Source organism: Leucoraja erinacea, chromosome 11 (assembly GCF_028641065.1).
Source record: "Leucoraja erinacea ecotype New England chromosome 11, Leri_hhj_1, whole genome shotgun sequence".
Taxonomy (NCBI): Eukaryota; Metazoa; Chordata; class Chondrichthyes; order Rajiformes; family Rajidae; genus Leucoraja; species Leucoraja erinaceus.
In genome coordinates, this window is record NC_073387.1 from 49,779,815 (window position 1) to 49,834,461 (window position 54,647).

At 42.6% G+C, this 54,647-nt stretch overlaps 1 protein-coding gene across 1 annotated transcript; it reads right to left on the minus strand.

Annotated features, from left to right (window-relative positions):
• Positions 1 to 444: 444 nt before the first annotated feature.
• Positions 445 to 53,487, minus strand: sec24a (SEC24 homolog A, COPII coat complex component). Its single transcript, XM_055643231.1, has 23 exons — positions 53,385 to 53,487; positions 41,847 to 42,443; positions 28,718 to 28,888; positions 28,400 to 28,477; positions 27,944 to 28,089; positions 25,860 to 26,041; positions 25,657 to 25,759; positions 24,561 to 24,687; positions 21,848 to 21,957; positions 20,558 to 20,670; positions 18,861 to 18,979; positions 17,493 to 17,548; positions 15,646 to 15,852; positions 15,150 to 15,273; positions 13,913 to 14,071; positions 13,245 to 13,418; positions 10,975 to 11,085; positions 9,900 to 10,084; positions 9,010 to 9,147; positions 8,812 to 8,916; positions 4,671 to 4,763; positions 4,310 to 4,413; positions 445 to 2,260 (listed from the first exon to the last, which is right to left on the minus strand). Exons 1-23 carry the CDS (start codon positions 53,464 to 53,466, stop codon positions 2,146 to 2,148), a joined length of 3,399 nt encoding a protein of 1,132 aa, XP_055499206.1. The 5' UTR covers positions 53,467 to 53,487; the 3' UTR covers positions 445 to 2,145.
• Between the last annotated feature and the right edge of the window lie 1,160 nt (positions 53,488 to 54,647).

Here is a 54,647-nt window from a genome sequence, read left to right on the forward strand (position 1 = left end):
ACTGTGACATTTCAATTTTTCTCACGAATTAAAAAACAACGGCAAGTACATGAAATAAGAGTTTTACCATTTTAGTTCAAATCTTAAGCTGTGGAAATCCAACTGCCCTAATTGTAGAGGAAGGAACAACAGATGCAGGTTTAAACCAAAGACAGACACAAAATGTTGGAGTAACTCTGCAAGACAGGCAGCATCTCTGGAGAGAAGGAATGGGTGATGTTTCAGGTCGGGAATGTCTCCCTCTCCTGACTCTCAGTCAGAAGAGGGGCCTAGACCCGAAACGTCACCCCTTCTTTCTCTCCAGAGAGAACATGTTTTGTTGCCGTCAATCGTCAGGGTTAAATTGGTGAAACATCTTATCCCGGGAAAGAAACTGCTCGCAATATATGGTAGATCTACACCATACATATAACTGTTCATAAAGACAAAAGATCCCTGGCAGCATTTTACTCCAATCCGATTGAAATGTTTATTTGGAGAACAGCTGGTCAGAAAACGTAGTCATGTCTGAATGCATTTACAATCTTGAGCCATTTCAATATGAGGAACTTGTACTCTGAACACTCTCTTATTCTTTGTCACCTGGTATAAATCCTGAAATTCGTAAGTGTTTTTTACAAATTCTTCAGTCTTCAGCATATTTAGCAGTGCATCGAATGTTTCCGATGATCATCCGCTACAAACTCTCCCCATTTACCTCCCACGCCAAAATATCCCTCAAAAATCCATTACAACTGACCCTTTTGTTCAATAATTTGAAGAGTAAATGCACAGCTGTGTGAAAGGTTACATTCTCCTCTGCACTCCAAATCTCACCCCCTCCTTCCCAAGAAACATCTAAATTGCTGAACACACCAACAGTCAAGTTCTCAGTATTAGACACTTTAGAGAATTAGGATTTAATTTGTTACAATTTTATACACTACTTTACAAAATGCAATTTACTATTTACAGATTACATTTCATAGTGTATGGACTTTCAAATTGATATTTGTGGTCCCAGATACTGTCACAGGAGGTTTTTGCAGCATTAATTTTTGTTCACTAATTTAAACAACTCTGTAATAAAAATCCTGTCTGCAAAATACACACGTTCCAATGATTTCAAAAGTGTTTGTTCTATTCAAGTAGAAATATCAGACATGGCAGGTAAGATTACAATCTCTGCCCTTTAGCATTAGAATCATTCAAACTTATGTATCAAGACAAATTTAAAAAGGTGATGCACATGATACTCCAAGCACAAAGATGTGATAATATTAGCAATACAGCAACATCAATATAAATCACACTTTACCATATGCTGGTGAATTACATAAATAAGTCACTTTTGCATAAATCTGTATTTTCCTAGTAAAAAAGCAGGAGAAACTAGAAAAATATACCAAATTTAGGATAATGTTACACTGAATGTAATCATATCTAGTGGTTTCAAGACCAGATATAATGAGACAGGAGAAGCAAATGTTATAGTTAAGCCCAGTCTAAAAACTGCTTTATCAGCATATATGATTACAAACAATGACTTTAAGTCTGCCTGATCTCTCACGTGCCAAGTTGACAAGAGTACATGTACAATTAAGTGATAAAATTCCATTGTTACACTTTTGAATTCTTTACAAGCATCTCCTGTAATATTGTGCCTCTTCTTTGGGGGAGGGGGGGGGGGGGGAGGGGAGAGGAGGAACAGACATTTGACCATTGCTTAAATTGAAATCAGAAATGTACATCATACTCTACATTGTGATGCTTTCCTCTAGTTTCCACAGCTTTTACAAAGAGAATATTTAAACCATGCTACTACATCTGTGTGGCATTAAAAAAAAAACAGCTCCACACTCCCAACAGTAGAAACCCAAATCATGAACAGAACCTAGGTTTTCACAACTGTATGCAGCTAGGTTTTACTAGGTAAATCTTCAAAATGCTATTAACAGAAAATGGCTTAGTTCTATTTATATTTTTGTGATCCAATCTATTAAATGGCTCCACACTGTGCAGAAAATGTAGACTGCCTCAATGAAAGCTAGAATGTGACTTACAAGGATACCAATAATTATTTTATTAAGCATATATAAATACTGGTACCCCTTGTACCAACAAGAGCCATCTCCACACAATTGAAGCATGCATTTCTTCTGTAGATCACTTATTCACTTGTTGCTGTACATGAAGCAGGAACTCATAATAAGACAATGCTGATTCTGTTCTATCTTCAACCATATTCTGTAGGAAGCTAGTCCTAATGGGAGCCTCATCCCTAGAACATGGAAAGAACAAAAAAAACCTCAGTTATGAAAGTAGCCACATTTATTCATGCAAAAAAAATTCAATCCGCGTCACTAATCTAACAAATGATTATTGTTTTGAAACTTCTGAAAAACGTTACAAGCATTTAATATCTGTACAAGAATAAGTTGTTTCTTGTCCTGTTCTTTTAACTTATCGGCTGTCCTGGCAGTATCAAGACAGATGTATTTATTGAATTTTGCATTCAACATTAAGAACTACCATTTTTAGATGATTAAACGTCTAAAACTGGAATTTAAACTCTAAACGCAGTACAGGTCGATTTTGCTTTGTTTGGTAGTTTTAGGAATTATAAAAACAACAGTCCTTAATACAAGTGAAGGGGAAGAACTGTTAAGTGATGCACACACTACGCAGCTTTAAAATATGCCCTTCAACATTTAAAGTGTTGACATGTTAATAAATAAATAATGCCCTTTCTCTTGTGAACTCTAAACTACTTACACCACAAATTCTACAAACGACGTAAAATAAATGATTCAGCAGAGCTAATGTTATTCTCAAGAGAAAAATACAAATGTAAAGAAAAATTAATTGCACCCATTTCCAAACAGTCAACATCTTTCCTCCATATCACCAACCAATTAGCCCTTCTCCCACTACCTCAAAATACTCCGCAGATCAGCGACTAGAAAATTCTTCTGCCAATTTCAAAACGCATACATTTATCAAATCTATCTTAGGCACACTGATGAATTTTAAAAACATTGGTAGTGGGTACATGGAACAAGTTGCCAGATGCAGGTACTGTAACAACATCGAAAATACATTTGGACAGGTACATGGATGGAAAGGTTTAGAGGGATTTGGACCAAATGTGGGGCTAGCGTAGATGGGGCATCTAGGTCAGTATGGATAAGTTGGGCTGAAGGGCCTTTTTCCGTGCTGTACGAGTACGACTATGACTACCACCCATTGGTTCATTTAACTTCAGGTCTTGAGGCATGAGTAATTCCTGCTGAGAGAGAATTTCCCACTGTTCCTGATGTAGGTTGATGACGTGCGACCTCTCACTATTACCTTCAACTCCAATGCCAGATAATGCTTTTAATGGAACAGCTGAGTGTTGCTCGTTAGGTAGCTACTTGTGTAGTTTTTAAATTAAAGATTTGGAAGCCATTAAAAGTAACGTAGCTGTATCAGAGAGCTATGTTTGAGGCTAGCTCTCAAAATCAAATGCTATGTTTTATCTACCTGAACAAAAACCAATGCAAAGATTTATAGAAAGATATCCAATGAGAGAGGTTGTACGATAAAAGATAAGACTGAAGAGTAAACAGGCTTTGGGCTACAGTAAGTCTTTAGATTGTGAAAAGAATCAGATTCACAGACTCTGTTTGTTTGGTGCCACACCCATGAAGACGTGTTTCATGCATAAGGGCTGAACAATTTCAGATGAATAGTTTGTACTGGAATCAACCAGTTGGTGGTTGTGGAGGGTGTGGGGTTAGTGAGGAGATGGACAGTTAACAACCAGGGGCAGTAGTTCTGTTTTCCCAGCACTCCCCTTTTTCAGATTTCCAACAGCTCCTCTTTCATTTCCTTTCTCTCTCTCAATCAATATCTCCAGATCCTTCCACACCATCGCCTAATCAACACTAATTTGCAATGCCTTCTGATTTCCACCCAAGATATTCCTTGTACATCAAATTCCACCCCCACTTCCCCAAAGTTGAAATACGTTTATTTTCGAAATTTTCAAAAATAAAGAGACGCTAAAAAATTCCATTACAAATTCAAGAGGGACTTTATTTGTAGTGCAAGATTGTGGTACACAACATTGCAAGTCGTTGAGCTGAAGAGAAGAAATGGTGGCTACATTAAAAAAAAAGTGATATTAATTGGATTAACTCTAGGACCTCAAGCAAAAGTTCTTAGTTACATAGCATATATCGCACAATAGGCTTTATGGCTCAACCAGTCCAAGACACGGTGAACACTACCTGCGGAGATGGTCTGTGTTGCAGTAGCAACACGTTTAGAAAATCGCATCACTTACTTAATCACTTGGAGTACAGGGTAAAAGGGCCTTTGATCCCGCAGCCAAGAAAGGAAGGCTCTAGTTCGTTCAGATTCAACGGTGTCCAGTTCGGGAAGCTGTGCCTGTTTAAACGCATAATGAACATTATTAATATGGAAAAAGACTTCCCTTTCAATAACACAATTCTTAAATAGCCCAAACCCAGTGGGAAAAGACCAAAAGTAGGTTTTGACATTCTTGCAGAAATTCAAATCAGGAATCTGTGTTGGCTATACACATAAACGGAAGATGCAGCTATCAAAATATAGATTTCCACCTCTGAAAATAGTTTCTGAAAATTGCAAAAGCACAAGAAAACAGATTTAAATACTTAACCTACCATGCTTTGCGGTATTGAAGCACAATTAGAAACACCCAGCACTTGGGTCACAAACTGCGAGCAACAATTTTTTCCAATCCAAAGAAAGAAAGCCTGAAAGATAGAAGAGAGTAATTCTTCAAATCATTTTTCCCTCTGCACATTAAAGACAATTAAATCTAACATTACTCAAGTTATCTGAAAAATGTTCCTTTGTGAATTAAGCTTAACAATTTTAAGTGTTTTTTTCTTACGAAACAGCACATCTGTGTATTCAAATTAAGCGGAAGCAAATCATGAACAAAAAACTACTTAGAAAATGTAACCATTCCCATCTCTGCCACAAAGCTAGGCAAATTGAATTACAACACTTTGGCCAAGGAAATAGCAAACAATATTGCAATACCCCTCAGAAAACAGTTTCAACGAAGCTAAATGAAAAATACTGCTTTGTGGAAGTGTATTCATCAATTTAATCAGCAATAAAAGGCTAGTTAAAATCACAACCTGAACTTTAATCAGCAGTTACAAAGGCGATAATCCAATAAACTAAAACTTACTAAGGAAACTAAGGAAAAATGTTCAAGAAATAAATTACATTTTATCTGACAGATTTTCTGCAGACTAAAGATAAACCCAGAGAAAGACTTTTAATTCAAAAACAACCTCATTTCAACATGAATTCGAACAGGTCAGTATGAAACGGGTGTCAGGGGTTATGGGAAGAAGGCAGGAGAATGGGAGTTGAGAGGGAAGGTTAGGTCTGCCATGATTGAATGGCGGAGTAGACTTGATGGGCCGAATGGCCTAATTCTGCTCCGATAATTTATGAACACAAATTTGGAGAAACCTGGGTTTGTACCTGTTCTCAATCTAACATTTTCATCGGCAATATTTTGAACTCTCTTCAAAATATAATATGCAAATGTGCTTTTTAATCTTTCAAAAACAAAGTTAACGAGTAAAGCCATTAACTATTTATAGGGCTGCACGGTGGTGGGGTCACAGAATAAGGGGTAGGCCATTTAGGACTGAGATGAGGAAAAACTTCTTCACCCAGAGTTGTGAATCTGTGGAATTCTCTGCCACAGAAGGCAGTGGAGGCCAATTCATTGGATGTTTTCAAGAGAGTTAGATTTAGCTCTTAGGGCTAAAGGAATCATGGGATATGGGGGAAAAGCAGGAACGGGGTACTGATTTTAGATGATCAGCCATGATCATATTGAATGGCGGTGCTGGCTCAAAGGGCCGAATGGCCTTCTCCTGTACCTATTTTTCCATGTTTCTATATAAAACACCTGATCAGATTAATGGCGCAAATAAGCAAACATAGCTTCAGAAGTTACCTCATAACATGGACGAGTAATTGGAGGTAGAAAAATTTGAGATGAGAAGAGCATAACCCACTGTGCTGGGGCCTTGGCTTTTGCACCATTTAAAACATAGCAATGCAAGGAAATGGGAGCAGGAGTGGGCTACCTGGCCCTTCAAACCTGCTGCACCAGTCAAGACCATGGCTGATCAGCCTCAGTGCATTACCCCACATCGTTTAGTTCCTTTAAAATCCAGACAATTACCATTTTTCGTTTTGAATGAGTGTGTCGATAATTTGCACAGCCCTCAGGCGTAGGGAAATTCACTGGATTCATAATTTGAAGCATGAGGACATTTCACCTGATCCCAATCGAACATGGCCCATCTCTTATTGTCAGACTCTACCTCTGGCATTAGACTACTCAGCCAGAGCAAACAACTTTCCCTGCAATTTTCTGCGTTAGCCCCAAAGAATATTGTATGTTTCAATGCAATCACCCTGTTCTAAACCCTTAGAGAAGAGTGGCAAAGTCTAGTCAGTGACACTTCAAAAGAACCAGCTACCCCAGAAACCAGTTTAGCCAATCTGTACAGCACTCCCTTTTGGCATCGGTATACTATTGTGCAAACTGCATGCAATATGGCAAGCTGCATATCCAAATATGAAAATGGCACCGTGAGAAGATACAGTAGGTTGTGTGGAGCGGGTTGGGAAGCTGCAAAGGCACATGGGCAGGCTAGACGAGAGGGGAAATATAAAGGCAGATGGTTTTCAGTGTGGCGATGCTTGGTAAGACGATTTTATATAAACAGCCAACATTTACTTAAGTGGCAAGAGAATGAATTGTGAGGTAAGCAGAAAGAAATTTTGATGACCGCGAAGAAAACAAAATGTATTAAAAAGCAGCAAAACAATCACAAGATCAAAGAGAATGCACTAAACGAGTTCGGTTTTGGGCACTGCACCTGTAAGAAAACAATGACTTAGGGGAAGATTGTGGGTGAAATGGGTGTGGAAATCCTTCACATATCAGGGTTTAAAAGAAACTCTGCTAATCAAAACGTCAAGACTTAAATCAACAGATTTTCAGGCAGGCAAGGGTGTAACAAAACTCAAACAAAGGTGTGCAAAGGCACTACATAAATGCACATTAGCAAGGGACTAAATGGCTTCGGAAATCCCTTGTTACTTACTAACAGGCGGTGTTACTCAGATCAGGAAAAACATCAGAAACAGACAGGAACATTAAAAGGAGATAAACCTAGAAAGCTATCAATATTTTCATTAAAATAAAAAAGTGCTCATCTTTCGTTAACACTTAGTTTGATTGCACAATAGAGAAAAGAAAATTACTCTCCAACTCTGGAAATTGTGCAGAAATGGTGGACTTATTACATAATTAAATTCACGCATTTCTAGCATTCTATCACATCTCCCAATCCCTAATTTAGAGTTATCACATTATAATCTGTTATCGGGCAATTGAATCATCCATCCTACCACAGCCAGGGAGCAGTGCTGAAGTGTTATCTACCTCTTTTGGTGACCTTTGGATTTTGCTGGCTTTAACTGGCACTAAACATTATTCCCTTATCATGTATCTACACACTGTAAATGGCTTGATTGTAATCATGGATTGCCTCTGCTGACTGGTTAGCACTCAACAAAAGCTTTTCACTGTACCACGGTACATGTGACAATAAACTAAACTGAACAAATATGTGAGACAATTATTCTGCCAGGTGCAGCTGCATCCAGGATTTTTTTATTTTTACTATTTGCAAGCAAGCGATTTGCTCTTTAATAAAGTCGTAATGAAAGTATATCTACAATAATGTAGAAACAAGGAACTTCTGAAGAAGAGCCCCGATCCGAAACGTCACCTATCCATGTTCTCCAGAGACGCTGTCTGACAGCTAAATTACTCTAGCACTGTTCCTTTTTAAAATATCAACAATAACATTTTCTACATTTAGCGCCCGAGTTCTCAACTGGAAAGCCACAAAGCATTTTTCTGACAAATGTAGTACAACAAAAATCTAAAAGTTAACCATAAGTAGAATTAAATTGGCCCACCACCGACCACATCATCCCAACTCCTCCCGTATGCTTTCCGCAGAGACCGCTCCCTCCGTAATTCCCTGGTCAATTTGTCCCTTCCCACCCAAACCACCCCCTCTCCTGGCACTTTCCCTTGCAACCACAGGAAATGATACACTTGTCGCTTTACCTCCCCCCTTGACTCCATTCAAGGACCCAAATGTCTTTCCAGGTGCGGCAGAGGTTCACCTGCACCTCCACCAACCTCAGCTATTGCATCCGCTGCTCTAGGTGTCAGCTGCTCAACATCGGTGAGACCAAGCATAGGCTTGCCGATCGCTTCGCCCAACACCACCGCTCGGTTCGCATTAACCTACCTAATCTCCCAGTGGCTCAGCACTTCAAATCCCCCTCCCATTCTGAATCCAACCTTTCTGTCCTCGGCCTCCTCCATGGCCAGAGTGAGGACCACTGTAAATTGGAGGAGCAGCACCTCATATTTCGCTTGGGCAGTTTACACCCCAGCGGTATGAGCAATGACTTTTCTAATTTCAGGTAGTCCCTGCTTTCTCCTCCCCTTCTCAGCTCTCCCACAGCCCACTGTCTCCGCCTTTTCCTTTCTTCTTCCCGCCCCCCCCCTCACATCAGTCTGAAGAAGGGACTCGGCCCGAAACGTTACCCATTTCCTTCGCTCCATAGATGCTGCCTCACCCGCTGAGGTTCTCGCAGCATTTTTGTCTACATTAAATTGTAAATGTATCCCGATCTAAAGTGAAAAACGTATATATATAACACCGAGGCACTTACACAGCCAGCATCCATTAAGAAGGCGCCATCCCTATTTAGCTTCTCTACCGATAGTTGAAGAATTGGTGGCTGAGGTATAGTTTTGTCATTAATGTTAATGGATCCCTGCAAAAGAAAAAAAAAATGCATTCAATAATGGCTTTTCAAGATACTTAATACGGTGCTTCAAAGGAATTAGTGCAAAAGGCACCAGCCTACCTCATCTGACAGATTATCAATCCTGTACAGACTTGGATGAATCATGAGGATGAGGTAAGACACAGGCTGGTATTTCACTTCACACATGGCAAACACACGGTCATCCAGCCTTGTGCTGGTTCCAGTTCTGAAAGCTTTCTGCAATAAAGACAGCAACGTTATTAACCACTGCAATCACAGGTCACCACTGTAAACACATGAGAAAGTACAAATTGATAAGCAGCGTGACAACACCCTCGAGTAAAATTAGTTTCAATGTCTTTGGAGTGTGGAAGAAATCAGAGCACCAGGAAAAAACCCACGTGGTCCCGGGGAGAACTCCGTACAGACAGCACCCAGAGTCAGGATCAAACCAGGGTCTCCGGTGCTGTAAGACAGCAACTCTATCCCCTGCACAACCATGCCGCCCCTAAATGCGTGTTATCAGATTTGATATCAAGCAAAACAAAGCTTTACACTGTAACTCTTTACAATAATAAACCTAAACCAAACCATAAATGTTTTAATAGCCGTTTGCTCATGTCCAAATTTAGAGACTTGTACCAAATCAGATAGTTGAAGAGAAGAGCAAGGAAGGAACTAAAGATGCTGACAAAATGATTTCTCAAACTCCCCAGTAGGGGGATAGGGTTTTAAACTCGACGCGGAGCATACCTCAACCCCCCCCCCCACCCCCAATTACGACATTCTTGAGGTTGGTGCCATTTGCAAATCTAGAACATTTTTTCATAACAAACTAAGCTAACAATACAGTATAAACAAAACAAACTCTTCACATATACGTCAGGTTTTGGATAAGATTTGCATCCAGCATAAAAATGTTGTTTTAAAAGGTTTTGATATCTTATGAAGGGAGAGATGAGTAATTGGAAGAAAAAGATATTCCGTACCTGTTTCAGTAGAGCTAGCACATAGAGAGGAAACAGTCGCAGTGACAAGGGGGCAATCACACCGGGCTGCTGTTGCTGCTGCTGGCTTAAAACTGCAGTGCGGAAAGTGGAGAGTGAATCTATCACAGCATTGACCAAAGCATCTCGGGCATCACTCAAACTCGATGAAATAGATCGGTCAACAGCTAGAGAAAGAGGCAGAATAGGATCATGTTCAAAACTGAAATCTTGTTTCACCCTGCAAAAATTACACACACACGTTCTAGTTTCTTTTGTAAATAAAATATTTGAGTGTTCAAAAATTAAATTGCACTTGCTGGGGTTTCCACAAAGAAGATGCCATTATTTATAACTAATTTCTCTTCACTTTAAAAGGTGGCTCCAAAAGGCATTTCTCAGTTACTGCTTTTCAGACTTTGGTTTGGCTGCATTGGAGTATTGTGTGCAGTTGTGGTTTCCCCATTACATGAAGCGTTGGAAAGGTGCACAAGAGGTTTCTTAGAATACAACCTGCATTAGGGGGTATTAGCTATCAGGAGAGGTTGGACAAACCTGGACTGTTTTCTCTGGAGCATCAGAGACCTGATTAGAAGCATATAAAATTATGAGGCATGAAAGGATGAGAGGATGGAAGTGAATAAATTCATTATAAAGTACCACTGAACCATTAAAATGTCAAAGACTGGAGGACATAACTTTAAGGTGATGTGGGGCAAAGTTGGAAGGAGATGTAAAGGGCAAGTTGCTTTTCCACACATTGGCGAGTGCCTGGAAGGTGCTGCCGGGGGGGGGGGGGGGAGCAAGGCAGCGATAGTTAATGTTGCGATGGAACCAATTTGCCAGCCTACATGTCAGAGAAATGCTCTGTAAGTATATGGCTACCACAATGTGAAACAAGGAGGAAAATTTAACAAACATCCGTGGACATGCATTTTGTTTTATTCTCATTGATATATTCAGAAAAAGATAAAGTTATCTGTTACAAACTGTCCAAATGGGAGATTCTACATTCACTCGCACAGTGAAAACAAAAAAGGGAAGCATTTCAAACAGAACTGAGAGTTTGCACACTTACCCATGCTGGCGAGCAGGCAGGTAACAGACTGAACATCAGCTCCTGCGTACACATCCGCTAGTGAACTCACAACTGGCAGACACATGGTATGAACCCGAATCCGACGCTCACCTGCAACGTGACAAGGCTCAGATTTATATTTTGATGCAATTTGAGTTGGTTACAACCTAGCAGCATGTTAAAGTAAATCAAGAACAAGATTGGAACAGTAATCTCTTCCCATCAAGCTGAGATACCCGTTATTCCTCGAATTCTGCTTCAGCAAGGAACCGTAGCGAGGTGTGTTGATAGATTCTTGGCTAATACAGATATCAGGGGTTATGGGGAGAAAGCAGGAGAGGGAAAGATAGATCAGCCTTGATTGAATGACGGAATAGACTTGAATGGCCAATTTTGCTCCTATAACCTAGGAAATAGGTGCGAGTCCAGGTGGGATACAGGGAAGGGAAGAGGTGGGGAGGTACTTAATGGGCTATACGGCCCAATTCTGCTCCTAAACTTAAGATCTTATAATGTTGTATGACACAAATGTAAGCAAAAGTAGCTACTCAAAACACAACAAAATCCTAGCCATGATATTTTCGGCAATGAGAAAGAGGGGGCGGGGGGGGGGAGAGAGAGAGAGAGGGGAGAGATATTTGGAAAAATGAAGCTCGAGGGGAGAATAGAAACGTAGAACGTTTTATTTGGTTAACGTTACAGGTGAATGACCCCTTGATCATGCTTAATTGCGTACAGTTTTGTTCTCCAAATCTGAGAAAATACATTCTTGCCATAGAGGGAGTACAGAGAAGGTTCACCAGACTGATTCCTGGGATGTCAGGACTTTCATATGAAGAAAGATTGGATAGACTCGGCTTGTACTCGCTAGAATTTAGAAGATTGAGGGGGGATCTTATAGAAACTTACAAAATTCTTAAGGGGTTGGACAGGCTAGATGCAGGAAGATTGTTCCCGATGTTGGGAAGTCCAGGACAAGGGGTCACAGTTTAAGGATAAAGGGGAAATCCTTTAGGACCGAGATGAGAAAAACATTTTTTACACAAAAAGTGGTGAATCTCTGGAACTCTCTGCCACAGAAGGTAGTTGAGCCAGTTCATTGGCTATATTTACAAGGGAGTTAGATGTGGCCCTTGTGGCTAAAGGGATCAGGGGGTATAGAGAGAAGGCAGGTACAGGATACTGAGTTGGATGATCAGCCATGATCATATTGAATGGCGGTGCAGGCTCGAAGGGCCGAATGGCCTACTCCTGCACCTATTTTCTATGTTTCTATGAAGGTAGACACAAAATGCTGGAGTAACTCAGTGGGTCAGGCAAAATCTCTTGAGAAAAAGAATAGGTGACATTTTGGGTCAGGCCCCCCTTCAGTCTGAAGAAGGGTTCCAGCCCGAAATATCGCCTATTCGTTTTCTCCAGAGATGCTGCCTAACCCACTAGTGTCTATCTTAAGTATAAAGCAGCAACTTCAGTTCCTTCCTATACATGTTGATCGTGCTGTCAGAGGGTGCCCAGTCTGCATTTTCTGGCACCTACAGCGTTTTATATTTTTTTGTGAAGAGGAGATTGTTCTACTTATGTGAGGGTATTCGCACAACAATACAAGACAATTATGAAAAAAGCCCCAACTGGTTTCTGGAGTAGAAACTCCATCGATCACCGGTTCATACTTCCATGTTATCTCACTTTCTCATCCACGCTCTGCACACTAGGGATTTTTTTTTTTAAATATAAAGAAGCCAATTAACCTATAAACCCGGAGTTCATTGGGGTGTGGAAGAAAACCACAGCACCCGTAGAAAATCCAGAAGGTCATAAGGAGAACGTGCACATTTCTCCACAGTTTGTTTCCACGGTGATTCTCAACTAGTGAACACAGCAATAAATCAAGTTAAGATTCCAACAAGTGTGGGATTCTCCACATTCCCACACGGGCGGCACAGTGGTGGAGGTAGATGTGCTGCCTTGCAGCGCCAGAGACCCAGGATCAAACCTCACTACAGGCACTCTCTGTATGGAGCTTGCATGTTCTCCCTGTGACCGTGTGGGCTTTCTCTGGGTGCTTGGGCTTCCTCCCACTTTTCAAAGACCTACAGGTTTGTAGGTTAAATAGCTTTTGCCTCTAACATATAGAATAATAAACTGGGATAACATAGAGCTGGTGTAAACAGGTGATCATTCATCAGCGTGGACTAGGTGGGCCGAAGGGCCGGTTTCCATGCCGTATCTCCAAGCTAAAATTTATAGCCAGTACTTTTGTTTGTCCACACCTTTACTTGAAGTATACAAAAGGGCAGCTTGAAATGAGACAAGCTGAACATCCACCAGATTCTCCTCTATTGACATCTGTACTGCAAACCCAGCATCAGGATTTATGTTGGGCAGGGATAGCAAGTCTGTAGAACGCACAAAGAAGTTTCCATGGAAAGTATGAATAGCAAGGCCTGAGGGGAACAAGAACAAAGGTTATTATTTCATTTTCAAAAAGACAACATTGCTGTACTTATTGTACTGTTATTAAAGTATTAAGCTCAAGAACCAGAGAACATAGGTTTATGGTGAGAGGTGAAAGATTTAATAGGAACATAAGGGGCAATTTATTCCACACAACGCATGGTGGGTGTATGGAATGAGCTGAAAGAGGTAGTTGTGCCAGGTACTATCACAACATTGAAAAGACATTTGGACAGGCACATGGATAGAATGGGATTAGAGGGATATAGGCCAAATGCAGGCAGGTGGGACTAGTGTAGATTGGGCAACTACGTCGGCATGGGCAAGTTGGGCCAAAGGGCCTATTTCTGTGCTGTATGACTCTCTGTATGACATTCCATACCAAAGAGTGTTCAAAAGTGGAAGAACTCCCAACTCTTTCAAAGTAACATTAAACCATCATCCTGCGATTTCCAGCATGTAAATGTGCTGATCAATGACTTGCCTTTTGTGCAGCGTATCCTCATGACTGCTTCAAAGCCGATCTTTCTAATCAAGTAGCGCTTTAAGTCCTTTTGAAATTTCTCCACCTGGACAAGATTGTGTTTGTGATGATAGGATGGGTAATAGTAAATGCAACCAGCCGAGAACTTTGAAATACAAGCTGAAAAATAGTAGCAAAAATTGTCAAATTTAGAAAGGACTATCAAAACAAGAGCACATAAATTACTTATTTTTCTTACAAGTAACTTGCACTTATGTGGTGTTTTAAACAGAGTAATATATTTTCTAATGCTTCATAGATCAGTCAGCAAATACCACATGACCAAACATATTGAGATGGACAGCATTGATATAGATTTAAAATGAATGTTTTAAGAGAAAACTACCCATTTTAAAAAGGAAATTCTGCAGCCTGGACGCAAGGCCTCTCAAGCCATAGCTGACTTTGCTAGGTGAAGTGATGATGCATGCACAAGAGGCTAAAGTCAAAGAATGGAAGCAGTTCTTGCAGGGTTGAAAGAATAGAAGGAAGAAAGGGATAAGCAGGTTTGAACACTAGGGAAGAAAATGTTAAAGCTGGCCAGTAAACATTGGTCGGATTGGGGAACAAGGAAGGAGAAAATGGAGTCAAGAATTTTGGAAGAAGGGTCTCTACCTAAAATGTCACCCATTCCTTCTATTCAGAGGTACTGCCTCTGTCCCACTGTCCCAGCATTTTGTGTCGATCAAGAATTTTGGATACCATCAAGATTGACGGTGGTATGAAATAAGTGGCCAGGAAACGCAGCAGAAATTACCAAAAACATTTGTTGATGGCTTTTATTAGCAATAAGCAAAATTAATGGTCGTCAGAAATGTTTTTTTGTTTTTTTTTAAAACACATTTTGAAATAGGCAATTTTTGAAATGAAGGGGAAATCAGAAGCTCAGTCAAGGATCAAAAAAGATTGCAGAGGATAGGAAGGTGTCCAGAGTCGAAACATGTTGATATAAACAGGAGACACAAGGAACTAGAGATGCTGGAATCTTGTGTAGAACATGAAATGTTGGAGTAATTCAACAGGTCGGGCAGCATCTTTGGAGAAAATGGATAGGTGACGTTTTGGGTCGAGACCGTCTTCCAACTCAATGTTTGTGTTAATATGTTAACATAACATGTTTATATAATACCGAAGAAATTAGCACAAGAACAGCAATTAGGGTCTAACTTTCTGTGATGTGAACACTAGACTTACTTACCCAGAGAGGCCAAGTCCGTATATTGGCCATTCAACATAAAGAGGTCTACTGCAATCTGTTGCCCTGAACAATCCAGGGCAAGTTTCTTGTAGAAATCAATCGCTGGAGAAAGGTGCTGGACATCCTTAGAGAATATTTAACAAAATACATTTTAGAAAGCATATTTTAAAGACATCTAGTTAAGAAATTTAGAATTCAACCTCAATTCAATAAAACACATCTGTATGTGTGCACTTGCACCATATTTACAAAAAAAAGACATGAAAATTCCAAAGCATTTGAACATGAGCCGTGAGAAAATTTAGGGAAGAGTTTATTCCTAGGCTTGAATAGAAATATACATGTTTTTCATTAAAAAAATATTCATACATCATTTTAGTTTAACAATAATCAACTAATAACAAAAGTAATTAATATTTAAAAAATATAACGTTAGTCTTTTGAGGGATAAACGCCACCATCTGATGAAATGATGGGAGGAAGAGTAGCAACCTACCTTTATGTTAGACCTTTGATTGGGGTCTTCCCTTGACTTTAGTGCCCCTACACCTAACGATGGTAACTGTGTTTGGAAGACTGAGGCCCGGCCGCCTGTTGGGGACATCAACTTGTACGCAGCCTGCAGCGCAGGACCCAGGGCACTTTGAGTCTCCAATGTATTGGTAAACATTTGTGGCAAGTTTCTTAACAAGTCTTGAATCAACTGGAATGACAGAAAAATGTAACAACCGATTTAGACGAGAGTTTGTTTATATGTTAAACAATTGAAGCAATCCTGGTAGTCTTCAATCTCTCTGATAATAAGCGTTCCATCATTGTTTACAATTGACAAATGATTACGCGAAAACTACTCATTCATTGCTCAGCATTTATCACCTACATCCTAGAAATGGATGAAAAAAATCCAGTTTAAGCGTATGAGAGGATTTCGGCAGCAGAGTTGCGCAGCGGTAAATCTGCTGCCCTGCAGCGTCAAGACACCCAGGTTTGAACCCGGCGACAGGTGTTGTCTGTATGGACTTTGTATGTTCTCCCTGTGACCGTGTGGGTTGTCTCCAGGTTTCCTCCCACACTCCAAAGACGTACGGGTTTGTAGGTTGATCGACCGTTAAAAATTGTGAATTGTCCCTAGTGTTTTAGTGCTAGTTTGCAGGGTGATCGCTGGTTGGTGCGGACTCGGTAAGCCGAAGGGCTTGTTTCCGTACTGTATCACTAAAGTCTAAAAGGCAAACAAAGCACACTGCGTTAAAAATTGAAATAGTGCTTAGATGTTGCTTAAATGTTGTTATCAAAGTGATATGTTCAATCCAAATTAATAAAAAATCCAATTTATCCAATGCAGTGTCCACACTTGCACTCCCCAAGGACATACTCTATTAATGGTTAGGTGCGGCAGTGTACTGGAGTTGAGCAATCACAGCTCCACGAGTTCACAGTACAGAGCATGGGAACATTTATATTGCTGGACCAGCAAGAACTACCTTTCAATGACTGAGTCATTTGCCACGATGCTTGAAAATTGGGATGATAAAAAACCCCTATGAACGACCGATCTTCCTGGAAGAGATGTTGGAAATCGGAAACAAATACAAATACATAAAATGCTGGGAAAAATTCAGCAAGTCAGGCAGCATCCCTGGAAACAGAAACACGAGTTGGCCAAGACCTGAATGTCAACTGGTTTCTCTTTCCACACTTGCTGCCGAATCTGCTGATAAACACCAGCATTTTCTGCTTTTATTTTTAGATTTCCAACATCAGCTTTTGGATTTTCATTTGCTACGAGATCATTTTAATTTTAATATTTTTCAGCAATATGTATGTTAACTCAAAGCCACAGAACTTAAATGGATAGTTTACTGCCTTAACCTTGTCCATCCTTCAAAAAAAAGCGTGGATTAGTTTCTACTAATCATTTTAAAGATACCACTGACAATGTAGTTCTCCAAATCTTTTCTGATCAGATTAAACAGCCATCTCTTATCCGTCCACTGCAACTGATCAGGATAAAGAAACCAAGAGCACCAAGGCATGTGGCAGGCACAGGCAGCCTCCAGAAATGCATGTGACACCTATTCAATCGATGCCAATTGTGGAGGATTTCATACAGCCAGGTGTAGTTAGTCCAATGTTGTATTCCATATTTAATAATCACCAACTTCTTCAAACAGTAGTTCCTCTTTTATTAATAGTACCTCGATTGGTCAATAGTTCCACTATATTGTGCAGAAACCGTGATTGACAATTTTGATATTATCTTAGCTTTCTTAATTTTTTTATAATTCCATTACATATTTCTATAATTGAATTTTATTCAATATGAATGCATTTCATAATATTTACCTCTTTACTTTCATTCAGATTCACCAACAAGTTGTCTGGTGTTGGTATAAAGACATCTGCAAAAGGCAAACAATATTTCTGATTATCAATAAAGAATCTTCAGCTTCAATCAAATGTTTTTCAATATGACATGTCTAAATATGCCTAGTTGATCTATCCCATTCATTAATATGGTTCATACTCAATGGAAGCTTCCATTAACTTGTTGACAAAGCTACCTGTATCATTACAAGAACACAAGATATGCTGCTCATAACCAAGACCAACTAAACATTGGGCATGACAGAAACATGGAAATGCTAGCATTTGCATTGGCATGAGTTTCAACAATCAGATGTGATGAGAGTCAGAAACAGCTGATCAGAACAAGCAACAAACCTCAGACATATGTGTTCTCAAACAGCCTTCAAACCATAAATGTAGGTCATTTTTCACAAACAAAATCTATTTTAGCATGGAGGCACAAGAAAATGCAGATGCTGCAATCCTGAACAATAAATGCTAGAGGAGCTCAGCAGATTAGACAGCACCTGGAGAGGCGATGTTTTGGATCAGAACCTTTTTCAGACATGGTAAATCAATTACGATTGAACTCATTATTCCATTCTGCACACATTGCTATAATTGGGTCTTCACTATGTGTAAGGTTGATAATGGGCTGCTAGAAGCTTGATCAAAGCTTTTGAGAAATGCAAGATGGAAATCCAGACATTTTGCTAATTCGAGGATTTAGGAGTAAAGCCAGCTGAGGATACAGCTGCGAGTCTTAAGGAATGGATAGAGTCTGAAAATTTGAGAATTGCATTGAATGGCTGAGGATTACAAGGATGAGGTTTGTTAGAATTTCTGCTTTTTAAAATTAGGCTACAAGATAATGGTGCATTGAAAATGGTTAACAAGGGGAAGCTTTTTGGTAGAAGGGAGATAGTAGATCGAGTTTGGAGACTGGAAGCCTGGCTACAAAAAGCATCGTCAGGGGGGGACTGGAGACGAGGGTGATTGAAGTCCATCCATTCAAGTTCAAACACTAGCAGAGCTGGAAACTGTCAAGTTCAGTCTGAGGCAATGACAAGAGGACAAAGAGTTTTTGACACAAGTAGAGAAGTTTCCAAACATGTGAAAGAAAATACCGATTCAACCAAGAACGGAAGTAATGCCCCTTGATTACAATCACATTTGAATGCATTTGTTCAAGATTTGAGTATCTTTGCAGTAGTAAAATTACCATTTGTATTTCCATGCAGTTACTGTGAATTAATCCAAATGATGTTTATTTCACATGCAAATACACATTATACAAAATATGTGACATTACACAAGAAGTTGTTACAGGCCATGCAGTAAAAAAGACAACTGTTCAAAATGTACCTTCTATATCAGAGACTACCATCATTTGAGGCTGTGAAAGGCCTTCTTGCAGATTGTAGAAATGAATGGTGCTATCAAATGTAATAAAACCTATCCTTGTACGAGAATCACCAGGTAACCTGAAATTTAAAAACAAAGCTATGTCACTCAGGATCTGAAACATTCGATTTCTCTTTCCACAGAGTGGCCTGTCAAGCTGAGGATTTCCAGCATTTTATTTATTTTTATATAAGAATCCTGAACAACCAGTCTGATATTTATTTTTATCAAAATATCCAAACTGCCAATTTATGCAATCTAGAATGTGCTTCAGTTCCAAAGATTAGAAATCACAAATGGAGACGAGTGCACCCATTATGAAACCTAAAATATTTGACAGTAATCTGACATCGAGCGATTGTAACCTGCAACATTTTCTCACAAGACAGCCACATCAAGTAACTGCACACAATAGGTAACAGTATAATATACTTTCTATGACTCCCAGCTATTATATATATTTTCTTGTTATAAACTCGAGCAGGGATTACTAGTAGACATGCAAAAGGGAATTTAATGAGCCCAATTCCATACAACCTGGCAGTCAAGGTCTAACCACCTCTCAAGGAATTGCATTACCTTCAAGGAAGAAGCCATGGGATGCAATGAGGGATTGAGCACTAATGTGAATGATTGAAAGTGGTAACTGAAGATATTATCACATCATCAATTTGCATCTAAGATTTGGAGTATTTGCCAGAAGACTGTATATAGTGACAATTCTGTAGCCAGTTAGAAGGGAGTCAACTGGGCAATTCATTTGCCATCTGGTTTGGTAGCCACATAGAAACATAGAAACATAGAAATTAGGTGCAGGAGTAGGCCATTCGGCCCTTCGAGCCTGCACCGCCATTTAATATGATCATGGCTGATCATCCAACTCAGTATCCCGTACCTGCCTTCTCTCCATACCCTCTGATCCCCTTGGCCACAAGGGCCACATCTAACTCCCTCTTAAATATAGCCAATGAACTGGCCTCAACTACCCTCTGTGGCAGAGAGTTCCAGAGATTCACCACTCTCTGTGTGAAAAAAGTTCTCCTCATCTCGGTTTTAAAGGATTTCCCCCTTATCCTTAAGCTGTGACCCCTTGTCCTGGACTTCCCCAACATCGGGAACAATCTTCCTGCATCTAGCCTGTCCAACATGCTTGCTGTACGTGACTGAGAATGATTTACCACACAATTTTGTATGTAACTTCTCTTCATTCAATTTTTCTGTAGTAACTTCCAAGCTTTAAATTTGAAATGCTAGTTTTATTTTCCCCTCCGTTCATTTAGGTTCCGTTTCTTGGCTTTGCTGTACTGTGGACTGCTTGCTACGGGTTATGCGTCCTCGCCACCTCCAATAGTATGACTTTAAACAATAAATGATACTTCTGCAAACATGGATCCATCTCTCTCTCTGATAAGTTGCTCTTATCACATCCTTTCAGATGTGCCAATAGCAACTTTTGCTTCCCACTCAAAGTTTTTAGTTTTTGTGCCATGAAGTAAACTGAATATCATTCCCAATCTTTTAGTTCATAACACATCGATATACAGTATGTATTGACACCATAAACATACAAATATCAATTATTCCAACAGCAAGGCAGTTTCTCCTATCAAATAACTTAATAAAAGCAGCAATGAGGGGGGGTAAGGTGATAATCTTACGTGTCCAAATTATCCAACAATAATTGGCAGACAGTATTTAAATATCCAGACTCTATCGCATTATGGGACACATCCAAGATGTAAAGGTATACTGCAGGTTGTGGTGGTCGCAGCTAAAATAAATAGAAATATTGATAGATTAGAAAATATTATGAAAAAATGAAACCGGTTCACAGACCTATAAATAAACCATGCCATTGGAAACAAAAATTACCAATAATTTGTTTTCCTTAAAGTCACTAGCGTAACAGATTGTATAAAGACAAACTCTCATTTAAAAAAAAAATAATGCCAGCATTTATTTCTCAAACGACATAACAAAATTAAATTCCCCATGTCCTGATCAAAACTCGACCCAATACTGGCTTGCATGCTTACAGCAGGTAATGTTGCTCAAGAGAGTAAACCAGAGTTAATGTCATGAAACCACCTCTGTTTCTGTCCTAACTATTGTGAACAGGTCTGTTAAAAATCTGTACTACGAGCTGGGGCAGGGAAGGGAAGGCATGGACAAAGTATTATTTATTGCTATTATAGCTATATTACAAATGCATGGAATTCAACACGGCTTCCTTATGAAATCATTAATCAGTTGCATTGCATCTAAATGCATTTGAAATTATTACAGGTGTGCACAATACTCTTCGCACAATCTGGACTGGTTAGCTGCACAAGGTGGGGGTAGAAAGGAGGAGGATGGGAATTTGAGCAGGCACATGGTCAGAAATTGAAAATCAGTTTGGGGATTGATGTGGAGAAGGCTCTAAATGAACCAAGGTGCCAAATACACGCTCAACATCAGTAGATGTTGGAACTGGGTCATGGAAAAAGAACAGGGAATGGAAGCATCTAAGGATTTTGGTAAGTGTTTTAACTAAATCTACTTGCTTCCCAGTGTGGGACCACAAAGACTTCTCAGAAACCTCTACGAGCACACTACTAGTATAGCATAACCCAAGTCTCCCTGTAATGTTCCAAAACGAGGGTTGTCCCGCTGTGCAAATAATGCTGGGGCTATGATGGTGAACCTCAACAGGAAGTGCTCATCCAATATTCCCAATTGGTACAATTTGATCCAGAAAGTTACAAATTCTGTTTATTCAAAAATAAGATTAATTTTCAGTCATATAATAGCAGCATTACAGAATAAAATTGTATAAACCATATGTTTCATCAGCAAAATGGGCTGGACTAACATCACTAGAAAAACTGTGAGGAGATGACAGTGATGCAATTTATTGCCCCGAATGAGTGTATTACTTGAAAAAAAATAAAAGCCACACTACTTACCATGTACTCTGAAGGAGCAATAAACTCTATGGTTGCACTTTGAACTTCAGGTCGTTTATGTGGCTCTCCATATGATCGCGTCACAGGGTTATACATGAATTCTTCAGGAACTAAGCATCAGGGGAATACATTTAAAAAATTATTTTACAGCAAGAAAGTACAAAATATCCTTCAAACTTACATTTTTGCAATTTGTGCCCAGCTATGGAAAGACATTACTGGTAACATTTTGGAAGATTTTCCCTTAGACTGGAGATCGTACATCATGTTCTTAGATCAAATTATTTGTAAATAAATAAACCTGCACCCTGCCCTAGCACAGCCTCAGAAGTCCATCGCCAATGTGCGGCAACCATTCATTTTCACTATAGCCTTTGTGCGCCCATCATTTTATTTCTGAATGAAATTGAAAAATCATACAAAAAGAATTTAATTTAGGACTTTAGGAAAAACTGTTCAGAGAAACCCCCAACTCCCAGCACATCCAGGCTCATCCCAAATTTGCATCTTTCTTCAATTGATGTCCCTAACTTCAAGTTTATTTACTCCACAAGTTCCAACTCCTCCCCCCTCATGTTTCCTCCACTGCTGATCATCCAACATCCCTTGCAGATTTGTTAATTAAGATTCTTATTCCATTTCAATAGTCAATAGTCAATTTAATTGTCATTTGGACCCCTTGAGGTCCAAACGAAATGCCGTTTCTGCAGCCATACATTACAAACAAATAGACCCCAGACACAACATAATTTACATTTTACATAAACATCCATCACATTGCTGTGATGGAAGGCCAAAAAAAACTTCTCTCCACTGCACTTTCCCCCCCCCCCCCCGATGTCAGAGTCAAAGTCAAAGCCCCCGGCTGGCGATGGCGATTGTCCCGCGGCCATTAAAGCCACGCCGGGTGATGCGAGGTCGCACACCGGGTCTTGGTGTTAGAGCCCCCGGCGTGCGCTCGCAGAGTCCCGCGGCCATTCCAAGCCGCGCGGGGCGGTGATGTTAGGCCCCGCTCCAGGAGCTCTTCGACCCCGCCACTCGGGCGGGAGAAGTCGCCGTTGCAGGGACCCAGAAAGGCGGTCTCCCTCCAGGGATCCGCGGGCTCCCGGTGCCGACGTTCGCAGACCCGCAGTAGCAGCCTCCTAATCTCCGGAGGTCGGGCCGCAGCAGCAGCAGCAGCAGCGCTCCTCCACCGCTCCGGTCTCGGCCAGCTCCACGACGGTGACGGTGAGTCGTCGGCACCAGAGTCCCCGGTCTTCTTCTGTTGGAGGCTGCACCTCCTTGCAGCCCCAACGACAACGGAGACCGACAAGAAAAGGTCAGGTCTCCCGTGCAGGGAGAGATTTAAAAAGTTGCCCCCTCCCTCCCACCCCACCCCCCCCCCCCCCACACACACACCCCCCAACATAAAATAACAAAAACTACATAGAAACATAGACAGAAAATAATAAAAACGCGGACGGGCTGCAGAGGCCGCTGCTGACCAGAGTCGCGCCGCCTACCGGTAAACCTCTTCAACCTCGGCACCCCTCTTCAAATTTGCTACCTAAAAAAAATTTCAACTGACCCTTTTATTTGAAAACTAGTACTCCTCACTTCCTTTCTAGATTCCCTGAACATAATATTGACTCCAAACTGTCCTGGAATTCCAATCATCAATCCTGGGACTCCGGGATTTTTTTTTTAACATATTGTCGTTTTAGCTTTTAAATGTCTCCATGTCCCTGCTCACTTCTATCTTCATTCATACTGCTGCATGATATCCTTTTCCAATTCTGGACTCTTGCACTTCCTCACTATTAATAATGCAGCTGTTAGCAGCTACGCCTTCAAAGTTAAAGGCCCCAGTTTCTGTATTTGCTCCATTTGTCTAAGACAATCCTTAAAACATAGCTATTATGTGGCAGGAGTTACATTTTGTTTGATAATATGAGACACACTCAAGGACATGCTAATACGTGACAACCGTAAAATGGAACAAAAGATTTCATAAGGAAGTCTTTCTCCACGGAGAAATTTGGCATTATTGTGGCCCCTAAACACAAAAATCCAAGTACGTAGCTTTTTTCATGCATGTGTACAAAGCTGCTTTCAAATATAGCAGATTTTCAGTATTTTAAAGTGCCTGCAAAAATTAAAAAGACACCCAACTGCTGAGATCAGGCTATTAATACTCCAGTCCTCCAACACAAAGCGGAGAGAGGGGGATGAAAGGACTGAGAATTTGTTAAACCAAGACTATATAAATTTATTGAAAATGTCTAAAAAATGCCAAGACCACCTGCGGGAGTGTCTACAATACAAGTACCTCAACCAGTGCCAAAACCAATTAATTTGCTGCGTTAGTTCTTCATTGCTGAACATAACTGTGCTCAGAGGAGCCCACTATTAATGTAATCCTTTCAGACAGCATTCTTGAAATACAAATTCCCTCATCTCTCCACAAATGTTATTTCCATTGTCCACACACCCTCCCTCTCTGCTCCACAATTGTTGACTGTATTTTAAGCAGACTCGGTGGTACAATGCTAAAATCCTTCTAACAATTTAGGCAAACCTCCCTTCAACTAGCCAGTTGTATCTGAAGACCATGTGACAGCTGTGTTGACGTATGTTCCTCTTCTCTATGCTATAAATCACCAATACATTTCAAACTTTTTTTTCAAAATTCCTTTAACATTATTTGAGATTTATGTAACTTTGCTGAGCCTACCATCATTAACTCGATAGCACAAGTTACATTTCCATCTTCTTTGGTCCAGAAAGTTAACAAAAGGATTTATGTAGGTTCGGCAAGAACGACATCTCACAATGGTGCTCGATGTAACCACGGGCAATTGCTGCAACAATAAAGCATAACAATAAGGAACGAAAGATGTGGGCATGGGAAAGATAAATTGTACAAATGAAATCATTTCCACCAAGGGAAAGATTGTCTGCTTGTGCATGAAGAAGTGCCCCAACTCACCCTGCACATCAAGAGGATTTGAGTATAGGAGCAGGGAGGTTCTACTGCAGTTGTATAGGGTCTTGGTGAGACCACACCTGGAGTATTGCGTGCAGTTTTGGTCTCCAAATCTGAGGAAGGACATTATTGCCATAGAGGGAGTGCAGAGAAGGTTCACCAGACTGATTCCTGGGATGTCAGGACTGTCTTGTGAAGAAAGACTGGATAGACTTGGTTTATACTCTCTAGAATTTAGGAGATTGAGAGGGGATCTTATGGAAACTTACAAAATTCTTAGGGGGTTGGACAGGCTAGATGCAGGAAGATTGTTCCCGATGTTGGGGAAGTCCAGGACAAGGGGTCACAGCTTAAGGATAAGGGGGAAATCCTTTAAAACCGAGACAAGGAGAACTTTTTTCACACAGAGAGTGGTGGATCTCTGGAACTCTCTGCCACAGAGGGTAGTTGAGGCCAGTTCATTGGCTATATTTAAGAGGGAGTTAGATGTGGCCCTTGTGGCCAAGGGGATCAGAGGGTATGGAGAGAAGGCAGGTACGGGATACTGAGTTGGATGATCAGCCATGATCATATTAAATGGCGGTGCAGGCTCGAAGGGCCGAATGGCCTACTCCTGCACCTAATTTCTATGTTTCTATGTTTCTATCACCCATCCTTTTTATCCAAAGATGCTGCCTGACCTGCTGAGTTAATCCAGCACCTTGCGTCTATCCACACTTATAAAAATTTAACATTAGACCCGACCAGCATAGTCAACCATCAAGCATGGGCAAGAAACCTGATTAATAATTATTATTTTTTAATCAATTTTCCAAAATAGACTATATCACTAGTTTATTCTTACCGATAGATCTCTGAATGGATGTAGCTGTAATCCTAGAGGAAGCTTCGCTTTGCTCAATAAAGACTGAGTTTGAGGGATGTTGGTCAATGTGCATCTGAACACTCTGAAATAGAGAGAAAATAAGTCAGTTGAGCAGAACTATTCTGTAGTGAAATTATCAATTACCTAAGAATTATACAATGTATTGAAAACTCCAAGCTTACTCTGGATTGCAGTTCAGTTTCTGTAGATCCCTGTGCAGGTTTGGTAGAGGGGCTTTCACTGGTGTTGTAGGCAGAATATTTCTTTCTTGCAGGAGATTCAGAGGACATACTCCTTCTGATTGGTGGTCCTGCTGCAGACTCAGCCCACCAATGCCAGCCATTATTTGATTAAAATTCGGACCCTTAAAGAAACAGGATTTGGCATGAGGAAAACATAGACCAGCAATGAACACAAACTCATTCATTATTTTGAAGCAGACTTCCCAGCCAACAATTCAAATAGTCAAAGGTCACTAAAATTGTTTTGGTCTATATTGTTTTGCATTACCCTAAATCTTGAAGTTTCTTTGTGATACATTCAAAAATGCATTTCATTCAACTGAGCAATCAAAACACTGAATAAATTCACCAATAACAAAAAATAATTCTCGAACCACAAAGAGATCAAGAACTTCAACTTAATGGAATCACTGAAGCCCGATGGTCTTAAAGAAAAAGTGATACTTAAGTTGCAAGAGCACAAATGAAAGTTGTGGTAAAAAGGGGCATGAAAACAGGATTATATATATTTCAATAAGCATTATCTGCAGATAACCTTCAATAATTCTGGGCTTGTTTTAAACAAAAATCAATTGTGGCAGCAAATGGAGATGGCTTCAATGGGAATAGATATAAACTTCCTTTTTATTAGATTTCTGTCATAATGTAAAGACAGATCAATACCGCTGACTGAGCATAGGCAAATACGAGACAAATCGTTTATCCGGATTTACTCCAAAATGTTGTGAAGAGAACAAAACTGGCAAAGATTCAACATTCACGACATCTGGTTGGAGGGTATCAAGCTCGAGTGGATGTAACAACTATACAGTTCTCCCACCAGTACAAATAAGGAGCTACTTATAAAATGTGAATGCAAGTAGATTTCAAAGAAACGACATAACACAAGTGTACTGCTTGCTCATAGCAGAAGAATGTAAATTTCCTAATAAGGATAATCTTCATCTTAATTTTGTTTCCTTTCATGAACATTTTTCTTCACATTGCACACCAAGTAAGACCATGAGCAAAACAAAGACAGTGCTGGAGAAACTCAGTGGGTCAGGCAACATCTCTGGCGAACATGGATAGGCGTTGCTTTGGGTAAGGACACTTTTCCAGATTGATTGTGGTGGGGGAAGGGGGTCTGAGGTGAATAAAGCTGGAAGAGGTGGGGGCTGGATAAAATCTGGCAAGTAATCGGCGGAGATAGATGAGGGTGCTTTTGACTGGCGGATGGTTGGACAAAGGCCAACAGTAAAAGCACAAATTGCGAGAAAAGGATAAGCGGCTGAATTGTGAATCGGAGTAAAGAATATAAGTGATGTTGGCGGAAGGGGATAGAGGCGGGAGGGAGAAACGGGTCGCCTTTCCATGTTCTCCATATATGCTGCCTGACCCACCAAGTTACTCCAGCACCATGTCTTTTTTGTAAATCAGTATCTGCAGTTCCTTGTTTATAAGATCATAAGCAAATTGCTCACAGATCTTTATTGTTACTCAAAAGGAGGGAATAAAGATTTTTCCAATAATCCTCCTTCCAGCTTTGTTCCACTTAGTTTAGTTTAGAGATGCAGCATGGAAACAGGCCCTTTGGCCCACCGGGTCCGCACCGATGAGCGATCCCCGTACACTAGCACTATCCTACAAACTAGGATAATTTACAATTTTTATCAAAGCCAATTGACCTATAAACCCGTACGGCTTGAGTGTGGGAGGAAACCGGAGCACCTGGAGAAAACCCACGCGGTCGCAGGAAGAACATACAAACTCCATACAGACAATACCCAAAGTCAGGATTGAACCAATCTGGCACGGTAAGGCAGCAACTCTACCGGTGCCTGCCACTTTAACTCGAGTTTCCACTAGGATCACATATTTCCAGCAGGAATTTGTGCCCCACCAACCCATGATCTCGCAACACCATTCAAGAGGAAGTACTAGTTTCTCCAAGTATGGGGATGCAAACATACCCAGATGTTCACTAACTCTCATTTCTCATTAGCTAAAAGGCAAAATGTAGTTGACTATCTGCACCTAAGTACCTGAGGATATTGTTGTGAACCTGCTGCATCTGGCACCTGACTGCCAGGAATTCCAGGGCCAGCTAAGTTTTGGTATCCTGGCGGCATGGAGGGATAAGGGTGGCCGAGTGTTCCTCTGGCCTGAAGACCTTGTTGAAGTGGCTGCACTGTAGGGAAACACAAACATCGTCAGGTAGTTAAATTGCACATAAAAATACAGCAGAGAACCGCACAGTTATACAGCATGTCAGTATATGACATGACATGTCACCACCCCGATAATAGATTAAAGTCCGCATACAATAGAGCACAGTTCAGAGAAAAATCGTTTCATATTTGCAGATTTGATCTTCCATTGATTAATTTAAGTGTAGAGACTTGTTTACTAATTACACAATTGACAAGTTTATTTGATAATCAGCTCCTGTTCTCTTTACAAAGCAACAGCACAAACATACTGCGATTAATTTCACTTACTAATTTTACCACCTCCTTCCAAAGAATCATAGTTGTCATGAGATTCTGATTGATCACCAGATGATCCAGAAACAAATCCTACAAGATACAGGATAATTGCATCAAAATTAAAAGCACACTTCATTACACTGCGATCGCTATTTAAAAAATATTTGTATCTTTTATTTTAGGCGGACCATTTCGATGCCGTTCGACTACTCTCTCGGAGGTCACGACCTGTTGGTCTGGCAAAACGGATAATCTAGAAAGGCTCTGGAACCAAGGGTGCCGGAAAATGGTGGGCGACAGTGAACCGGTACTGTTCCTTGGAAGCATTACCTTCAGAGTCCCTGGAAATGTTCTGCGTTGGTGGTGCATCATGATTAGTGTTCACCATAGGTTGAGACGGTCTGATCAAAGGAGGACCTCCACTTGGAGGGGGACCCAGGGGTGTCCTGACTTGTTGATACATCTGGTGTGGTGGTTGGCTGACCGGTGGATGAACTGATCCTGCAGACAATAAAATAACGTCAACTTTGGTCACACATACCAGCAATTATACTCCATTTAACAAAGCGAGTCATTCCATCAAATACTGTGGGCCTATATCAGAATCCTGAGGAAGACAGTGAAGAAACCTCAGTCCAAGCTTCCATACAATACATTATTATCTGTACATTTTCTCTATGGGTTAGCCTAAGCGGTAAGAAAAATGCCTCCAACTCATTACGAAGCAACCGTGACATCAAATTCAACAAAATGTGTCCTGTCTTGCCATGAGAAACCAAGGGGTTTAGTAAAATAAACCTGTAAAGCAGCTCAAAGGAATAAATTGTTCCTTTCAATTTCAAAACTTTTGAAATCGGGTGTGCCTGTCCACAAGACTTAGAAATGCACAGGGAAGTTGTAGCGGTTTCATCAAATCCGTATTAATCCACAAAGCTGTTGGAAGTGTTAATTTTCAAATCATTGTTAAAGCTAAATCAATTTTTCAAAATAATAAAATGTAGAACTTTTCCATGGCAAAATAAAGGTCAAAACACCAAACAGAGTTTTGGAGAATGAAAGATGATCTCATTGCAGCGTTTTGCTGCACCCAGTACATGATGACAAACTAAACTAATTTAATCTAATCTTGAAATGCACAAAATTGTTAAAAAGAACCAATGAGGTAGTTGCAGAGTTGACATTTCCCATGGCTGGAGTGACAAGAATCAATTGTTGTACAGGATAGAAATATTTCTTCACTTTTAAGATATTGGGCTTTGGCATTCTCTATCCAAAAGAATGCCTATTAAAGATTTGTATGCTAGGGGAATCAAATGGATTTTGAAGTTAATGTAGGAAAATTAAGCTTCACTTGATTCAAGTTGTGACAAGTGCCCTGGCAAATGATATAACATTGGTTTGTATATATAGTGCAGTGGGGATAGGGTGCTAGAGTAATGTGGCAGGAAATAGAGAAAATCAATGACATTTTAGAGAAATAAGTAACATTAACCAGTGACAGGAAGAAACAGGGCATACTTACAGAAAACTGCACCTGCAACAAGAATCAGTATTGAAAAGGCACTATCGAGGCTTTGTCCAACCATATACTACATTCACACCGATAAATTAAAGTCACAGTATAAACCAGCTGGCGTGATCAATAGAGGCAAAGACTGGAATTAAATATTCTACAGCAACTAACATTTCCTAGGGATAGCAAACAAAAAGGCTGCTGGGTTAGCCCCATTAATTAGATTAGTTAGAAAATGAGAAATTATTTTGGCTCAGAAGGTCATGTTATGGAATCAGTTTGTGTGGAGGCAATAAACAGCAAGATTAAGAGTTGGTAAGAGTAATTTGTTGGCCACTTAATAGTAGCTACAGTATAAACCATTGTGGCTCAGCATAAACCAAATAATAATGAAAGGCACCACAATAATCGCGAGCAACTTTAATCTGGGTAAAATCAAATTGGTAGAGGTACACGAGATGACGTATGCGTCATTTGGCAGTTTTCTTCTTTGGTCAGCAAACTGAGTACAGAGGTGAAAAATAAACAGCTGAAGAATCTCAGCAGATCAGACAGCATCTGTGGAGGAAAATGGACAGACCACATTTCGCAGTACCCTTCATCAGACGAAGGGGATTGTCAAGTCAAGTCAAGTGAGTTTATTGTCATGTGTCCCTGTATAGGACAATGACATTCTTGCTTTGCTTAAGCACACAGAAAATAGTAGGCATTTACTACAAAACAGATAAATGTGTCCATATACCATGATATAAATATATACACACATGAATAAATAAACTGATAAAGTGCAAATAGGAGAAAGTGGTTATTAATAATCAGAGTTTTAATAATCAGTAGCTATTCCTGAACCTGGTCGTCGTAGTCCTCAGGCTCCTGTACCTTCTATCTGAAGGTAGCAGGGAGATGAGTGTGTGGCCAGGATGGTGTGTGTTCATTGATGATACTGCCAGCCTTTGAGGCAGCGACTGCGATAAATCCCCTCGATGGAAGGAAGGTCATAGCCGATGATGGACTGGGCAGTTTACACTACTTTTTGTAGTCTTTTCCTCTCCAGGGCGCTCAAATTGCCGAACCAAGCCATGATGCAACCGGTCAGCATGCTCTCTACTGTGCACCTGTAGAAGTTAGAGAGAGTCTTCCTTGACAAACCGACTCTCCGTAATCTTCTCAGGAAGTAGAGGCGCTGATGAGCTTTTTTGATAATTGCGTTAGTGTTCTCGGACCAGGAAAGATCTTCAGAGATGTGCACGCCCAGGAATGTGAAGTTCTTGACCCTTTCAACCACCGACCTGTTGATATAAATGGGGCTGTGGGTCCCCCTCCTACTCCTTCCAAAGTCCACAATCAGTTCCTTGGTTTTGCTGGTGTTGAGGGCCAGGTTATTGCGCTGGCACCATATGGACAGTTGCTCGATCTCCCTTCTATATTCTGACTCATCCCCATCAGTGATACGCCCCACAATAGTGGTGTCGTCAGCGAACTTGATGATGGAGTTCGCACTGTGGTTGGCTACGCAGTCATGGGTATAGAGTGAGTACAGCAGGGGGCTGAGCACGCAGCCTTGAGGTACTCCCGTGCTAATTGTTATCGAGTCTGACACATTTCCACCAATACGAACAGACTGTGGTCTGTGGATGAGGAAGTCGAGGATCCAGTTGCAGAGGGATGCGCAGAGACCCAGTTCTGCGAGTTTGGTAACCAGTTTGGAGGAGATGATTGTGTTGAATGCCGAGCTGTAATCGATGAATAACAGCCTGACATGTGAGTTTTTGTTGTCCAAGTGGTCCAGTGCGGAGTGGAGGGCCAGCAAGTTCACATCCACCGTTTATCTGTTGTGGCGGTAAGCGAACTGCAGTGGGTCCAGGTTTTTGTCGAGGTAGTAGTTGATTTGCTCCATGATCAGCCTCTCAAAGCGCTTCATCACCACCGGCATTAGTGCCACTGGTTGATAGTCGTTGAGGCACGTCACCTTACTCTTCTTGGGCACCGGTATAATTGATGCCCTTTTAAAGCAGGTGGGGACCTCAGGCCTTAGAAGTGAGAGGTTGAAAATGTCCGTAAAATCTCCCGCCAGTTGGACGGCACAGGTTTTTAGAACACGACCGGGTATACCATCAGGACCAGGTGCTTTTCGGGGGTTCACCCCTCTGAAGGATTTCCTGACGTCGGCCTCTGTGACTGAGACTGAAATGCCATCACAGCGAATGGGGGATCGGGAAGGCACATCAGTATTCTCCCTATCAAAGCGTGCGTAAAACGCATTGAGCTCGTCAGGGAGTGATGTTTCACCGACATTCGAGCTGCCTCCTGGTTTCGCCTTGTAGGAGGTGATTGCATTCAGGCCCCGCCACAGCTGCCGAACATCTGTCTCATCCTCCAGTTTGGAGCAGAAGTCCCTTTTGGCCTTTTTGATGGCCTTACCAAGGTCGTATCTGGACTTCATGTAGGCCACTGTATCATCGGACATGAATGCCCTGTGTCTGGACTTTAGAAGAGTGCGGATCTCAAAGTTCATCCAAGGTTTCTGATTGGGAAACACTCGGAAGGTTTTTGTAGGGATGCAGTCCTCCACACATTTCTTTATGAAGTCTGTAACGACTGTGGCGTATTCGTTCAAGTCCGTTGCCGAGTCCTTGAACATTGCCCAGTCTACAGACTCCAAACAGTCCTGGAGTTGTTCTTCTGCCCCCCCCCCGACCAGCTGTGCTGTCCACACTTCTGGGGGTGTAGGACAGGAGTATGGTCAGACTTACCGAAGTGAGGGCGAGGGATAGAACGATAGGCATTCTTGACCGTGGTGTAGCAGTGGTCGAGGGTGTTAGGTCCTCTGGTGCAGCAGGAGACATGTTGGTGGAAGTTGGTGAGTGATTGATTGAACCCAAATGTCTGTCCTATTTCCCCACACAGATGCTGCCTGACCTGCTGTGTTCCTCTAGTAGTGATTTTTGCTCATTATAGTATCTGTAGTCTTGTTTCTCCATTGAGTGCAGAAGTCAGTACATCATGTTGAAACTACAAGTCATACTTGGGAGCAGTGTGCACAGTTTTAGTTGCCCAGTTTTATGAACAATGTTATTAGAAACAGCATGTTGGAAAAGGTGCAGAAATTTCAAGAGGCTGTTATTAGGATCTGCGGGGCTTTAATTACGAGGGGAGGTTTGGCCTTTTTCCCTGGAACAATGGAGATGAGGGGTGCAGATAAGGTGTATTGTTACAGTATTTTTCCCAGTATAGGGAAGTCAAAAGCAATGGGTCATAGGCACTTGGTGAGAGGGGAAATATTTATAAAGAGCCCAAAACCAACATTTTCCATACAGAATAGTGGGCATACAGAACAAGCTACCATAGGAAGTTATAGAGGCAGAATCAATTACAGACAAGATGCCTGAAAGGTTTGGTGTGATATAGGCCAAAAACGGGGAAAATGGGATTAGCTCAGACATTTTGATTGTCAAACCGGCTAAAATGGACAAGTAAAATTAATTAGAAAGGGCAGTAAGCAGATATCAAAGGAAAATGTTGTGATCCTCAATAAAGATGCATTCCATGGGGAATTAAAAGATTAAGAAATAGATGACTATAAGCAGAAAGTAAGCCAGAAATGGGAAAGCTTTAGAATTTTCACAAAAGCAATTAGTATTCAAAATGTCATAAAATAGATTAGCCAATTTGGGCCCCCTGGTGGTCATTCCATTGTTGATAGGGAGGAGAAAGAAAACAGGAAACTATGGGCCAGTTAGCCTAACATGAAAATGCTTTACCCGTTTAGGAAGTCATTCTGGGATATTCAGAATTTAATAAATACTAGACTAAGTTGGGTCCCAGCGTCACATGGGAGGGCTGGTCACCAACGCAATATTCCACCTCTCCACCAATTCCAATACTGTTCACCAGTGGGGGAGGGGGGGGGGCTGTCTGTTGCGCTAGTATGGGTGTTGCGGGTCGAAGGTACTGGTTTCCAGAGGGCTAGCATAGACATTGTGGGCCGCATGGATGCTTGGGCAGGCATCCAACTGTTGCAACGATTTTAAAAGCCAAGCCGAGGCAAACAATTGGGCTGCAGCCACCCGACAACCAAAATTAATTTTGTGAACACAAACTTGTCAAAAAAGGCAAGGCAAACAATTGGGCTGCAGACACCCGACAACCAAAATTCATTTTGTGAACACAAACTTGCTAAAAAAGGCAAGGCAAACAATTGGGCTGCAGATACCCGACAACCAAAATTCATTTTGTGAACACAAAATTTTAAAAAAGGGCTGCAGCCGCTTTACAGCCGCATCGAGGGGACTCACCTGGGTCCGGCAGAGGCTGAGTGAGGCACGACACTTCCTGGTTTTATAGTCCCTCCCACTGCCGCCAGCGGGGCAGCAGAGAGAAAGGGGAATTTAGTAAAAACATAATATCTCTCTCATTTTTCATCGACGGAAAAAATCCTCCGCACTCATACGGCGGAGGGGGGCTCTGAGCGAGGTTGGCAAAAATGACAGCCGTAGGTGGCGGTGTTCTCTCGGAAATCGCAGCACAGTTGGCCAAAAGCGGTCAAGATCAGAGATTTAGTAATATAGATACTATTGGACTCTGAATGGATTACTTTTGGAAAAGCAAGTTCCTCCTAAGGCACAGTGCAAAGGGAATATTTGATTGGCAGATGGTTGTACAAAATCCATAGACAAAAAAAAACAGAAAGAGTGAAACAAAAGGATCGAAGAGCTGCCAACCATCTGCCTCACCCCCACCCCTCCACTTGTGTTCACCCTTTACCTGCCACTTTCCCCTGCTCATCCTCTCTTCTAGCTTTCTTCCCCACTCTCCACAATCAGACTGATAGGTCCCGACCAGGAACGTCACCTATCCACATTCTCCACAGATGCTGCCTCACCTGCTGCGTTACTACAACACTGTGTCTTTTTTGTAAATCAGCATCTGCAGTACCTTATTTCTACATTAATCCCACAGCACTTTAATAAGCCATCCTTACCAGAAAAAAACCCCAACTAAAATGAAACAAACAAATCAAACTACATTTACCTCAAAACTCATTTTCAAATATATATTTGGATTGTATCCAGAGGGGGTGCTAACACACAGAATATTCCGCTTCATCACATGCTCTATAATCGTGCCTCTATATAGAAAGGGACATAACCAATTATAATTTGTCACAATTCTTCTCACTTTGGCATGCAATCCATTTCCTGAAGTCTCACTAATATTCATCTCTTTCCCCCTCAGCTATACTATTTGCATCTGGAATCTATATTATATTCATAATAATCATACTTTATTAGCCAACTTTGTTTTTACGAGGAATGTGTTTCGCCATAGTCATACCAATAAAAAGCAACAGAACACACAAATACATTAACATGAACATCCACCACAGTGACTCCACCACATTCCTCACAGTGATGGAAGACGAAAAAAAGTTCAATTTATTCCCTTCTGTGATCTCCCGTGGTTGGGGGCAGTGAGCCTTCCATTGACGGGACGATCTTGACTCCCATATCCGGCGAAGGGGCTCCTTGTCGTGGCGATCAAGCCCCTGCATCGGGGGTATGTCAGCTCCCCCTCGCCGGTCGATCTGACCCCGGGTCGAGGCTGGTCAAACCTTCTGCATCGTTGGATCTCCCGACTCGGCCTCTCGCGAGACTGCGAGCCCTTGATGTTAAAGTCCGCAGGCCGTGTTTGGAGCATCAATCCCAGGCAAGGGATCGGCTCAGATGGTGTCCACGCCACGCGGTGGATCTCAAAGTCAGTCCCGAGCAAGGCCTCCAGCTCCATGATGTTAGGCCGCAGAGCGACCGGAGATACGACCAGGAAACAATCGCATCTCCGGCAAGGTAAGAAATTGAAAAAAAGTTTCCCCCGACCCCTCCCCCACATAAAACAAACCAGAAAAACATGAACACAAACTTTTAAAACAAACTAAAAACAATTTTTAAAAAGGACGAAAGGACAGACAGTTGGCAAGGCTGCCATTGCGGCTCCACCCGGCACAGAAACCTCGGAACGCCACATTTACAAGATAAGTGGCCCACAATAGATAATCTGCAAGCTTTCTCACAGCAATCATTTTTCTTGAGCAAGAATTATTGCAACCACAACTCTCAGTGTCATAAAAATATATCATCAAGGCCACTTTATTGTGCAACTGTAAATAACTTTTTGTTTGACTTTATCACCAGGTTATTTATCTGCTATGTTTAATAATTACTCCCTTTACTCCCGAGCTCCCTTTATAAATCTCTTCCTTAAAAAAAGTGTAACAGGAAAACGTTAACCAAATCCCTTCTTGATAGATAACCCAGTGTTATCTGATGTTCACATTTTGCTATGTGTAATGACAGTAAACGTTAAAATATTGCGTTACTCTTCACTTAAAGGGCCTGACCAGGGGATTTTGTACATGCATCCGCAAGTCTTGACTATTGATAGAGATTAGAAAGGACTAATTGTAAATAAAGCTACTTAAATGATTAAAGCGTGCCAAAGGTTACGGGGAGAAGGAAGGAGAAGGGAGAAAAATTGATCAGCCATGATCGAATGGCGGAAAAGTCACAAACCTGTCTAAACCTGCTCCCATGTCTTACAAAGTTAAAACAAAAAGGACATCCTCATTTGGTTTAATATTTAATAAAGATAGCGGCGCTGGCTTAACAGCTGCGGCCCACCTGCAGTCCGTCTGTTTTTTTTCTTTCGTTTTGTTCCTTGTCATGTTTTAGTTAATTTTGTTTTATTAAGTTGTGTATGTGTGTGGGTGGGGTGGGAGAAACATGCTTTGGCCTCTTCCTTCGGGGGATGCGACTTTTTCTTCGGTCGTGTCCCCCGTCTCCGTCTGCGCCGAGGCCTAGCTGCGGGGCTGGCGGCAGCGGCAGCAGCGGCGGCAGACCTGGCTCAGCCCTGAGGCTGTGGCGGCGGCGGCAGCGGAGACCTGACCCGGCTGGAACTGTGGCGGCAGCAGCAGCAGCGGAGACCTGACCCGGCACCCAAGCTGTGGCGGCGGCAGCGGCAGCAGCAGCGGAGGCCTGACTCGGCCCTGGAGCTGTGGCGGCAGCAGCAGCAGCAGCAGCGGCGGAGACCTGACCCGGCACCCAAGCTGTGGCGGCGGCAGCGGAGGCCTGACTCGGCCCTGGAGCTGTGGCGGCGGCAGCGGCAGCAGCAGCGGAGACCTGGCTCAGCACCGAGGCTGTGGCGGCGGCGGCGGCAGCAGCAGCGGAGACCTGGCTCGGCCCTGGAGCTGTGGCGGCAGCAGCAGCGGAGACCTGGCCCGGCACCGGGGCTGTGGCTGTGGCGGCGGCAGCGGCAGCGGAGACCTGGCCCGGCACCGGGGCTGTGGCTGTGGCGGCGGCAGCGGAGAACTGGCTGGGCCCTGGAGCTGTGGCGGAGGCAGCGGCAGCGGAGACCTGACTCGGCCTCTGAGCTGTGGCGAGGCAGCGACCACCCGCGGAGTTCGAACTGTCGCCTCGGCGCAGAGGGAGAACAGAGAGGGAAGAGCCAGAGACTTTAAGATTTTGCCTTCCACCACAGTGAGGAGGTGTTTGGTGAACTCACTGTGGTGGATGTTAAATTTGTGTTGACTATGTGTTTTGTCATTTTTTTAAATTATATGTATGACTGCAGGGAAACAGAATTTCGTTCAGACCGAAAGGTCTGAATGACAATAAACGAATCTAATCTAATCTAATCTAATTCACTCCCTAAAATACCATGTGAACAGGTACAAAAAAATTCTAGACATTTTCACTTGAACACTGGCACAGCTGCCTGCTGGTAATCAGAACAAAGGTCAATAATCATCTCCAACATCAGCATGCTTTCATCCCTATTGGTCATAGGTCTCAGATGCTACAATTCACTTTCCACTAGTAAGTTCGTGAGCACTACCAGCACTTTGTAACAAAGTTACAAACCACAGTTTACGAAATAGCTACAAGTCAGCAGTTTATAGTTTCAATTTCTGACTCAAGTACCCAACAGATGGGGAAGTGATATTTTAAACATAAATGGCCCATCTAAGCCATTTCCACACTGCATCTCTAAAAACACTGCACAGATATGTTTTAAGGAATCTTTAAATGATCAAACCGGCGGGTTTTATAAAACAAGGGAAAACAAGAGGTCAAGGGAAAAGTCATTTACTGCTCGAACTGTGATGGGGGAGGTGTGGGAGTGCTGAAAGACCATGACTAAATCATGTATACAGTGCCCTCCATAACGTTTGGGACAAAGACCCATCATTTGCCTCTGTACTCCACAATTTGAGATTTGTAATGGAAAAAAAATCACATGTAGTTAAAGTGCACATTGTCAGATTTTAATAAAGGCCATTTTTATACATTTTGTTTCACCTTGTAGAAATTATAGCAGTTTTTACCCATTTCAGGGCACCATAATGTTTGGGACATTGCTTCACATGACATAGAAACATAGAAAATAGGTGCAGGAGTAGGCCATTCGACCCTTCGAGCCTGCACCACCATTCAATATGATCATGGCTGATCATCCAACTCAGTATCCTGTTCCTGCCTTCTCTCCATACCCCCTGATCCCTTTAGCCACAAGGGCCACATCTAACTCCCTCTTAAATATGACATTGCTCAGGTGTGTTTAATTGCCTCCTTAATGCAGGTATAAGAGAGCTCTCAGCACCTAGCCTTTCCTCCAGTCTTTCTGTCACCTTTGGAAACTTTTATTGCTGTTTATCAACATAAGGACCAAAGTTGTGCCAATGAAAGTCAAAGAAGCCATTATGAGACTGAGAAACACAAATAGAACTGTTAAAGGCGGGTTCTCACGGTGCGACCTGACTCAAGATGTCCCCAGAGTGAAGTGGTCGTGGTCCAGCACGAGTTCCGTACGATATAACGGGGGTAGATAAAGAGTTCCCACGGTACTCCGCAATTCTGTCATTTGTGCGAGTGACTTGTCCGTCTCCCGATCTTTCCCGTTAATCGTGAATGAACATCGTGGACTGTAGTGTAGTTAATCACGTGACACAAATTATGTTACTTTGTTGTCACACACTATATTGTTTTTTTTCACCCGAGCTCTTTAATGAGCTGAAGAATAATCTGTGTTTTTTTAGACAAATGTTGTTTGGTGTGATGCACCTTCTCTCAATATGTGCAAGAAGTCGTCTTTTTATTTTGTCAAATATGAATAAAGACTGTCTCACATTGACCGTGATGATTGTGTTATTTTATGATCTACTGAGAGGTGAAACTTTCAGTCTGAAGAAGGCTCTCGACCCGAAACGCCACCCGTTCCTTCTCTCCAGAGATGCTGCCTGTCTCGCTGAGTTGCTCCAAGCAACTGGTGTCTATCTTCAAAGGACTGACCACCGGGCTGGTTGTTGGGGCTGGCGTGTTGCGTTTCCCAGGCCAAACTTGGGACGGGACTGGAGTTGGGAGGGAAAGGTGGGGGAGTCGAGGGAGACAGATGGGGGTGTCTTCATTTAGTGGTGGTGGGTGTCTGTCACTGAAACTGGCAGGTGAGATTTCACATCCACCTTGTGTGTGCCCCTCTCTCTCCCTCCCTCCTCTCACATAGGCATGAATGGATGAACTCTGCGGGCCAGGCAGCATCTACGGAGGGAAATGGACAGGCGACCCATTCCTCAGGCTGCCTTATGTCTCACCCCCCCCCCAACTCCCACCCACACACACAAATGCTGGAGAAACTCAGCGGGTATGAAACGTTGTCTATTTCCTTCGTTCCATAGATGCTGCTGGACCCACTGAGTTTCTCCAGCATTCGCATTACGGATATCGCACGGGCCATTGCATTCAAACAATGTTGCAAACAAGGCACTCTTGGAGAAATTCAAAAATGTTTGAATTTTCTCCCAACCTCAAAAAGTATCACGACTACTTGACGTTAGCGTCACGGAGGTCCTCGGGGGTCCACGAATGCCGTACTGTTATCGCACGGGGTTCCCACGATGTAAAACTCTTGGTAGGTCTTGCATCAGGTCGCGCCGTGAGAAAGCGGTTTTAGAGAGCCAAACCTTAGGCTTACTAAGATCAACTGTTTGGAACATCATTAAGACGAAAGAGAGCACTGGTGAGCTTACTAATCGCAAAGGAAGCCAAGGAAGACCTCCACAGCTGATGGCAGAAGAATTCTCTCCATAATAAAGAAAAATCCCCAAACACCTGTCCGACAGATCAGAAACACCCTTCTGGTGTGGATTTGTCAATGACCACTGTCCACAGAAGACTTCATGAACAGAAATACCAAGGCTACACTACAAGATACAAACCACTGGTTAGCCGCAAAAATAGAATGGCCCGACTACAGTTTCAAAAAGAGCAGCCACAGTTCTGGAAAAAGGTCTTGTGGACAGATGAGACGAAGATTACCTTATATCAGGGTGATGGCAAGAGCAAAGTATGGATGAGAAAAGGAACTGCCCAAGATCCAAAGCATACTACCTCATCTGTGAAACACGGGTGGGGGTGTTATGGCCTGGGCATGTATGGCTGCTGCAACTGCTGATGGTAGTAGCATAATGAATTCTGTATAGACACATAATGTGTATAAACACATTCTATCTGCTCTTTCAAACAAATGCCTCAAAACTCATTGGCCGGCAGTTCATTCTACAGCAAGACAATGATCCTAAACATACAGCTAAAGCAACAGAGGAGTTTTTCAAAGCTAAAAAATTGTCAATTCTTGAGTGGCCAATCACCCGATCTGAACCCAATAGAGCATGCCTTTTATATGCTGAAGGAGGCTAGCCCCCAAAACAAGCATAAACTAAAGATGGATGCAATACAGGCCTGGCAGAGCATCACCAAAGACAGCCAGCAACGGGTGATGTCCATGAATCGCAGTTTTCAAGCAGTCATTGCATGCAAAGGATATGCAACAAAATACTAAACATGACTACTTTCATTTACATGACATTGCTGTGTCCCAAACATTATGGTGCCCTGAAATGGGGGAACTATGTAGAAACACTGCTGTAATTTCTACATGTTGAAACCAAAATGTATAAAAACTGCCTTCATTAAAATCTGACAATGTGCACTTTAACCTCATGTGATTTGTTCTATTGCAAATCCCAAATTGTGGAGTACAGAGGCAAATAAATAAATGACAGGTCTTTGTCTCGAACATTATGGAGGGCACTGTAGATCATTTGTTAAATCTATTTACATTCTCCAACATTCTTCAGCTATTTGCATTCTCCAAAAGCTTTGCCATCAAATTATTATATGAAAATCCTCTAAGCAGCATGATTAACAACATCTATTCAGTAAATACACTGCATTATTGTTATTACATGACTGATCCCCCTCAAATCGTTCCTCAACACCTTGGAGAGATTCCATTCATCTATCAAACATTTGCACTTGGACAAACATAACTCGGTCACAACACAAACAGGTCGCCCGGCCCCTCAAACCTGTCCCACCAGTTAATTTGTTCATGGTTAATCTAACCCAAGCTTCAAATCGTTCCTTCAGGCATTATGTTGCATTTTTATTCCAAAGCAAAATTACATAGTCATGTAAGGGGTGCAGACATCTCCAGTACCAAAAGTAGCATCAACCCTAAAGGTAGGAACAAAATGCCGGAGTAACTCAGCAGGTCAGGTAGCATCGGTGGAGAAAAGGAATGGGTGATGCTTTGGGTTGAAATCCTTCTGCTGACTGACTCTTTAATGACCAGTTTTCCAGGCCCCTAGTTCCCCCATCTTTATTAGGACTCTCAGTCTGAAGAAATGTTTCAACCAGAAATGTAACCTATTCCTTTTTTCCCCCCACTGATGCTGCCCGACCCCACTGAGTTACTGCAGCATTTTGTGTCTATCTGCAGTAAACCAGCATCTGCAGTTCCTCCCCACATCAACCCTAAAGGAACTGACAGTCTATGCATCTCCTTAGTAGTAGCCATCTTATCAATAGTTGGCAATGGAAAACGATGCAATCTTACCTTGGTTTGCATAATTCTGCGTAGTGGTAGGTCTTCCAGCCATATTGCCATATTGATTGCCCATTGCTGGCTTTGGACAACTCATTCCATAGGTGGTGGAGATGGGCATTGAAGGCCCATGCCCCTGGCCAATTCCTTCAGTCGGGACCACGTGATTTATCTGCATTCCTGCCGGGGGCTGTCGGACAGGATGGGATTGTTGCGGGTGACCAAACTGCCAGTTGGACTGTGGAAGGATTGGGGCTCTTGCAGGAACTTTCTCCGAAGGTGGAGGCGCAAAGGAACCTTGAGATGGCAGTGGCATTCTTGAGTAAGATCCCGAATGTGCAGCCAAAGGAGCACTCTGTACTCCAGAAGAGTTCACCTTCTGTAACAAGTTAGCATTTACTGGAGGCCTGTTGACAGTCTGTCCAACACTCTGAAAATTCCCAATAGGTTGAAAACTTTGTGGGTACTCATAGCTATATTGTTCAATAGGGACCTGTGGAAAGTTCTTTGCTGGCAATTGATGCACATGTGGTGCTGGTGGAACCACATTATACCCTTGTTCAGTTGGAACAGAAGAATTTTGGTTCATCAATCGATTTGGACCAGGACCTGGGGATAAGATAACATACACATGTTAGAACACTAACCCAACATTTAATATATATATATATATACACACATATACATACACATTTAAATATGTAAGCAGGCAATGGCAATTTCCTCAGCACTCTTATTTGGCTCAGTGAAGTGCTAAGGATCTTAAAGAATAAAAAAGTGGCAAAGATGATATTTCAGGTAGATATTAAAGTCCATTAGCAATTTTGCAGAATATTAAGCACTATTGTCAAAACTGAAGCTTTGAGTTAAATTCACAAAAATGTTAAACACCATAAATAATTCAAAAGAACATGCCCTCAACTTCATCTCATAAAACTCAAAGTGCACATTTCTATTTGGAACAAGCACCAAAAATAAAGCTACAGATACTCCAGAAAAAGTTTATTCTCTCAACCCGACACACAGAGAGAGTACCTCTTATAACCACATTTTGGTGGTTAGTTTAAGTTAATGAAAAAAATTGACCTTCATCTTCATCCTTTCTGGTAGAAGCGAGACTATACTACATTACATTGAAGCCAGGATGGCAATGAATGCAATTTGTGAAAGATTTGAATGTACTTAAATGATACACCACAAATAGCATACACATCTTTGTATACAGTACTCATCAGGTCAGGCAACATCTCTGGAGAACATGGATTAGGTGCGTTTCGGGTCAGGACCCTTCTTCAGAATGAAGGGTCTCAACCCAAAACATCACCTATCCGTGTTTTCCAAAGGTGCTGCCTAAACTGCTGAGCAACTCCAGGACTAGATGTCTGTTTTAGTAAACACGCAAATGTAGTTCCTTGTTTTGCCCTCTATTTAAAATGACAACCATTGATTAGTAAAAAACCACAATTAATATTCTAGTTTGAAACAAACCAAAAACCAAGTAGTGTGGTGTAAGAAAATGAGATGCCAGAGATAAGAAATGAAAGAAGTTACAGATGTTGACAGCCTCTGTAGTCTTTTATTCAAAACCACTCGGCTTCTAGTAGTTTTTGAATCAGTACATTGAACATTTTACATATTGCAACACTAGGCACAAAACAAGCAATTCCTATGTATACAAAGCGATTAAACATGCATTGTATATCAAAGTTCTTGCATTGGAGGTTTTAACAATCCAGAGATATTTATGGAACATCAAAACAAAATAACAGCATATTCTCAGCAGGACATGCACCATTTAAAATGTATATGCTACATGAGGGGTAATCAAATCAACCCATCCTGTTACACAAATCTACTCAATGATCTTCATAGTAAATGGTATATCTCAAATCAACATAAGCTTAAGCAATGCCATTTAAACTGCAGTCAGCGATATATTTTACCAATCTTCTCTCTGCATTAAAGTGAAATGGTCCCTTTGATAAATTACAATCACATGAACACCAGTTAATTTCTTGCCTTCTACCAATTGACATTTCTAAATATATACAATCTCAGGGAGCAAGAAAACTCTATAGTTAAGCACTTGTCTCATCTGATGCATGTAGAGTTACACTTCTGCGACAGTCAATATCAGAGTGAGGTTACCACTTTGATCAACATTTCCTTCGCAACAACTGAATTGCCACACTCTCAATCAAAACTTGGATCTTCATCTGTGGCATCAGTTGAGCCTGAGGCAATGCAGAAATTAAAAATTATAATCTCTTTTTGCACCCAAACAAACATGTGTATGATATAATGAAGTGACAAATTAAAACATAATCAAAGTATCATATAAATAGGAAGAGGTTGCTACCAAAACAAGGCCATCAATAGCTTTCCGAGTAGTATTATACTAAAGTTTCAATGTTTACTTGTATAAAACTTTAGGAATATAGATACATTTGATGTCCATGAACCTAACTATGTACACCACCATTCCTGGCTTGTCTGCAATATTATCAAGAAAAACCTGTCAAGAAAAAATGTTAGAAACATATTTTTTAAAAATAGGTGCAGGAGTAGGCGATTTGGCCCTTCAAGCCTGCACCACCATTCAATACGATCATGACTGATCATCTAAAATGAGTACTCTTTTTCATCATATCCCTGGATTCCTTTCGCCCTAAGAGCTAAATCTAACTCTTGAAAACATCCAGTGAATTGGCCTCCACTGCCTTTTGTGGCAGAGAATTCCACAGATTCACAACTCTCTGGGTGAAAACGTTTTTCCTCGACTCAGTCCTAAATGGCCTACACCTTATTCTCATACTGTGGCCCCCTGGTTCTGGACTTCCCCAACATCGGGAATATTTTTCCTGCATCTAGCCCGTCTAATCCTTTAAGAATTTTATGTTTCTATAAGATATCCTCTCATCCTTCTAAATTTCAGTGAATACGCCCCACTGTCCCGGGAATTAACCTGGTGAACCTACAATAGCAATCATGTCTTTCATCAAATTAGGAGACCAACATTGCACACAATACTCCAGATGCAGTCTCACCAAGGCCCTGTACAACTGCAGTAGGACCTCCCTGCTCCTAAATGTTGACTAATGATAAAACAAGAGTAACATCTGTTTTCCAGTAACTTCTTAAAGGTTCATTTTAATCAAGAACAAGGGCAACAATGTAAATTCACTCTCAAAGGCAAGGTTGCCGACTCATCCGGAGACAGCGGAAGCTCCAAAATGTATCACTAGAAATTAGTCAAAAGTATTAAAATGCTTATTTTAATACAGGAGAGGCACTCCACTCTAGGGGTAGGATACCATTATGTTTGACAGCTCCGCCTGTCTTACTCCACATTCTGAGGTTTTCATTCAAGTTCTGACTTTTAATGCTTCTTGTTCCCTCTATGAACATGCTATTTTTTCCCAATTCTGTGAAAAACTATGTCAGTGCTGTCACTCAATATCAACTGGGAAAATTGTGGAGAGAAAAAAAATGTGAATCTTAGTTACTCTGACACCGCCACAATCCTCAAGTGCATTTATTGAAAGTACAGGTGCACAACCTTTTATCCGACGATCCAAATAACGAAAAGCTCCGAATAGCGGCCATTTTTTCGGTCCTTGAAGAAAGGTCCTTGAAAACGTTCACCGAGGGCGACCCGCAGAGGTGACAGCGGAACCTCCGGTCGGTCCTCGAAGAAAGGGGAACTAAATCCCCATTCATAAAATAGGTGAGGGTATATTGCACGGGAGGGTTAATAATTGACAATATGCTGCTGCCTGCCCGCTGGGTTAAAAAGTTCCCACGGTAGACTCACGATACACAGTGTATCGTGAGCCTTGCGTGGGAACTTTTTAACTCAGCGTGCAGGCAGCAGCAAATTGTCGCTCCCTTCAGTTTCACCCCACCTACACCCCTCTGCTTCCCGGCCATGTGTGTGACCCCTTCCCTCCCCTCTCCAGCTCCCCGCTCATTGCACCGGCGCGGGGGCTTTGCACTGTCTTCACGTCGGCGATTCTAGCAGCGCAGTGCAGTCACCGGAGACGTCAGGACCAACGGGACACCGACCCCCAGGCTCACCGCAAGCACGGAGATCCCAGAGACCCACAGCCAGCAGCAGCCCAGCCCCGTTCCAACTCCAGAGGAAAACTGCAAACTGGCCGGAGACGTCAGGACCACCAGAAGCCGCTCCCCGATGGGCCGCTACGGCGACAAGTGGCAGTTCGCCCACAGCCCGAGCTGCGCCCTCTCATCGGGACACCGACCCCCAGGCCCACTGCAAGCACGGAGATCCCAGATCAGCAACTCCAGCCCAGCCCCGTTCCAACTTCAGAGGAACACGCAGTGTATGGGCAGAAGCTGATAGTGTGGAAGGTACTTCTTGTTCTTGGGGTCGCGCAGCTCGGGCTGTGGGCGAACTGCCACTTGTCGCCGTAGCGGCCCATCGGGGAGCGGATTCCTCTGGAGTTGGAGGGGGAGGGGGGTATTGTGCTGTTTGATCGCCCCCTACTATCCCAGGGACAGGGAGACAGGACGTTCACCGAGGGCGGCCCACAGAGGTGACAGCGGAACCTCCGGTCGGTCCTCGAAGAAAGGGGAACTAAATCCCCATTCATAAAAGAGAAGGTGAGAGTATATTGCGCGGGAGGGTTAATAATTGACAATCTGCTGCTACCTGCCCGCTGAGTTAAAAAGTTCCCACGGTAGACACGATACACAGTGTATCGTGAGTCTTGCGTGGGAACTTTTAAACTCAGCGTGCAGGCAGCAGCAGATTGTCGCTCCCTTCAATTTCATCCCACCTACACCCCTCTGCTTCCCGGCCATGTGTGTGACCTCTTCCCTCCCCTCTCCAGCTCCCCGCTCATTGCACCGGCGTGGGGGCTTTGTACTCTCTTCACGACGGCGATGGCTGCAGGTCAGTGCAGTCACCGGAGACGTCACGACCAATTGGACGTCGACCACCAGGCCCACCGCTAGCACAGAGATCCCAGAGACCCACAGCCAGCAGCAGCCCAGCCCAGCCCCGCTCCAACTTCTTCTGCCGGGATCAAGGCGCAAACTCGCGACCTTGCGGATATGAGCCGAGCACTCTACCACTGAGCCAGCCATTAAAATCTACACAAAAAAATTTCCATTCCGAAGACCGACAAATTCTGAATTATGAAAGGTGTCTGGTCCCAAGGCTTTCGGATAAAAGGTTGTGCACCTGTACATAGGTGCAAAACTCTAGCATTTTAAGCAGTGCTTGCACATGGGTCACAATTTTATTTGACAAATGCTAGAGCAGTTATTTTGTGGGGTAGAAAATTCAGTACTGGATTCATTTATTTTCACATGTTATTTATAGATTTTTTTTTAAAGTAGCCTCGGGTTGTTTTAAAACCCAAAACACTCACTTAGGCCCTTCAGGATGGCAAATCCAGATTTGGTCTAAATCTAACTCCAGTCCCACATTATGCATTCAATAATCAACACTCAAGGGGATTGGTAGGAAGCCTACAAGTTAGACGGTAACCTTGAACTTGTTCAGAGCCTTTGACATTGCTTGGTCACATCAAAATGGTTTGCAAGCAGAGAAATACATCAGAAGTATTATTACAATGGTAACCCAGAGAGAAATGGGAGTACAGTGAGCTTTATTCATATTTTTAATATTTTAATATGTGACCTAGTATTCACAACAGTCTGGGATAGATCTATAAAGCTTTTTAGTCTTTCTGAGGAAATCTTTAGCTCTATGTGGGCCACCCTTCATTTTGTGACCACTAGCTCCAGAGTTCTGGACTCTAACTGGAAGGGATATCTATCACGGCAAGGCCTTGTCTAATGTGTTTGCTTAAATGAGATTATCTCCCATTCTAAACATCAAATAACAGAGGCATGAGTTACTTAATCTTTCCAATCAGGACAATACTCAGGGACATGAGTTAAATCTAAAAGAAAAATACTACATATTATGGTAAATATCTAAAAAAAAAAATATTTTGCTGGAAAATTTCAAATCAAGCAGAAGAGTTAATGCTTTTTTAAATCAATGACCTTTCATGGAAACCATTCTGCCATTTTCTAAGACAGATCCCCAGCCCAAAATGTGAACCGTTTCAAACCCCACATATGCCACAGGACCTGCTGGATATGGTCAGCTTGTTGCACTTTAATGTGTTTCTCCTTAGGCAATAGGACCAAAACTGGGTACTAGCAATAAGCTCAGTCATGACATTATTAAAACATCTTTCCTTGTGCACACATGCACTGTACAGGCAAATATGACTAAATTTGCACAGGGCCAGGCACACAGCTGGTAATGTGGTATGCAATCACATAACTCCTTTCTGGCACGATAGTGGTAGAGGGAAGGGAAGGGAAGGAGGCTAATTTGTGTGTTTGGCTGGGCAACATCCACAACTCTGTAACATCTTGAAGTCTTGAGCAGAGCTGTTAACAAACCGAGCTGTGATGATTCCAATACAATTCCTTCTATAATGCATCTGTGGAAGTTCGTAGGAGTTGTTGGAGACATGGCAAACCTCCTTAAGCTTTTGAGGAAGAGGGTGCTTTGGTGTGTTTACTTGGCTGTAGCTTTAAATTCATGGTAATATTTGTACCTGGAAATTTGAAGCTCTCAAGCACCTCGACTTCGGCACCATTGATGCTGACCAGGCTGTGTACACCACTTTGTTTCCTGAAGTCAATAACTAGCTCCTTTGTCTTGCTGACATAAAGAGAGAAGTTGTTGTCTCGTTACCATGTAACTAAACGCGCTCTCTCTCTCGCCTTCCTGTGCTTTGTCTTGCCATTGACATATGGCCCACTACAATGGTGTCATTTGCAAACTTGCAAATGGAGCAAGAGCAGAATTTGGCCACACAGTTGTGAATGTATGGGGTGTGCAGCAAGCGGCCGAGAACGCAATTGTGTGGGATCCTGGTGTTGAATCGAGGTGGTGTTACGAAATGCTACACAGTGATATAGAAATGGAAGTTACGTCCATTCTCTCACCTGGAGGGATAACTACAATTATTGCAATTAAGAAAGCACATCAGCGCCTCTACTTCCCGAGAAGATTACGGAGAGTCGGTTTGTCAAGGAGGACTCTCTCTAACTTCTACATGTGCACAATAGTGAGCATGCTGTCTGGTTGCATCGTGGCTTGGTTCGGCAACTTGAGCGCCCTGGAGAGGAAAAGACTACAAAAAGTAGTAAACACTGCCCAGTCGATCATCGGCTCTGACCTCCCGTCCATCGAGGGGATCTATCGCAGTTGCTGCCTCAAAAAAGCTGGCAGTATCATCAAGGACCCACACCATCCTGGCCATACACTCTTCTCCCTGCTACCTTCAGGTAGAAGGTACAGGAGTCTGAAAATTGCAACGACCAGGTTCAGGAATTGCTACTTCCCCACAGCCATCAGGCTATTAAACTTGGCTCGGACAAAACTCTGAACATTAATAGCCCATTATCTGTTATTTGCACTTCATCAGTTTATTTATTCATGTGTGTGTATATTTATATAATGGCATATGGACACGCTGATCTGTTCTGTAGTCATGCCTACTATGTTCTGTTGTGCTGAAGCAAAGCAAGAATTTCATTGTCCTACCAGGGACACATGACAATAAACTCTCTTGAATCTTGAACAGTAAAACTTACTGATGAACAAAATAAACTTTGATGTTTGCTAGACAGTTTTATGAGACAAAAATCAATGGAGAAATGGTGGTTCAGTAATTTCAAGATAAACTACTCAAGCCGTACAATACCTCAAAACAACCTTTGTAGAAATATAAAGGGTGTTTAGGGGCATTCATGTATATAATCCTTATGTGGAATAGTAGGATCTAGCAGGTTATAGATTCATGTCCAATTGGACAAATTTGCTCATAACCCATGACAATTGGACAGTAATGTACTGTACTCTCAAAGATACTAAAGACCTTAAGCCAAGGACACACTACCGCCTAATGTAAACAGTAACAAATGGCTGAGAAGGGAGCCATTTTAATCAAACCAAATAAACAAAAGCAAAATGTTAATATTTCTGATTCTCAGTTGAACTTGACTATTTTTGAACATCTGGGACGCCCACTTCTGATCAGAGATTTGGACCAGGTGTTAATTATTTTATGTTTCCACCCATCATGCTCTTCCCAAGTACTTTTTTTCATTTTTATTGGTTTGGAAATAATATTTGAGGCTGGTCAGGGATTTAGAGATAGAAACAGGCAAACATGTTAGTGATGACACATATTAAACGTGTTGGGGAGCATCAATTGATGACTAAATTTATTATGAATACCAATTTTTTAAATGCCATTAAAAACAAACTGTTGGGAATCCCAGAATCAGAGGTCATAGCCTCAGATTAAAAGGATGTTATTTTAGGAAGGAGATGAGGTGGAATCGAGAGGGTGGTGAATCTAAGGAATTCATTGGCCGCCACAGAAGGCCGTAGAAGCCAAGTCATCAATAGATATTTTCACGGCAGAGATAGATAGATTCTTGATTAGGACGGGTGCCAGAGGTAATGGGGAGAAGGCAGGTGAATGGGGTTGAGAGGGAAGGATAGATCAGCCATGATTGAATGGTGGTGTCGGCTTGATGGGCCGAGTGGTTTAATTCTGCCGTAGGTTTAATTCGACAGTGATGACAGCCCAAAACTATCAACAAAACCGTGGGTTCTCAGCAAGCTGGAAATGTACCGGCTGGTCACTCAAGAGGATAAGGATGATGCTGTTTACAATACTTGGTTAAGTGTAAAATTCTACACATCCAGATATGGATGTCAATCAATTTAGATGCAGTGGAAAAATCAGAGGCCATATTGAGTGAAAATCGTGTGCTATCAAAGGGCAACACAGTGGCACAGCTGGTAGCGCTGCTGCCTCAGCGCCAGAGATCCAGGTTCCATCGTGACCTTGGGTACTGTCTCTGTGCAGTTTGCATGTTCTCCCCGTGACCACCCAGTTCCCAAACATATGCAAGTTTGCATGTTAATTTGCCTCAAAATTGTGCCTAGTGAGTAGAGGGTGATGAGAAAGCTGGTTAACATAGAACTGGTGTGAATTAACATTCACTTGGACTCGGTGGGCCAAAGAGCCTATATCTGTGCCATGTTTCCAAAATGAGCAAAACTAAAAACTGTTTAAAAAGAATGTTAAAAAACTGTTAAAAAGAATTTTATAGAAATTCTATGGTGAATGAATTGAAATTAAGTGGGAACATTTAAAATGCATGTTTACCAATTTTATTTTATTTTAAATTAAGTGAGTATTGTTAAGAGCTGATCTTTCCATTAATCAGTTAAGTTTAAAGAAAAATCTCATAAATTAACTTTAACTAGCCATCCTATTTAGGTGCATCAAAAAAAAATATCTGATGTTCATAAGTGATAGGAGCAGAATTAAACCACTCGGCCCCTCAAGCCGACACCACCATTCAATCATGGCTGATCCATCCTTCCCTCTCAACCCCATTCACCTGCCTTCTCCCCATTACCTCTGGCACCCGTCCTAATCAAGAATCTATCTATCTCTGCCGTGAAAATATCTATTGATGACTTGGCTTCTACGGCCTTCTGTGGCGGCCAATGAATTCCTTAGATTCACCACCCTCTTGATTCCTCCTCATCTCCTTCCTAAAATAACATCCTTTTAATCTGAGGTTATGACCTCTGGTTCTGGGATCCCCAACAGTTTGTTTTTAATGGCATTTAAAAAATTGGTATTCATAATAAATTTAGTCATCAATTGATGCTCCCCAACACGTTTAATAACCCAAAGTTAAAAGAGCAAGAACTAGAGGCATGGAAGATTCATGGAATAAATGTACCAAAGCAAGTCATTTTCATTAATCTCAAAGTAGATATCTTGAACTTCCCAGCAATAGCTTCAAAATCCCCCTTTGGGATCATGGAAAACAAAATCCTGCCGTTGATATTTAATCACCACAACGCAACAGTAAGCACACAGTTCAATGCCTCGCAGAACTTAGGCGATAAAGCCAACCTGCGACAGTCAGTCGCCAAACAGTATAAAACACTTGGAATCACGAACATCAATTAGTAACAGGTCGTTGGAAAATACGCAAATAAATAATACACGCGAGGTTAATGTTTCTGGTTTAAGGATTGCGAAAGATTGCAAGCAGACAAGGGGCAGGAAATCGGGGCGTCGCCGAGCAGCACTGACACGTTGACAGCACCGGGATCAGGCAGCAGACGAGAACAGAGGTCGGTGTATGGAGAGTATCGGGCAATCGATCGGTTGAAAATAAAGAGGGGAGTGGGAGGGTGAAATAAAGAATAGGGAGGGAGAAAATAAAGAATAGGGAGGGAGAAAATAAAGAGCGAGGGTGAAAATAGAGGGAGAGGAGAAAATAAAGAAGTGGTGGACATAAAGAAAGGAGATGGGGGTGAACATAAAGAGGGGAGGCGCCGGTGGGAATGCAGATCAGCGTGAAGAAGAGCCTCGACTCGAAACGTCACCCGTTCATTCCTTGTGTTCCGAGATGCTGCCTGTCCTCCAGTATTCTGTGTTTATATTCAGCCTGAAGAAGGGAGTGGACCAACTTTATGCTCCCCAAGTTAATGGCCCATGAAGGGAGAATAAATTCAATTGGACGATTAGCCGATTCTCCCCGGGGAGGCCCTGGGTAGAGGGGCCACCCGCTCCTCCCACAGGGTCGGGTCTCTACCCTGGGTACAGGGCCCAGAGCCAGGCCTCTCGATCACCCGCGCCCAGAGACCACCCGAGGCCCGGACTGCAGAAGCCTCCCGCCCCGGTGGTTCTCATCCATCCCGCATCCTAAGTCGGTGCGGGGCCCCTCACTGCCTTGAACTGACACTCTCTCTCTCTCTCTTTTCTCTGCCCGCACCCTCTCCCAGGACTTCCACTCACCGTTGAGGCCGGGTCATGTAGAGAGCCACCCTCTTTCCTCTTCCTCCCCCAGGCCGTCTCTCGGGGCCCAGGCCACTCTCTCTCGTTCTCCCTCCCGGGGCCCAGGCTTCTCCCTCTCGCTCTCCGGGGACCCAGGCCTCACTGTCCCAAGTAACCCTCTTCCCCCACTCGATCAGGATCAGGCCTCTCCCCACACAGAGCATCCCCTCTCATTCTGCGTTGAATGCCGGGCCCCGACATGGCAGCGGACGCCGGCTCTCTTCTCTCCCCCAGGCCTCCTTCTTCCCCTACAGGCCTCAACCTCCATCGGCTCTCCCCAGGCCTCTATGATATCTCTCCCGGCCCCCACTCACTGTTGAGTACGGAGCCGGCGCCGGGCCCTGACATGGCGGCGGACCCCGGCTCCTTCTCTCCCTTCCCCCGACCAGGCCACTCCTGCCCCATTTCCTGTCACAGAGTCCCCCCGGCCCCGCTCACCGTTGAATGCGGGCGGCGGGCGGCGGGCTGTGACCGTGTGTGGAGCAAGGCGCCGGGCCCCGACATGGCGGCGGCGGCGGCGGGCGGGCGGGCGCCGGCTCTCTCCCTCCCCCCTCCCCCCTCCGTATAGAGAGCAACGCTCTCCCTACCGCATCCCGGGCCGTATAGAGAGCCTCACCGTTGAGTGCTGGCCGCGGGCTGGGGCTGAGGCTGTGACCATGACCATGTCCGTGTGTGGAGCGGGCGCCGGGCCCCGACATGGCGGCTGCGGGCGGGCGGGCGGGCGGGCGGTGACTCAGGCGCTGGCGCTCGCGCTCGCCGCCCCCTCTACCTCCACTCACTGTGACGTCACCGTCCGGCCCTCCGCGCAGCCGCACTCCGTACACGTGGCAATTCCGGCGCGCCACCCTAAAGTGCGCTGAGGGAACACACAATGTAGCGAGCAGCACCTACACTACAATACCGTTTATTTGTCATTTGAACCTCACATGAAGTTCAAACGAAATTTGGTTTCTGCAGTCATACAAGAAAAGAACCAAGACACACACCAACACAATTTACACAGACATCCATCACAGTGAATCTCCTCCTCACTGTGATGGAAGGCAAAGTCTTGTCTCTCCCCTGCTCTCCCGAAGTCAAAGTCAAAGCCCCTGGCGGGCGCAAGCAAGTCCCACGGCGACTTAAAGCCGCGCCGGGCGATGTAAGTAGGTATGTTGCAAAACCTACTTGAATCGTCGCTGAGAATCTGCCCCAGGCCGTGTGCGCGATTTTGGCGCTGTTTAGAGGGGGCGGGTTTTAAACGCGATTTTTACTAGGCTGTTCCAATCGAAGATGTTCAGCCTGGTAAATCATTAACGAAAAATCGCTGAAAGACCCCGTCGCAAAAGGTATTATTCGTTTTATAGGCCTCGAATAATAGTTATAATAGTTTTAAAATCACTCTCTCAACCCGCGACCTCTCGCAGCCCCAGGGTTTTATAAAGCAAACAATTAAAGGTATGTACCTTATTTTTACATTAAAAGGGGCTTCTTAAGACCCCTTTATACAAACTTTACTATAGCGAGTAGTTCATTTTGGGCTCTTTATATCCCGCAGTATTTTTCTGGGCATTTGAGGGCACAAATCCAGCGCAATGTGAACGTTCTAAACCAGCGCGTTCACAGGAACCCACTAGAAAGCTGATTTAAAATGGACTTTAATTTACAGCAATTGAACACTAAATTCCTTCTATTTGGCCTATAAATTGATGTAAATGAAATTTAAAAATCATGTTTTATTGTGAATTATTTGTGAATATTATTTGGACACTTAGGCTATTTAAAAATGTTAATCATTTATTAAGAAATGGATAGATGTTTATATCTGGTAATTGAAGTTTGAAATTAGCTACAATTGGGTAACTTACTAATTATATGCTTTAATTTCAGGTCATCCAAG

Coding starts and splice junctions, on each gene's coding strand:
- sec24a (XM_055643231.1), bottom strand. CDS start 53,466: ATGTCGGGGCCCGGCGCCCGCTCCACACACGGACATGGTCATGGTCAC. Junction 24,688..25,656: donor ATCCATTCAGAGATCTATCG/GTAAGAATAAAC, acceptor TTATTGTTGCAG/CAATTGCCCGTGGTTACATC. Junction 15,853..17,492: donor ATCTGAATGAAAGTAAAGAG/GTAAATATTATG, acceptor CTGTCATTCCAG/TTGATTCAAGACTTGTTAAG.